General features: G+C 38.5%; 3 protein-coding genes across 4 annotated transcripts; all 3 read left to right on the top strand.

Moving 5' to 3' along the window:
- Window positions 1-2,941: 2,941 nt before the first annotated feature.
- LOC116663393 lies at window positions 2,942-6,511 on the top strand. The gene is made up of 5 exons (XM_032479155.1): window positions 2,942-2,958; window positions 3,396-3,560; window positions 3,881-4,614; window positions 4,887-4,933; window positions 6,484-6,511. The coding sequence occupies exons 2-5, from the start codon at window positions 3,473-3,475 to the stop codon at window positions 6,500-6,502; spliced, it is 888 nt and encodes a 295-aa protein (XP_032335046.1). The 5' UTR covers window positions 2,942-2,958; window positions 3,396-3,472; the 3' UTR covers window positions 6,503-6,511.
- A 1,829-nt stretch (window positions 6,512-8,340) lies between these two features.
- On the top strand, window positions 8,341-28,129 carry ZFP37 (ZFP37 zinc finger protein). Of its 2 annotated transcripts, XM_032478213.1 has the most exons (5): window positions 8,341-8,538; window positions 11,886-12,012; window positions 12,318-12,455; window positions 16,941-17,077; window positions 26,645-28,129. In XM_032478213.1, the coding sequence occupies exons 1-5, from the start codon at window positions 8,407-8,409 to the stop codon at window positions 26,735-26,737; spliced, it is 627 nt and encodes a 208-aa protein (XP_032334104.1). In that variant the 5' UTR covers window positions 8,341-8,406; the 3' UTR covers window positions 26,738-28,129. The 2 variants fall into 2 exon arrangements, with proteins under 2 accessions (XP_032334104.1, XP_032334103.1); XM_032478212.1 differs by lacking the exon at window positions 26,645-28,129 and having other exon boundaries at window positions 8,348-8,538; window positions 16,941-19,503.
- Window positions 28,130-32,666: 4,537 nt separating this feature from the next.
- On the top strand, window positions 32,667-67,101 carry LOC102514343 (zinc finger protein 420-like). The gene is given in 7 exon segments (XM_032478214.1): window positions 32,667-32,800; window positions 34,852-34,911; window positions 39,962-40,088; window positions 41,523-41,615; window positions 43,212-44,453; window positions 63,901-64,892; window positions 64,894-67,101. Coding segments are annotated over 6 exon segments (2,553 nt in total). The 5' UTR covers window positions 32,667-32,800; window positions 34,852-34,896; the 3' UTR covers window positions 64,978-67,101.
- The last annotated feature ends 4,988 nt before the right edge of the window (window positions 67,102-72,089 follow it).

Below are 72,089 nucleotides of genomic sequence, written 5' to 3'. Positions count from 1 at the left end.
GTACGTGATCAAAGCACTTTTCTTCCTGGAAGGGTTTCTGATGCTCATGCATGTGGTTGAGTGAAAGCAACACGGCTACCATAGCAACGGTGATGTGACCCCACTGGACACAAAATAAACCAAAACTCTGAAGTCGGGAGATTCCAGAGTGAATGTAATAAAATGATCCCATAATTTCTCGTGAGAAGTGAATAATGCGTGGTAAAAGAAAGAGATGTTGGCCTCATACTACTTACTGTTCTGATAACCTGAAGCCCACAGGGCTTCCCTGTCTTGGCTGTTCTGCACCCGCAAGGGTCCTACAAATGCAGGACCCGCACTTGCAGTTGGCCGTGACAGTAGCAGGATAAGGATGGTAAGATGCTAGTACCAGTTCCAAAGTCTCCGTGGGTTTTCCCCACACCACCAAGCACTTTCTGACACCAGTCTGGTGTCTTACAATCCTGACGCTATCTACCCAGAGGTAGCTTCAGAATCCCCAGGTTAAGGGAGGACCCACTACTGTCCAGAGGTTCCAACTACCCATCTTGGGTTCAACTGATTTGCTCACAGAACTCAGGGAAACATTTTACTTAGCAGATTACAGCTTTATTATGAAAGGATATAAAATAGGAACAGCCAGATGGAAGTGATGTCTAGGCTAAGACACGGGGGAAGGGCACAAACGTCCCTGTTCTCTGCAAGCGGGCCACTCTCCCCAGATCCCCACATGTTCACCAACCTGGGAGCTCTTCTAAACTCACCCTTTCTGGGCTGTAATGGCAGCTTCATGACTGATTAAATTATTAGCCATTGGATTCAGCCTCCAGGTCCTCTCCCCTCCCCGGTGGTAGGGGCATGGGACTGACAGATCCAGTCCTCTAATCACATGGTTGGGTCCCCTGGAAAGCAACCCCTATCCTTTGATTACTTGGGTGTTTCCCAAAAGTCACCTCATTAACATAACAAAAACATATTTATCACTCTTCTCTCTTAGGAAGTTGCAGTGGGTTTCAGAGCTCTGAGCCAGAAGCCAGGACAAAGACCAAATACACATTTCTGATTACAAATCGCTACGTTCCTGGCGAAGAGACAGCACCTTCACTCACTGCACGTGATCTTCCACATAGTACTGCTTTTATCTGTGAACTCTGGGGGTCTAAATTGTGTGCCCATTAAAGGCAAGTGTTTGGGGTATGTGAACTTAGCATATTTTGAGCAAAATTATGAAGAATACTGACTCCCCATGTGAATCTGATTGGGGAACCACATCGGATCATTGGATTTTAAAACTTCAGGAAGCCTGCTTTCACCTGGCCAATCACCAGGATCACAGTTCAAGGATTTACTTCCAAACATGGGATCCAAACAGTCATAATGGTGACCCTGGAATGTGGCAGATCACAACCTTCCACACACTTGAGCGCTTGGAATTAATTCCCACTCTTATGACACACACACTACCTAGGAAGATTGTGACACTCTGTATCAGTATGTGGTCCAGGGTAACTAGCGCAGAAATATTATGCTACCGCGTGCAACCCCAGTGCGTGAGGAAGCCTCAGAACAGGTGGAGCGCTGTAAGCCCCTGCAACCACAGGACATTCTCATTAATGCGACTCAGCTCCTCCCTCTGAGGTCTGGGTACCTTGAGTCTAATAAGAATAGACTGTGATTGGCTTGTGCTGGTTCAGCCACAGGCAGCAGCATCCTGCCCTACAGGTCCCACTGACGTGGCTGGAGGCTGCATTGATGGAAAAGCAGCTGTGCAAAGGGACAGTGCGGTCTCATCCATACCCTCCTTCTGCTCATTCACCTGGGGTATCCCCTCTACAACTACACTGTGCCCGACTCTAGGAAACAAACATGCCCATGGCATGCTTCAAATAACTCATGGACTGTTGTTCTCAGTGCTGTGCCCTAGGTTATTTCTGTCACTCTCCTAGTATGTTTTCTTTTTTAATTAGATGAACAGCTTTATTGAAGGAGAACAGAGCCCCTCTTCCCCCAAGGTACTGGCAGCATCAGCCTCAGGCTCTGAGCATCAAGGCTCCCTGCAACCTGAGAATCTCATTATGGTTTTTGTCCCTTTGGACCAGGTTGAAAAATATGTCCACATCCACTCCAAAGAAAGAAGAATGAAAAAAAAGAAAACTAAAACCCAGAAAAATTAAATGTAAAACTCGATACTTTGTTGAGAGCAGAGGTACGCAGCCATGGCCCTGGGGCTAAATGCGTTACGTACCTATTTTATAAAATACATACATTTGCAGCCTAAGTGTGTTCCTTCATCCCGTAGAGTCTATGGAGATATACCTGCCATGACGGCAGACCTGAGTAGGGGCCAAAGAGACTGCACGGACGACAGTCCAAAGGTTTTTAGTGCTAACTACCAACACCTTGTTGAGCCCTGGCACGGAGTGACCCACGCTGACACACACGGAGACACACAGAGCTGCTGAAACAAATAGGTGAAAAGCATGAAAGAAACAACCAAAAACGGCCCTTTTGTGAACTCAGCATTCAGCAGAGAGCCGAAATGCTGTGAAATTAGCAGCTAAAATATCCTGAGGCCCAAGAAAGTCAGCTGGACCCCAAAAACAGGCCTAATCTAATCATTCACTAACCTTCGGTGGGTGTGGCCTCCTACTGGCGCCAACCCAGGATCCAATCAGGGGGCCGTGGGGAAGTCATAAAAGGCCATGTCCCGGGCTCATCTGGCCATTCCCTGGTCTGCTCCTCAGGCCTCCACACGTGCGGCTCAGGCCGGAGGCTTGGAGACAATGGAAGGGGCTACAAGTGGCAGGAGGCCTGACCAGGAGCAGCGGAGGAGACAAGGCCTCTCCCACAGGAGAGATGGAAGGATTTCCTCCAAGGAAAACCTGGCTTTCAAAGGGAAGGGAGGAAATCGACATCCTTCAGAAAGACTGAGAGAAAAAGGAAGCGTGGAGACCCGAGAGGGCTCTTGGAGCGGAGTAGGTCAGATTCTAGATTCTGTTTTGAGAGACAGTTGGGAGGCTCTGAGAGACACAAGAGACTGGGCTGGGCTGGGCAAAGTAGCAGGTGCCAGCTGGGACCCTCACACCACTGAGGGTGGGAGGGAAGCCCAAGGTGAAGGCCAGGTTCCTTGTGGTCTGGGCTGTACCAGCTGTGCCATTCGCGGGGTCTGGACTGGAGGGAGCATTTCCAGGATCATGCTGCCAGGCAGTTCAGGAGCTGCCATGGTGACAGGGAAGGCCCGTTGCTGGGCAGCTGCCCAGGGAGGCTGTGAGCAGTTGGAGGAAACCGGTATTTGGAGGGGGGCTGTTATGGAGGTAGGGGGAGGGGTGGGACCAGGACCCCCTCTAATCCAGTCTCCCCCAGCTTCCAGAGGTCAGGCAGGGAACACTCACTCCTGTCCTCCTCTGCATTCACAGTGGTCACCAGGCAAAAGCGGGGGAGAAGCCCAGATGGCTCCCCTGACAGTTGGCACAAAAGAAAAGGAAACGGAGAAATGAAGGCGAGGGGACGACCATCCCCAGCCCACGAGACAGCTAAGGACAAGCCTGACTCCTCCAGAGCAGGACTTCACCGCAGTCCAGGTACGTTTCTGGGCTGGGCTTTGGCAGAGCTGGGGATGTGGTCCAGGGCCTGAGGGGCCAACCAAGCCCCCAGCTGGCAGAGAAAGACACTGGCCCTGGAAAGATGCCTCTACAGCCATAAGAGGCTGAGAGGAAGGCACCCAGGACTCGGTCCCGATTCCCAGCAGATCCTGGAAGCGGTCACCCGAGTCTTGCGCGGTAGGGAGTGTGTGGTGGGGGTGGTGGAGTCGCGACAGGGAAGGGGCGGTGGTGACCTTGACAAGGAATCCCCCAGGGCGGCGCGCATCACCAGAACCCCTCCCATTCTGTCTCCCGCGCAGGTTCTGCCCACATTCCGCGGCGTCTCCAGGACTGGACGACCCGGTTCCGATCGCCCCTGTGGGCCAGGGGCGGGCGACGCTGCCAGCCGGTCCCGGAGACCAGCCCTCCTCCCCCAAGCGCCGCCGCTGCCACTTGTCGGCCGAAGCCCGCTCGCCCCTGGCGGCGCTCACGTCCAGGCTCTGCAACCAAGTGGGCGCCCTGGAGGTGGGCCTGCGCGAGCTGCTGGCCCGGGGGGCGCCTACCTGACGGTGCCAGCCCGCCGCACGGAGCCCACGGCCTCGCAGCGCGCCTGGCTCACCTGGCAGCTGGCGCACGCGGGCGCCGCCCTGCACTGGGCGCTGGCGGCGCTCGACTCCCTGCTCGCGGCGCGGCCGGGACCCACCAGCCCGCTGCCTTCTCCGCAAGGGGGGCTGGGGCCTTAAGGGGCCACCCGGTAGCTTCCGGCTCTTCCTGGGCCGGGTTTCTTCCTCCCCAGAGTCACGGGACTCTGCGCACCCACCTCGGGTGCAAGGCTCCGCGGCAGCATCGTGCACCCCGAGGGGACGAGCTACCCGACAGTGGACAGAAGTCTGCCTGTCACAGGAAATGTGTTCATCACGGAGCAGAAGACTGCCCCTGCGGGACCACAACTCAAGGAAATGGGTCCCTGTTTCCAGAAGACAGCCTGCCTGGAGGAGCTTTCAGGGGAAAACATTTCTTTTCTTCCTGGGCTCAGATTACCTTCCTTGGTCATGTAATTTGTGGCTTTTCATCTTACAGTGTTCTCCGGTTTTATTTTAAAACAAAATCTTCTATATATATGGATATATGTATTTCTATCTTAGTAAGCACATAGAGATACACCTGTCGTGGCCTGCATTACAAAAACAGTTGTCTTTGGGGGTTTACAAGAGATTGATTTTCTTCAAAGTGAATGCTAGAACCTACCTGTAGCAAGTCTCTAGGACAAATGAGAAATCCAGATTATATGACGGTATTTTTTGTTTTTTGTTTTTCAAATTAAAGGTGCATATTTCCTTACTTATGGATCACTATATTCTACATGTGCTGCGGTAAGGTTTTTTTTGTTTTTTCTTTAAAATATTCTAATTGTTTGCCAGTGTGATTTTGTAAATGTGCTTGCAAGTGTTCTGGTAGTCTCCGGAAACTTTTATTTATCCTTTGTTTTCCTTTTTAAGTTATTCCTATTTTAACTCTATGCATCTTTTTTTGTATCAACATTAGATTTTCTTTATATACCTAGAATGCACGGTGGTGCAAGTGCACACAGCAGTCGAATGTTCAGAAATGTATACAAATCCATGTAACTAGCAGTTCAGTCAAGACAGAATGTTTCTATCCTGCCACTTTGTAATCCTTACACCTTCCAACATGGAAAGCCTGATTTATATTCTTCTCTTATGTAATTTCTTTTGACACATGTTGGGCTTCCTATCTCATTTTTCTCACTCTACTGTGCCTATTCGTAAGGATTTCTGCTTGCATTGCACACTATTCCTTGAATCTTACTTCATCACTTACCATTAATAACATAGAATGATACACACGGATGACGTGGGATGGGCTGCAAGGCAAAGAGCCCTGGCAATGGGAACTTTGAGAGTCAATGTCCTTTACACAGAAACTATGAAGGTGTTTTCTCCAAGGGAGTCCAATCCCTTGAAGAGAAAGAAGAGTGAGGACCAAATAAAGGATGGAGGGAAAGAGGTCCATGAAGCCCCAGCAGGGCTCTAAGGAGATAAGGAAGGTCCCAGATTCTTCTCTGTGAAGATTAGAACGGGAAGGTGGCTCTAATCTTTGCACATGCAATTCATTCTATCTGAAATGCTGTCTAACATAACGTTTGTTCATTCTTCAGATATTAATTTAAATGTCTTTTCTTCAGGTTAAGTTTCCTAATTTCTAACATGAGAGTACAAGCTCTCATAGCACCATGTATCTTTTCTTCAAAGCACTTACCATAGTTATAATTTTACATTTTTGCATGTGCTTATTTGAATAATACTAGTCTCTTCCCCTATATCCTAAGCTCCTGGAAGTTTGGGGCCATGTTTAAGTTTTTTGTTTTTGTTTTTTACTTCTGTTATTGTATCCACAATTCTTGGCATAGTTCTTGGCACATAATAGATGTGCAATAAATGTTTGTTGAGTGAGAAATTTATTATTGAATGTATGAATGAGAAAGCATTGATAGATGGAATCAAACAATCTCTTTCCTTTCCTGGACAAGTCTTACACAAAATCAGTTTGTAACACATTTCCTAGAGACTATTGTAAGATATTTTACATAGTTAAGAGCGAAAATACAGGCTAATGTAGGGGACAGATTAGAAACTCAGGTACCTAAAACTATAGATATGGTATAGCTTGATGACACTGAGAGAGGTGATTAGACAGGCTGACAAGGGAAAGAAAGCGCTACGCAGTTTAAAACAACAACAAATCACCAAGTTGTTTCTCTTATCCTGTACCTGGCTCCTTGTTTCCAAGGACATAGCCATACAACAGGATGGTTTAAGTTCCACAAATGCTGAACCAATCCCCAGGACATACTCCGATATCTCTTTTTTTGTTCTCTTTCCCACTGAAGTTTCTGTTTTAGGGCTGAGCGCCATGGGTAGAAAGAGCGCGTTACAGAAGATGATTGGCGTCTCCAGGATGAAGGTAACAACGGCAGAGCCTTCCAATAAAAGACTCTGTGGCCAGATCGGGGGCTGGAGCTGTCTCGACCGGCTACCTGGCTGATGGCTCATGGCTCGGGTGTTTTCTTTTTTTCTTTCTCTCTCTGAGCAGTAAAGCAGTCTTTCTTTTTCTTTCTTTCTTTCTTTCTCACTTTGTCCCTCTGCCTCTGCTGAGAATTCTTTCTCAATTGGCAGGCAAGGACCCACCTGTTTGGGGGGCTTTCCAATTTGGGGTTCCTTTATCTTCTAACAACCCCAGAGAGAATAACAGAGATAATAAAAAGCCAACACAATTTTCCAGGGGTTTCTTTGATAATATATATATTTTATTCACTTGAAACTATCTAAACATAAACAAGTAAATCTCATGTAAATATACATCCCACACACTGATCTTCACAGTCTTCACAAAATTGATTCAAGTGTAAGGTTTTTGCTGCTCTCAGGTCCTTGCCGTGTGGCCCCTTCCATGGACCTACTCACATTTGGAATTTCTGACTTTTGGAAGGATCCAGCCAGTTTTAAGGGCTCACTTGATTAAGTCAGCCCCACTCAGGATTAGCTCCATTTTTATGCACTCAAAGTTAACTGATTTAGGATCTAATTATGGGATAAATATTCCGTCAAACCACAGGTTCCTCCTGCACCGAGAGAGAGGAGATCTCAAAGGTGTAACACCAGGGAGCAGAGATGACAGGGGCCATGTTGGAATTCTACATATCACAATATTTACCACATACTTTGCTAAGCCCTAGAGTTGATGTCAGAAGACCAGGAAAGCATTGCTGGGACTGAGGACACCCCTCTTTCTTCCTCAAAGGAAAATGGCCTTGCCTGAAATAATCCTTTGTTTTGTTTTTGACTATCCTGTCCCAATGCCTATCTACCTTTAAAACCCCACCATTTTGTACAGCTCCTCAGATGGCCTTTCTGCTTGCTAGATGGGATGCTGCCCCATTCATGAATCGTTTAATAAAGCCAATGAGAACTTCAAATTTGTTTGTTGATTTTTTTTCCACATGTAAGTGGAATGTGCAGGGTATGTTTGATTCTGGAAAAAAGAACAACATATTTGGGATAACTTCACCAGCCCTCTGCTCCATTGGAAATTCTGCAACGGCAAACAAAGGCTGTGTCTGAATCTCCACTCCTTCCCCATGACCTAGCAAACCCAAGCAACCTAGTCTGCACGTAGTAGAAAAGCCCAACAAATAACTGTTACGTGAATGAAGCTGATACATGAAATGGCCCCTTGAGAAATGATTTCTGTTCCAATTGCTTGATTATTTAGCTGAAGTATCACCATCAAACTCGGGTTCTCACTTAGGAGTGATGTGTTCAGTTAACCTGCTGCTTCATTTTTTCTCATACCACAAATGGAAAGACATATATTTCAAAGATTAGCGTTTTCCCTCTATAAAACAACAGCAACTGGCCCTGTCGGGCTTTATCTCCTTCCTCCCAATTTCTCTCAACCCAGCTCTCTGGAGTCCGCGGTAGGCAGTGAGATTCCCGATTTCTCCGCAGCTGGGTGCACTGACTGGGAAAAGCAACTCCAAGTTCTGTGCTCAAGTGGTGCAACCTCTGACCGCGGGGGCTGGGGTGTCAGGCACAGTGAGGGAACCTGCAGTGAGTATACCGAGCCGGGTTTCTGCCCGCTCGCATCTCACCACGGAAAGACCCTGTAAGGAAGCCCGGCCCCCGAGCCTTGGAACCCGCCGGGAGGGACGGGTCTCCGCTGTACGGCGGCGCCGCGGCCAAGATGGCCGCGCCCAGCGCGGATACCCGAGGGCGCCGCCATCGCGGCTGCCGGACGGGCTGAGGGCGCGCTGCGGGAGGCCGCCATGTCCGCCTCTGCTTGCGCGCTTATCCTGACAAAGCCAGAGACCGTGGGCCGGAGGAGGAGTGCAGGGACGGCCGAAGAGGCCGGGCGTCCCCCGGAGATGGCTGTGTCGGAGCCCGGGGACAGCGCCGCGGTGAGCGCGATGGTGGCGTGGGGTGGGGAGGCGTCTCGTGGTCCAATGCAGTCTAATCGGGCGTCAGTGACCGGAGGGTAACTGTAGTCTGTGAAGGTAGGTGATTTGGGAATTGGAGTCGATGCTGGAGCGCCTTTTGCGGGGGAGTGGGGGTGGCTGGCGTCCTGCAGGATCTGTGGGGTAGTGCTAGCGGGGCGGGAGGTCTGTGGGGTAAGCGACAGTTTAAAGAAGTCTGTGTTTGAGAGATCTGCTGTGACAGTGCTTGGGGAGAGCCGGTCTGTCGCAGTCACTGAAAAGTCAAGAGTTTGGAAGGCTATGGGGATCAGTGGGGGATTTGTGGTGTATCAGAGGTTGGGGAGGGTTTTGGGGGTCGCAGTAGGGAATGTCTATGGGAGCCAGCAATTACGGTGCCTGTGGTAGAGGGAGACTGGATTGTTCCTGTCTGTGTGCAGTGGTGCAGGGAAGTCAGTTAGTAGTTTACTGCAATAAAGGGAAGACATGACGATGGTTTAGAATAGGATTGTAGCAGTGAAATGAAAAATCTGATTTGGAATACATCTGGAGATGAGCCAATAGGATTTCCTGATGAATTGATACAGAGCAAGAAAGAAGAGAAGAATCAAGATTTTTTACATCTAGACCTTTGGCCTGAGAAACTGGATAGATTTCGTTTTCTGAGAAAGGGATGAGTTGGAGAAGACCAGATTTGGTTAAAAGGAAGCCAGGGTGGATGACAGTGATTCTGATTGGCCCATGTCAAGATGCCCGTTACGTGTCCAAGTAGAAATGTTGAGTAATTGTTAGATATATGACTCTAGAACTTAGGAGAGGTCTGGGCAGAGATTAATAGGAGAGTGGGTTTGACCAAGGTTGAAATTTTTCTAGGTAAGTACAGTGGAGAAGAAGAAGGGCAATAAAGTTAAAGATGTTTTCAATGGGAGTGTGTATGGTATAGGACAGGGAATCTGAACAAGATAGAAGAAAAGTAAGGCTGTGTGGCAATGGAAGATTGAGAAAAAGTGGTTAGGATCAATGGATCAGAGGACCCAATGAGTTTGGAGTATTATTTGCATGAAAGTACTGGAGAAAGTAAGGAGTGATTTGGTGATGAGGAGGTGGCTGAGTCCGGGTAGAAGAAAAATTGTTGGAGTCAGGACAGGAGAGGTCAGGTTGTTGAAAGTCTTTTCTACATTGATGTAGAAATAGTTCAGGAGCTGTGGTGAAAACGAATCTGGTGCTAAAGTTTTCAGTGAATGAGGCAGGATGATTGCGCAGAAAGGTTGACATAAGAGCCCTGAGATAGCTATCCTTAGAAAGGGCTGCTTGCAAGGTTGACCTTCCACCAACATCTGAGAACTTAGGTTTTAGGAGGGTTCCTACCATTTTCAGAAATTATGAAAGTGGCTTCCTGTGCCTAAACTATATAAACAGTGTCGTTTATGCTGAACACCTGATTTTCTTCTGGGAATCTGGGATTTTTGTAGGTGCTGGGCAGAGAGTACCTAGATGACCAGCCAAGATGACCAACACCTTGGGCACTGAGTCTCTAATGAGCTTCCCTGGTAAAAAACAAACAAACAAAAAACATTTCACGTGTGTTGTCATAACTCATTTCTGGACAATTAAGTATGTACTGTGTGACTTTACCAGGAGAGGACTCTTGGAGACTTGTGCCTGGTTTCTTCTGGACGTCACCTCATGTACCTTTTTCTTTCGCTGATTTGCTTTGTATTCTTTTGCTGTACTAAACCATAGCTGTGAGCACAACCATATGCTGAATCCTTCTAGTGAATCAAAAAACCAGATGGTTAAAGGGTTAAAGCCTGGTAATACTCCATAAACAAGAGAGGGGTTTTTGAAGGATGATTGAAAAATGGTTGAAAGTAATCATTTACCTCGTCTTCAGACCCTGAGGTACATGGGTCGTTGATGAGGGCAGGCAGACAACCCCTGCTGGGGGCCACCGTAAAGGAGCAGAATCCTTAGGAGACAGAGCAAGCAGGCAAGGGGAATGGCTAGAAAGGGTGAGGGTGTAGTGGGTTTACTGGTGGTGATTTGAGTTTCTGTAAAGCCACTGTTTGAGAGCTCTCTTGCTGTCAGTGATTGGGGATTGATAAGATTTGGAGTCATATCAGAGGGAGAGATTGCTGTGTTCCACTGGTATCAATAGTTGAGGAACCTGTAGGAATATGTGATTGGAGTGTCTGTGGGGCCAAGTGATTGGGGAGATCTGTTGCTGTTAGTGATTGGGAAGTTTGCTGAGATCAATCATTTTGGAATTACAGACTTAGGGATTAGGGAGGGCCATACTCAGTGACTGGGCGGCCAGTGATGAGGCGGGTTACAGGAGTCAGTGACTAGAAGTTTGTAAAGATAGAGACTGGTGACATACACAGCTAATTGACTGGTGGTCTGTGGATATAATGGGTGATCTTTAAATGTTAAACAAATGTATTTGAATGTATATTTATTTGTTTCAAAATTCTCTAACAGCTGCCAAATGAGGAGAATTTTAACATGCTTTAATTTCTCCCCCACCAGTTATGTTTCTCCTTATTTTTCTGACATCAAACCTCTTGATTTTAAGGATACTTTTATAATAATTGCACAAGAACATCACCAAGTTACTTGGATGTAACTAGACATTTTACTGGTTTTATTATTCATAGCTTTCTTGTATTTGGTCTTTCCTAATCTTGAAATCTTCATTCTGATCCAATTTTCTTTCTTTTAAAAGTCATTCCTTTTCTTCTTCTCTTTCTCCTCCTCCTCCCACCGCATCCCAAGGTTTCTCCCTCCCTCCTTCTCTTTATTTTTAAAGTACATAGATGATATATTTTCTGTATCCTTACATGCCTAAAATACCTTATTTTTGCTTCCAAACATAGATTTTTTTTGACTGATTATAAAAATCGAGGGTCTCAATTCTTCTACCTCAGAACTCTGTAAACACTACTACATAGTCTTTTGTTACAGAAGAAAAGATGAAGACTGATTTTGTTTCTTTTCTTTTCTTTTTTCTTGCTTTTTTTTGGTAATTGTCTTTCCTATAATCGTACAGTTTTTTTTTTTTAATAACCATAGACTGAGTGGCTTATCACACAGCTCATCACAAGGTTTCAACAGCGAATTTATGGGGGACACAAACATTCAGTCCATAACAGGGACATTTCTTAATATGATTTTTCTTTCTCAAAAATAAAAATGCAAAATTGGGTGAAAAATAAGCACCCTTTGTGACATGATCAACATTGAATGGTCAAGGTGAAAACAAGCCATAATTATCTTGTACAACTCTCTCACAAATGTGGATAACAGTAGACTGAACTAGAAATATGCTATTACAGGGATCAGTAACATTCAAAGACGTGACTATGGCCTTTACCAAGAAGGAATGGGAGCAACTAGATCCTGCTCAGAGGAGCCTGTACGAGGATGTGATGCTGGAGAATTACAGCAACCTAGCCTCGATGGGTAAGGGCAATTTCTTCGTAAGTCAGAATGTACCTACTGTGATACCTTCTCTCCCAAGTCCTTGGTAAGTTTATCCTTGATTTTTATAGTCAGAGCATTTTCATCCTTTTTAGGTACTAGGCAGAATACTTGTGCCTCTGCCTGTAGAATGGAAGGTCTGCTCAGATGGGTTCGTGGGCATCTGCACTGTGAAATTTCAGAAGCCGTGTTCTTTCATCCTTTAAAACCACTGTAGCGCAAATGTTAGTGCTTGATTTCTGGGATGTTTGTTGTTCTAACACTCGATTTCCACTGTTTCTCGTAAGTAGGGTATCAAGCTCTCAAACCAGACATGATCTGCAAGTTGGAAAAAGGAGAAGAGCTGTGGTTGGGGAAGGGGAAAAGCCCCAAACGAGGTGGTCTGAGTGAAACAGCAAGACCCAAGCAAATAGGAGCCAGCGGAAGTAAGTTCCTGGTTTCTTGGTGGTAACTTTGGAATTCTTCAAAGAATAATTTATTCTTCAATTCCTCTTAAAGACTCAAGACCCTTCTTTCTTGATCAGGAAATAGCAGTAGAAAAATATCAAAATCTCCTAGAGGAAGAGGAGTTCAAATTACAAAGATTCTCTAACCTTGGAGATTCTAATATTTCTTCCTTCTGTGAACCTGTCCACATGAGAGGTTCTCATATGAAGGTCACTATAGTCATGAACCAGTGTTACTTATGGGAGTTTGCGTATACCACTTGTATCAGTCAGTTTGGGCTAAGTTATCCCCATGAAGGAATGACCCCAAAATCTTAGTGGCCTACAAACAAGAAATGTTTGTTTCTTGCTTAAACTGCAGCCCTTTTCCACATTATCTTTTAGACCTACATTGAAAGAGCAGTCCCTATTTGGCAAATTATGGTCTCATTACAGAGGGAAAGAAGAGGGGGTGGAACTTGATGACTACATGATGACTTTGAAATCACTGGGTGTGGTAGATATCTCCTTCTGCTTACATTTTCATGGTTGGTTGGTCAGAGATGGGATCATCTGGCCACTCCCAAATTCAGCTGGGTAAGAATGCATAATCCTTTCAAAGGGAAGATTCAAATGGCTATGCAGTGGGGCTGGGAGGTGTAATCTTTCCACAGGGAACAGTAATACAGTCTGCCATACCACTCAGGTTGTGGTAAGAAAAAAGGTGAAAAACAGGGCTCTAACCTTGGGTACCAGACCATCAGATGCCCAACTGACCCTTCCATATAGCCATCCTCTCTACTGCTCAATTTTGAGAAAAAGCAGTGAACCCTCTTAGCTCTTCTCTTAGCTAATCCCATTCCTGCTTACCTCTCTAAAGCAGTGCTTGTAAAAATTATTCTCCCTTTTCGTAATGTCCTCAGTTTTTCTCCCTTCGTCCACCCACACCTTGAGACCCCATAGTATCAAATTTCTCCCCTTAGGTGCTCAGGTGTTCTTAAATCTGTCCTCTTTCTAAATCTCTTGGCATGATGCTTCTGCCCTCATTGCTTTCCATTTCCACCCTTTCACTCTGAGATGCTCTGGACCTGTAGTCTATAGCACCATCATTCTTTCCACTTTCTCCCTAACTCCTGCAGTCAAATCCCACAGAATTCATGCCTTTTAACTAACTTTCTGACTTTTCATCCCTGCTTACCTTCCAGTGCAGATTGTAATAATTTTGATCAGCCTGAAATACTTGCTCATTAGCTTGAGTTTTGCCACTTGAATCTGATTTTAACCTTTAAGTGTTTCTTTATCATTTATTTCACCAGATTCTCTTCCTTTTCACTTTGCTGAAGTGTCCCTAAGGTTTTGTCTTCTACTGTCTGTTCTCTTTTTCTATTGTATTTCCCCTCAAAGGAATAATCTATTGTGCAAATACAAGCTATTTATTCTACACTGGTGATTTCCGAGATGAATTTATCTTATCCAGATAAATCTCCAATTCCTTTATCTTCTATTTTACCTGCTTATAGGACAGCTCATTCTCAGAGTGTCAGAAATTGAAAGCTGTATCTTTCTTTGTAAATTAAAGCTTGCTTTCACCTTCCCTGTTGTTATCAGGGTCAGATTTTAGGCCCATCTCCCATGGAGTTCCCATGAATCTTTGCTCTCTGCCTTCCCTCTTACTATCCTGATTCATCTGGACCTGGTTCATGGAACCAGCTCCTGGTTCATTTTTTCCCCCTCATTCTTACTGGTATCCCCCAAATCAGATTCATATCATTCCACACCTAAATTGCTCAAATTCTTAGGTAGATTTGTTAAATCCCCCCCCCTTTTTTTTTTTCAGAAAATAATTCATCTTAGATGTTGTCACCAAACATTAAAATATTCAGATTTTATATGTCACTACAGTCCCCAAATTAGCAGAATGTTCACAATACCTTTTTAAGTTTCCTCTGACCCTGAATTTTCCAAACCTCTGTGAATATCTTGAGACCAGAGGGACCAGTCCTTCAAGGGACAAATGAAGAGACTTCATAGAATTTTTGATCCATCCATTAGTGGCTCCAGTTTTGGCTATCTTAACTTTTCTCGCTTATATTTGGTATTAAAACTGAAACATAGTCCTGAGTCATTTAATACATACACCTTTGTCATTGCTACGATGACTCTATTCTTGTTTCAGGTTCTTGTATTGCACTTGGAGTTTCTTCGAGGAAGGGCTGTTCTATTTCATCTGATGATTTGCTGGGTCTAGTGAGCTTCATATTTTAGTTTCTGAAGTTACAGTCATTTTAGCTTAAAATTTGTGTTTTAGTTACTGTCTCAGATTCAGGACAAGCTTACAGCCTTAATTACATGCTCTACCAAACCCAACTCTCCCTTAGTCTTATGCTATTATACCAATTCACTAGTTCAGATTCTCTTCCCCTCCCTCATGGTGAATTTCTCTCGTGGTGTTTTATGTCTTTCCCTGCAGTCCAGTCAGTTGGGATCAGCCCAAACCATCATTATAAGAGGTTCTTATAATGTTAAACCTCAAGGGGAAAGGTTTGAGTTTTGATCCCTTTTGCTCCCAGAAGGGGATCCTCCCTCCTCCCTAGCATCCTTGGGGGAGGCAGCCTTTGTCTCGCTACATAAAAATTCCTGTTACATTCTTTCTCCCAGGATGCTTGCGTCACTTAAAATTTCCTAAATGAAAAAGCAGCTGGTAACTCCACTTCTTCCTAGTATATTTGTACCACTATCTTATGTATACTTATAAAAATTGACCTTTTCTCCATGAGAACTAATCTCTTAAAAGTTCTCCATAAAAATAATAGTATTTTCCAGGTATGTATTCAAGCACCATTACTGTTTCCTGTTTGAGTCCAGTTTTCACTTTATCCATGTAATGTTCTTTTACTACCAAAGACAACTGTTCACTTTTTATCTCTTTCTTTCTGAGGTCATGGGGACTCATAGCTGCTTCTCTCTTTGAGTCTCCCATGTATATAGCTGAAAAAGGCCACCCCCAAAATGGTAGTCCCAGCTCCTAAGTTCTTAGGTTTTTACATATATAGTGTTCATATCTAGCTAGCAGAAGTCTTCAAGTTTTAATTTTAAGTTCTTAGCAGAGAGAATATTGTTGGACTAGCTGGGGCCTGATGTTTACCACTGTCCAATCAATTGCTTTCAAACAGAGGTTGGATTGTATAGTGCACACATGGCTGCCTACATCTGTCAATGTGAGTGGTGGTCTCAGAGAAGCGAAGCATGGGTTGAGAAGATATCTTAAAATGTATAATTGTATCCTATGTGGAGGAAAGAGTGTGAGCAATCACTTGGAGTGGAGAATTAGCTTAAAATTTATAATTAGCAATTAGAGTGACCTGACAGGAAGGTGTGCACCATAGCAAACTGTTAGAAAACAAGTGTGTATGTGCCCTGTACATCCAAGTGGCATAAAGTTTGCCTGTCTCATTACTGTGAGTTTTATCACATAGTAAAAGCATCAGGGAACTCAGAGAAACTGTGGGATGTTTTTAGTACAGGAAGGTCATTATTATATTGATCATGGGTGTCAGCAGAAAATGCAGTGGAACATCATCATATCCTGCTAAATCCCTCAGTCACCTGAAAGCTGGGTGGTATCCTTTGGTGGACTTGACTTACCTTATTTTCCTCTATTTTGGATCTTGAGGGAGCAATAAGAAAGTTTTACTTGAGCTATCCTAAGTAAATGGAGGAATTTATTATAAGTTCTCTTGTAGCTAAAGGGCACATGCTTGAGCTGGAGACTAGAACCAGGCCTGGGAAGCCACTGGAATTCGGGTTATGCCAATGGTCTCTTTGAGGACACATGATCTAACATCTTTGCTTTTCTGTGGATGTATGCTTCGTTCTTTGTACTGATGAACTTTCTATTTATGCAGGGAAAATATGACTTTATAGTATTTGTCTTATATCATTTTTAAATTTAGCACCCAGGAGAGACTAACTAGAGTCTAAGTTTTTAGGAGGCAGACTCCTATTGGACATCTTGGCTTGAGCCAGCTGTCTCCAACTATGACCATGGAGAGTTGGATCAATGTGGTACAGGCTGTGGGAGCCAAATACTATGGGTGGATTGGCAGTGATTAAAGCTGGGCAGCTTGGGCTGAAGAGAGACCCCGAAAATGTCAACCTCAATCACAAGCTCTTTTAACTTCATCTATTTTTATTCACTGCTCCTTGCGTGTGTTACATCTTCTATCCCAGGATGCAAGTTCGTGTTTATCAACAGCTAAAGCTTTTTCTAATCAGTATTGCCAATTTTCTTTTCTTGTTTTTATTACAGCATTTTCCCCCTCAAGTCCAAAGGACAGGGAAATTTGCACTTGATATTTGATTCACTTTAGGATACTAGGCTTGAATAAAGATTAAACTCCACAACAGGACATTTCTTTATAAGCTATATTCCAAATTATGAGAGTGTGAAGACTCACAAGAGTGTCTCATTGAATTCCATTTTAGGAGAAGTCCAGCAAGATGATGACCACCTAAAGAACTACCAGGAATCTCAAAACAAACTCCTTAGGAAAGTTGCATGCAAACAAAAAACTCTGACTGAGGAAAAAGGCAATGAATGCAGTTCACTGGGGGAAAACAAGGTGAGTACAAAACATGTTTCTTCAAAAAAAGAGCTTCTTAAATTTGATTCTCCTGGAAAGAATTTAGACTTACCTGGTCATATAAGAAACTATGCAGAAAAGAAACCTGATGTAGCTAAAAAGCGCAGGAAATCATTCAGCCAAAGCTTATCTCGTACAAAGAAAGACAAAAATCAAACTGGAAAAAAACATGAGAAATTATCCAATCATAACTTGTCTAATGGGCCGAACAAAATTCAAACTGGCAAAAAACATACTAAATTGGACATAATTCAATCTGGAGAAAAACAGGAAAAATCATCAAGCCATAGCTCATCTCCTGTTAAGCATGATAAAGCTCAGGCTAAAGTGAAACTGTATGAATGCAATGAATGTGGGAAGGTTCTCAGCCATAAGCAAGGACTTGTTGATCATCAGAGAATTCATACTGGGGAGAAACCTTATGAGTGTAATGAATGTGGGATAGCCTTCAGCCAAAAATCACACCTTGTTGTACATCAGAGAACTCACACTGGAGAGAAACCATATGAATGTATTCAGTGTGGCAAAGCCCACAGTCATAAACATGCCCTCACTGACCATCTGAGAGTTCATACTGGGGAAAAGCCATATGAATGTACTGAATGTGGGAAAACCTTCAGACATAGCTCAAACCTTATTCAACATGTGAGATCTCATACAGGCGAGAAGCCCTATGAGTGTAAGGAATGTGGAAAGTCCTTTAGGTATAACTCATCTCTTACGGAACATGTGAGAACGCATACAGGTGAAATTCCATATGAATGTAATGAATGTGGAAAAGCCTTTAAGTATAGCTCATCCCTTACCAAACATATGAGAATTCATACAGGTGAGAAACCCTTTGAATGTAATGATTGTGGGAAAGCTTTCAGCAAGAAGTCACATCTCATTATACATCAAAGAACTCATACTAAGGAGAAACCCTACAAGTGTAATGAATGTGGAAAAGCCTTTGGACATAGTTCATCTCTTACTTACCATATGAGAACTCATACAGGTGAAAGTCCCTTTGAGTGTAATCAGTGTGGGAAGGCCTTCAAACAAATTGAAGGCCTTACTCAACATCAGAGAGTTCATAGTGGGGAGAAGCCCTATGAATGTAATGAATGTGGGAAGGCGTTTAGCCAAAAGTCACACCTCATTGTGCATCAGAGGACTCACACTGGGGAGAAACCCTATGAATGCAATGAATGTGGAAAAGCCTTCAATGCAAAGTCACAGCTTGTTATACATCAGAGATCCCACACTGGAGAGAAACCCTATGAATGTAATGAATGTGGAAAAGCCTTCAAACAAAATGCATCCCTTACCAAACATGTGAAAACGCATTCAGAAGAGAAATCGCATGCGTGAAGTTAGTGTGGGAAATCTGAACTAAAGAGTTTATGTAACTTTAGAAGTATTCTGAATTTAAAGGATGTTAGAAAGCCTTTAACAAGAAGTCACACCTCATTACACGTGAGAGAATTTGAAAATGAATCTTCACATAGAGGAAATGGATGGAGAGTTTAAATGATACTAAACCTTTTATAGAAAATATTGTTTTAAAAATAATTATTATAAATGATCTATATGTTCAGATTGAAATATAAAGCTTTTAAAATTGTTAATAAATTGAGTAATCAGAGCACTAGAGAAACAAATTACATCTGCCGACAAAGTTCCCAAGTTGCTTGAGTGTTGTGTACTTAAGCATCATACAGGAGAACTGAATTTGCGTATCTCTTTATTGCCGTGTGTAAATGTGTGTGACCACTGGTATGAGTTTCATCCTTGATGCTATCACACAGCTCTTTCTCAATGTCTTTGCTAGTTTCTACATCAGCAGAAAACTTTATAAAAGAGTTATTATTTATGTAAAAAATATTAACATAAAATTAAGAGAAATATAAAGCAGCTGAGGACACACAGGTGCTAGTAGGGAATGCTATCCAAGATATATTGTTGAGTGAAAAAAGCAGGTTTCTCAACTATGTGTATAGTATGTTCCAACTTGTTTACAAAAGGGTGTGTGTGTGTGTGTGTGTGTGTGTGTGTGTGTGTGTACATATATTTGTATGGGAATAGATTGGTTTGAAAAAACACAGAAGAAACTGAGTGATTGCCATTGGGTGCAGGAGTTCAGGAATGGGGTCTGCAATAGGAGGGAAATCTCCTTTTTATTGTATACTGCTTAAATTTTTAAATAATGTACATATATTATTTTCAGAATTAAGATCCTTTTAATATGTATAAATCAACACTAATGAACATTTTCATTGAACCCACTCCACAATGTTGTTTGACAAAGTAAAACTTTATGTCTGTTCCTAAATGAGCATATGTTGTTAAATTTGATAATGAATTCACAAAGGCTTTTCCTTTCAAATATGTTCTTTCATTAAAATAATGAATTACAGCTAAAACTCAGCACCATGTTTCTTCAGTTCGCCATATTTTTAAAGATTGATGATGAATTGTGATTGCAGTTGAATGAAAGTGATTTTCTGAATAATCACTCCATTTTGTTTCATATCCAAAGTGCTTATACATGAATACCTCACTCTGGGATTTCAGATGTATTGCAACAAATGGCACTACTTCCTGTTCTTGCCCAATAGCAGACCTTGTTCATGGTCATTGCTTCTGAACAAATATGTGATTAAATGCCATCTTTGCAAATATTTCCCATTTCAGTGCCTGCCTTTCTGACCTCATTTTGGAGAATTAAAAGGTATAAATACTTAGAATGGAACTTGTGTGTGTGTGTGTGTGCACATGTGCACATGAATGCATTGAAAGATCAACTCATGGATATTATGCCCTTGTTATCAAGTAACTTATTTACTCTCAGGGGAAGAAAATGAACTGTGGAAGCTATTGCCATTAGTAATTTTTTACCCAATGAAAGTCTGCACTGTGCACAGAATGAATCATCACTGTCCAGAGCTGTAGAAAATCTGCACTTTTTAGAAGAATAAAACAGTTGCACGTTATGATTAGATTAAATTTCATACACCTCTTGGAGAACCCGTAGCCACACCTGGAACAGTCAAGAATATAGGTATGCCTAAACAGTAGAAGTGAATGCTAAAAGCCATCTATGCAGTAAGAAATGAATTCAAATTTAGCATCAATGAATGAGGAAATGATGTCTAAAAATGACTGGAGGTGAACAATGAAAGAAAATAGATCTACATAGGTGAGTCTAAATCAATGACACACAAGCTTTAGCATGCACCAAATATGCCTGGAGGTCTTGTGAAAACAGTCTTTAGAAATGGGTCCCACCCACATGGTTTCTGATTTAGTAAGTCTGTGGTGGGGCCTGAGAATTTGCATTTTAAAGAAATTCCCAGAGAATGCTGATATGGCTGGTGTGGGGACCACATTTTGAGAATCACTTATCTGAATAATTGTTTACATAAATTTTGAAAACATTTACAAATGTTCCTGGATATTTCTTTAATATAAAGAAGAGGAAGGGGCATACATCCATAAAGTAAATTATTAAGAGTTTTAAAACATTTATTTATTCAAGTAATATTGATCATCTACTATATGTTGAGCACTAAGTCCTAGAGATGTAGCAGTCAATGAAACAACAAGAAAAGAAAGCTTTTCCTTGGAGAGCATAATTCTAGAGTGGAATACAGGCAATAAATCTAAATAAGTCACCCCTTATCTACAGGGGATTGGTTCCAGGACCGGCCACAGATCTGTGGACACTTAAGTTCTATAGTCGGCCCTCCATATCTGTGATTCCACATCTGAGGAGTCAACCAACCATGAACTGTGCAGTACTGAATATTTTTATTGAAAAAAATCCATGTGTAATTGGACCTGCACAGTTCAACCTTACAGGGGTCCACTGTAATTAAAATGTAGATTATAACAAGGGTGGCAAGTGGTATGGCAAAAAACAAAGCAGGGAAGGGGATTTCAATTGGAAGATAATGCAGTTTTAAATATAGTAGTAGCGGTGGTCGACTAAGCTTAGGCTCACTTAGGTGGTGACACAAGCAAAGACTTAAAGAGTGAGAAAAGAAGCAAGTTGTGTGTCTATATGATGGAAGAGCATTCCAGACACATATCTTTTAGAATCTGAGGTTATGAGAAAAGAGAGAAAGATACTGATCTCCTCTGACATACAGAAGAGGAAAAATAAGAAAAATTTCTATTAAATCAAGATTTTAAAAATAATTAGGTTTGCAAGAGACGTAGAAAACAAGATTTCTCATACACTGATTTTGGTTGTCAAGTTTGTACAACCGATTTAAATGTAAATCTGAGAGTATATATCAGATCTTTAAAATGTCTTGCAGTCTCACTTCCAGGAATGTATTCTATGATACATAATTAGAATGTCCTATTATTATTACAGAATACAGAGAAATTGGATAAAACATAAGTTGCCAGTTAACTGATTAAATAAAGTATGACACCCTCATAAGATAGAAGTTGGTGTGGTAGCAGGGGATAATTTGAGAGAAAACGTGCAGGTTTTTTAACATGAAAAACCACATGACTGAGTTCAGGGCAACAACAACTACAGGAAAGTGAGAGGAGAATGCCCCAAAAGAGAGATTCCAATAGCGAGAAACCCAAATTATGTGAATAAGCTCTGCCCAATCTCTGGCTGACCCTTGAACCATGCATGTATGGTACAGACTCCTAACCCTTTTGTCTTTTGAACTGAGCTTTCATTTGTGCTGCTGCCCTAGAGACAAAGTTTAAAGTTTGAGTTCAACCATGTTAATTATTTGATAGAGCAAAAACATTAACACTCCTCCAAGGAATATAATGGAATCCAGAATTGCCACAACTTATCATTCATGATATCTAGGATACAAGAAAATTTACTTGACATTCAAATAATCAGGAAAATGTGATCCCATTTCATGAAAACAGACCATCAACACAGAAACTGGAGTAAGCAGATGAAGGTGTCAGTGTAGCTAATATAACTATGATTAATAAAATAAAATATGTTCACAATGAATGTTAAGATTTTTAACTCAAGCAAAGAAATAGAAACTACAAAGAAAAACCAAAAGAGATTTCTAGAACTGAAAAATACAATGTCTGAAATTTAAAATTCACAGGATATGTTTATGAGCAGAATGTAATTATAGAGGAATCATTGAACTTGAAATAGATCAGTAGAAATGATCAAACAAGCGAGAGAAAATGATGAAAATACATTAACCTTGACATTTATTTAATTTAAAAAAAAAAGTCTTGCATATTTGTAGATGACGTCCCAAAAGGAGAGTGAGGAGAGAATGGGACATATAAAATATTTGAAGATATAATGGTTGACATTTCCTCAAGTTTGGTAGATGAAATAAACGTACTGAATTGAGAATCTCGGTGAACTCCAAGCAGGATAAATGGGAAGAAAACTATGATTAGGCACATCCTAGACAAGCTGTGGAACCTAAAGATAAAAATAAAATCTTAAAGCCGGGGGGGAAATTGATTCATTATATGTAATAAAAAACAACTTTAATGATTGGTGACTTATAAAAACTGGAGCCAGAAAACAGGAACAGTATTCTTAAAATGCTATAGAAAAAAAAAGCCTTGAATCTCAAGTCCTATATCCAACAAAAATATCTGTTAAGAATAGATGAAATAATCCCTTTTTATATAAATAAATCAAGAGAATTTATCCCCAGAAGACCATAAAGTTCTTCAGGTTGAAGGAAAATAATATCAGATGCAAACTCAGTTCTTCAGGAAGGATCAGAAATGGTGAATATAAAAGACTGTTCTAACCTGTTAATTCCTTTAGAAGTACATAGGATTGTTTAAAACAAAACTTAAAATATTGTCTTATGTGGATGTAAGGTATTTGATGCAATACATATAACAACTCTAGCATAAACAAAGGAGGGGTGGACCTATATTGTAGTAAGATTTCTAAATTTTGTGTGCTATGCTACAATATCAATTGTTAGTAGACTGTGAAAGTCAAGGATGTATAGAGCAATCCCTAGAGAAACCTTTAATTAGTAAAGCAAAGAGGCATAGCCAAAAACGCAATGGATAAAGTTAAATGAACCTCTAAAAAGTATTTTAAAATTCCTAATGGAAGCAGGAAGGAAGGTACAGAGGAACAAAATCAAAGGGACAAATAATACGAATAATAAAATGGTGGACCTAAATCCAACCATAGCAATAATTACCTTAAAAGTTAATGAACTAAACACTCCAGTTAACAGGCAGAGTTTTTATAATGGATAAAAAAGCAAGACCCAATTTTAGGCTGTCTACAAGATCCTTTAAAAAGTCACAGATAAGTTAAAATTAAATAGATTGAAAATGATAATACCATACAAATAGTAAGCATGTAAAGCCTGGAATGGCTATATTAACACACAAAACAGATTTCTCTTTTTTTTAAGCTTTTATCTTTTAAAAGAAATTGAGATATAGTTGATTTACAATATTATATAAATTTCAGGTGTAGAGCATAGTGATTCACAATTTAAATATTATACTCCATTTACGGTTACTATAAAATATTGGCTATATTCCCTGTGCTATACAATATATCCTTGTAGTTTATTTATTTTATATATAGTAGTTTGTTCTTAATCCCCTACCCATATTTTGCCCCTTTCAAGTTCTTTCCCCCCCAACTGGTAACACTAGTTTGTTTTCTATATATGTGAGTCTGCTTCTTTTTTGTTATAGTCATTAGTTTGTTTTATTTTTTAGATTACACATATAAGTGATAACATACAGTATTTGTCTTTCTCTGTCTGACTTATTTCACTAACTATAATTTCACTTCCAAGTCCATGCATGTTGTTGCAAATGGCAAAATTTTATTCTTTTTATGGCGAGTAGTATTCCATTGTACATATCTACCACATCTTCTTTATCCATTCTTCTGTTAATGGACACTTAGTTTGCTTCCATAGCTTGGCTATTGTAAATAACGCTGCTATGAACATTGGGGTGCATGTATCTTTTCAAATTAGTGTTTTCATTTTCTTTGGAGAGAGAGAGCTTTATATATATATACACACACACGTACATATATACATATATATATACACATATATATACCCAGGAGTGGAATTGCTGGGTCATATGGTAGTCCTATTTTTAGTTTTTTGAGGAACCTCCATACTGCTTTCCATGGCTGCATCAGATTACATTCCTGTCAGCAGCGTATAATGATGCTGTTTCGTCCACATCCTGACTGACATTTGTTATTTGTGGTCTTTTTGATGATAGCCATTCTGATAGGTGTGAGGTGATAGCTCATTGTGCTTTTGATTTTCACTTCTCTAGTAATTAGTGATGTTGAGCATCTTTTCATATGTTTGTTGGCCATCTGGATGTCTTCTTTAGAAATCCGTCTATCCAGTTTCTGCCCATTTTTAAATCAAAACAGACTTCTTGATAAAGAGTGTTAACAGATAAAGAGGGCCAGTTTAAAAAGATAAAAGGATTAATTCATCTGGAATACAAAACATACATAAATGTCTACGCACCTGAACAGAGCTCCAAAGTACAGACAGATTTTGGAGGTGTTGCAGATCCAGTTTCAGACCACCGCAATAAAGCGAATATCCCAATAAAACAAGTCATATGAAATTTTCAGTTTCCCAGTAGGTATATAAATTATGTTTACACTATGCTGTAGCCTGTTAAGTGTGCAATAGCATCATGCCTAAAAAATGTACGTACCATAATTTAAAAAATAGTTTATTGCTAAAAAATGCTAACCATCATCTGAGCTTTCAGTGAGTTGTAATCTTTTTGTTGGTGGAGGGTTTTTGCCTTGATGTTGATGGCTGCTGACTAATCAGGGTGGTTGTTGCTGAATGTTGGGGTGGCTGTGGCAATTTCTTAAAATAAATGTTTGTGGCACCCCAAAACAATTGCAATAGTGACATCAAAGATCACTGATTACAGATCACCACAACAAATATAATAATGTAAAAGTTTGAAATATTGCAAGAATTACCAAAATGTGATACAAAGACACAAGGTAAGCAAATACTGTTTGAAAAATCATGCTGTTAGACTTGCTCAGTGCAAGGTTGCTGCAAACCTTCAATTTGTAAAAAACAATTTTTTCTGCAAAGTGCAATAAAATGAGCTATGCTTGTATATGAAGCAGCAATTGAAAGAATTAAAGAGAGATATCAACAATTCAACAATCATAATTGAAGATTTTTATATCCTTCTCTAGGCAGTTGATAGAACAACTAGACAGACAAAATTAATAAAGACATAGACTACCTGAAGAACACTATAAAAAACCTTGACCTAATTCATATTTCTAGAACATTAACTCTACAATTGCAGAATATAAAATTTTTTCAAGTGCACATGGTATGTACGCCAAGATAGAAAAATGATAAGCCACAAAACCAGTCTTGATACATTTAAAGCAACTGAGATTATACAGAATATGTTCTCTGACCATAATAAAATTGTGGTGGGGATCTTTGGAGGCAGAGTCGGAGATAGAGTTGGGGTTTCAGATGTTTATTAAAGATAAACACCCATGAAAGGAGGGTAGAGAAGCAGGATTGGGCAAAGGAAGAAGTTAAAATACATTACATGCCCAACAAAGTCAGTCCGGTGAGGTGCTCTGGGCTGAATGTTTTCCTCATCCAAGTGTCCTGTATTGGACCTTTTTCACCCCTATCCCAACCCTGTTCATTCACCAGATGTAGACTTTCCTGCAAAGGGCATGACCTTGAGTGAGGCAGCTCTCTGTGGCTGAGGTCCATCTTTAAGCAGCTAGAAATTGTACTCCCCACAGCTGAGCAGCAAGACCTTCCTTGCAGAAGAATCTGGATATGCAGCTCTATGTCCATCACAATCCATCCCTTGCTCTGCTCAGATAAACTTCTCCATACATATCTGTAGGGTACTTCTTCCTGCATTTCTGAGTCCCTCTCTGCCTGGGAAGAAATTAGGAGGATTAGTGGGATAAACTACAGCTCCTGCAGCTACAGTGGTTTGAGGGTCACAATAGATAACATCCTCTCCCTTCTCCACTATTCATTTTCAGCTGCCTCTTCTGAGACACTCGTCATATTGCCCTTCTCAGATCAGATTTGCTGACCCTGTACATTTATGGTCACAGTTGGGCAAGGGGTAGTAAGTGGATCACTGGGTTTCACATTTTCCTCTCTGCCTACCTTGTGTGACAGCACCCCACTTTTTACTGATATCAGGGTTTTGTACCTCTTCTAAGATAGTGACTTCTTTTGCCTGCTGATCCCTTAATACAAAAAGCTCCAAGTATTCAGGCAACAACCTGAAGACCTTGTAGGGGATGCTGAGGTCACAGTGATGGATGCCATGTGCTTGCTTATACCTGCTGTTCATAAATGTACCACTTCCATCTTATAATGGGTATTCCCTAAGCCCACATAACTCATGATCTGATGGATTTGACAGGTTCTACCTTATAATGGTTGCTCTGGTGAAGTAGTCATTTAGTGTTCCATGGTCACGAATTCTATCTTTACCAGGGTGCAGTAGTATGCCAGGAGATATTTTACAAAACCATGTAATCCTCCATTGCAGATGCCCTGGCCTTTTTCCAGAATCCAGGAGCCTATGTTGTTTTCCCGTTGGGGCTTGCCACAAACTCTACATGGCATCTCTTCCCGCCACTGATACCACCATTAAATAAACATCAGCTGTATACGAACATGAAGATCTATTTCTGGACTCTATTCTGTTCTGTTTATCTACTTTGATACCAATATTACATTGAATTGATTATTAACTTTATAGTAAGTTTTGAAGTCAGGTAGAGTATGGAAAATAAGCCCTCCAGCTTTGTTTTTTCTTTTTTAAAGTTGTTTTGGCACAAATTAAAATTTGAGAGTATTGTCAAATTGCCACCTACAATGTATGTATGAATAATTCCATATTTGATTCTTTCACATTGGATATTAGCAATCTTTTAAATCTTTATCAATATGAAAAATTTCATTGTTTACTTCGCATATAATTATTATGGAGGCATCTGTCTCATTCTGTTGGGTTTTTGACCTGTCTTTATAATTGTTTGAAGACATATACTTCTCGGGTAATAATTTAAATTTTACCTTTGTGTTTTATTCCTTTCAGAATTAACAAATTTCTATACAGTCTTTTATATAATTTATATATAGTATAGAAATCAAGAAAACAAATTTTGTTTTCTTTATTTCTCCCTTTATTTTAAATTTCTTACATACCTTGAGCCTTTCCTCCTTTCTACCTTGGGATCATTCTCCACCAGGGAATTCATTCTCTTCTGGGCCTTTAACTTTCCTTTTCTGCTGCAGACTTTGACCTATTTAAATTTTCTTGTATGTTATAAATACCAGGCCGGAACCTAAATCCTCATCTTTCTCTTCCTTAATGCACACACTTCTTGAAAATTGGCATTATCTTGGTGTTTCCATTTAGTTCATATTTACACTTCGGTACAATGTGGTAAATGGTTTCATCACTACTATGAAACATTTTCTAAAAAGGTCAGCTTGCTGTTACCAAATTCAAGGGACATATGTGAATTTTCGGTTGTATCTGACATTTGATGCTTCCCTCTTCTCTGAAATATTTCCCCATTGGTTCCCCTGTCACCGTGCTCCTTGATCTTCTGACCCCTTTCTCTCTCTCTCTTCTCTGTTTCTGTCCCCATTTCCTCTTTCTCTTCTCACCCCTCACCAGATGGTATCTTCCAGGGCTCCATCCTTTGTGCCGTATTTTCTCCAGTGTGTGTGCTTTCCCTGATTGATTGCATCTCCTTTCTATAAAAACCTGTGAGAATCACTACTTTTACATGTATCGTGATTGTAGTTGATTGACCTGAAGGCAATATTTGGATTATAAATTAGTATCAAAGTAAGTAGCATATCACACATCTGCACACATCAGCAGCACATAAAAAACATGCAAGTCTACACCTATTTTTTTCTCATGTGTTTAATGCCATTTCCATGGATTGTCTGACCTATGTAATATAAAAATTCACCAGAAGGTATTCTTATATGTATATGTGTGTGACTGTAAAGCAAGAAAGTATTCTTATATGGCTTATAAAATAAAGCCATATTTTATCATTTTAGCTATCTTTTAAAATTTGAGCTGTCTATTTTACTCTATGTGTCTTTGTTCCTGAGTCTAGGGCGATCACACGTCCGATTGCCTGGGACAGGTTTTATGCCTGTTGTCCACATATAGTTATTAATTAGTACCTTTTTTCACTGTCAGAGCTGTCTCCTAGGTTAGATGACAAATATATTATTATTGTTGCCTCTTTACCAAAGGCAATTAATTGGCAGTCAGAAGACATTCATTAAAGTGTAGTATAGTGGGTAGGAGCATAAGCTCTGAGTCAGACTTTGGGAATTTTTATCTTGGCTGCATCGCTAACAAGCTGTGTAAACTTTTGGTGCTTCAGATTCCTTTTCTGTAAAACAGGGATAATAATGATTTTCCCCTCAGCATTAAATTAGATCAGAGACCGACAAACTTTTTCTGTAAAGAGATAGATAGTAAATATTTTAGACTTGGGGGGCCATATCTGTCACAACTACTCAACTGTGCCATTATAACACAGAAGCAACCATGGACTATATGTAAATGAATGAACATGACTGTGTTCCAGTGAAGCTTTGTCAAAACAGACAGCAAGCCAGATTTGCCCAAGGACCACAGATTGCAGACCCCTGAATTAGATTATGCATGTAAAAGAACTATTTATTAATTTAGGGCCTCACAAGGCAAAGGAGATTCCCCTGAATTCTCCTTGGCAAGGAATTCCTGCCCCACCCCAAGCAGGAGTGTGTGGCCATACCCAACAGAGAACCACCCGAATCAAGATGTGGAGGTGGGATCAGGATGTGAGATCCAGGGATGTGAGAAGTGGTTTATATCTGCTCTGCTTCTGTTGAGAAATCCCTTCTTCACTCTGTTCTCCTGACAAATTCCTGCTCCTCTTCCAAGACTCAGTTTTTAAAATCACGTCCTAAGCCTTCCTGAAACCCTTCCCACACCCCTACTACTGCCATCCAGTCCCTGACAGAGTTAGCCACCTCTTACCACACCCCTATAGCACAAATCAGTGACATGCAGACCACTGATCACACTGCTTTGTCACTATCAGACTGAGTTCCTCCCTTGCATCATCAAGCATGGCAATAATATACGTGTGTGGCTAAAGGAATGAATGAGCTTTGCATTACAGAGAAAGAGTCAGGAGACATAAATCCATATCTAACAAAAAATCAGGGAAACTAAGCTGATTCTGACACAGTTTCGGCCTGAGTAGCTGTCAGACCAAAGAGGAGAAAGACACAAAACTGGAAATTCCAGTCTCAGGTAACAAATGGCTGTGACAGAGGAAAGCATATGCAGCTGTGCCCATAAAAAGGAGCAGATGTCTGGGGGGGGGGGGTCTGGAAAAACCTAGAGACGAGGATGTTGCAGCCCAGCTTTGAAGCATAAGCTGTAGTTCTGGCATATGGTTGAGAAAGAAACATGAAGTTCACTGTGTCTGGTTTTAAAGAGCTGAGTGGACTCTGGAATTAATCCCCAGTGTCTTTAAGCATTAGTTAGTGCTGGCTATTCTGTAGTAATGTTAAAAGATAAATTATGGCATCTTAAAAATTTTAAGATTTTATTTGAGCAAAAAGTGATTCAAACTGGGCAGCACCAAACCAGAGGTGGTTAGAAGTGCTCTAGGCGGGAGCCAGGGGCAAGACTTTTATAGAGGAGACCCAGAAGCAAAGCAAGGAAATTATTTGACTGCGTGTCGCTTAGGCAGTTACCCTATTTGGGAAAGCCTTGTTGGCTATTTGTGATTGGTTGTCCTTAGGTTTTGATTTCTGAACATTGAGGCATTCACAGGCTTAGGTTTTTATTTGCCTACAAAAGCTGCCAATGCATTGGAATCATCTCAATCAAACGGCCTCCTTGTTTAATTAACTTACAGTAATAGCACTATGTGGCTTTATTTAAAAAAAAACAAAACTGGATCCCAAAGTGCTTCTCACTGACACCTATTTCTTCTTTATGTCAGCAAACAGTGAAATACCCAAATGAGTATTTCACAACCTTCCTCTACTTCACAAAAGAGGGAACTGAGGAAAAGTGGCTGACCCAAGGCCCTAGAGCAAGTTCAAGACCAGGTTGAGGGGTTCTGAATTAGCCTTCAGTTTAACCCTGTGAACGAAAATACTCCAATGTGAGTGAAAATACTGCAAACGTATCAGTAAACAAAGAATGCTGAAACCAAGTCATCAGCGGCTGCTGCCACCCCCTCAGTGGGGACAAGCCTGCAGCCCAGCCTCTGCAGCCACTCACAATGGTGCACCCTGAGGGGACTCAGAATAAGAAAGGACAGGATACTGGCCCTAGATAGCTAGGTGCTTGCAAAAGGAATGAATTCAGTGAGCCCAAATGTTTGCTTCCTCCCATACATAGAAAAGCACTAAATTCTTTAACTTGAGATGCCTGATTCTCTTTAGACAACAAGTAATCTTTTATTGTTCCAACTACCTGGTCTTTGTTGTAAAGCTCCTATATATCCTAGCTCCTCCCCTACCTCTTCGGAGCAGCCCCTCAATCCCGGCTCGAGTCCTCCCACCAAGTAAAACATAACTTTTAACTTTTAGGCTGCGCGTTTATTTCAGTTGACAACCCAAACACGTTCCTCTGCTGCTATCTGATGTACAGATTTATTTAGCGGGGGCAGAGTCTTTCCAACCCAATTAGAGGAAGTGTTCCTGTTACGGAAGCGACAGGCCAGCCAAGAAACAAGCACCACTGGGAGGGTTGGAGTACTCAGATATATTACGCTGGCGGGCTCAGAGGGGCTTCTGCTCCGAAGCTCTGAGCACCTCCAAGACGTGTGCGTGAGGTTTTACAGGGTAAAGTACAAGCTTGGGGTATTCGGCCAATAGGCATGGAACAGCTTTAGCAGCATCATTATCACAAAAGTGGAGGCAGGGAGGCAGCAAACCAACATTCCAAAGCTAGATATCTCTTTGAAAATCCAGCTGGCTAGCAAAAAAACATGAACAGCAAACCAACGCTAATTAACTCAGATTTACAAGTTAGTCCAGCAGAACTCAGATCAGTATTCCGATACTTAGATTTGTGTGTTATCTTGTTAGCACAGCCCAGCTTTTCTTTCACATTCTTAGACTTGTGAGTTATCTTGTTAGACCAGCCCAGCTTTTCCTTCACATTCCTAGTGTTAGAGCAGGCAGATAGCTAGATATGAGCAGAGAAAGGGGGACACAGACCGTACGGCAGGAATTGGGCAGAAAGGAGGGGCACAGGCCAAATGCAGGAAACCACACATCATGTAAGCACCAGGGGTCCCTGGGCAGAGAAAGAAAAGCAGGAACCTTGGGGCTGATACAGGATCATGCCTTTTGGGATGACAAGTGGCCTGGAGAAGAAGAAAGAAAGGTGAGAAAAGGGAGGAATTTCTAGTGTCTGAATATAACCTTTTGCTCATTATGTCCTCATTTCAATAAAATTAGCCTTGCAGATCAGAAGTACCCATCAGGCACCAAAGCCATGACACTCCCGATCCAGACTAAACAAGGACAAAAATCCCTCCTCCCTTTGGGAAGGTGGAGTTGGGATGATAATCAGGGAATACGACCCCAAACCCTTCCCTCTCCAATGAATTTTCCGCCCATTCATTTTTACACCCTAGGTAGCTAACTTGCCAAAGAAACTCAGGGCAGCGGCTCACCTGAGCCTGCCAGCTCTCCCCTGAGAGTGTACTATCCATCCTTTAATAAATCCTCACTTTACCTTTTTTTTAACCTTTAAGTCTTGTCTGTGAATTCTTTCTGGGACGGGACAAGAACCTGGAACACCGGTTGCATCTATTGCAACACTAGGAGAAGACTTTTGAATTTCATTTTTCAGGATGATTATCTGAGGTTCGCCAGATGAAAGGCAACCTGACTTCCCCTCTCCCAGGGCTATGTCCAACGGAGAATATTGCACCATCCTGACTTCTGCACCTCATTTAAAACTCGGTTAAAACCCACTTCAGTAAACATACAGCAAATGCTCAATAAACGTTTACTGTTATTATTATTACATCTCAGATTGGCAAAATGAGGCAATGTGATACAGGTCAACCGACTTAAGCCCTCTGAGTCTCATTCTTTTCGTCTGCTTAACACAAGGGGCTTCCCTTGCTTCGCTATGCCATTTTCCCCATCTTTGCTTTGCACCTTCCACTGTGTTTCCATTTGCTGCACATCTTAGCTGAATAGGTCCCATTCTCATATACCTGGAATTCTTTTCTAGTTTACGTCTTTGCTTCATTGTCCCCGTGTACCTTTTCCATGGCTCCCATAATTTACCATACTTTGCTATGAGAATTCTTTTCTGTACGGCACCAACACCTATTCGAAATATGGCTCCATCCAGTCTGTCACACTTTTCGCTCAATGGGCGCGGCCATGTTAAACCCCTGGCTCAGGGAGACAAACGACCTGGAAAGTCTCGCGATAAAGGCGAGTTAGGGATCGCGCGAACTTCCGCGATAGCACCGAGGGTCTGGGCCGCCGGGGCATTGGAATGGGCGGGTTGTAGCGCCGGAAGAGGCGGGAAGTTGAGGAGTCCGGTTCTCAGAAAAGGAAGTTTGAGTCACTGGCTGCGGTGTTGGGAGTAATGGCGTCGTGTTTGGTCTGCGACTGATCGTTCGTAGAGGTCCGTATTTTCCGTTCCTGTTGTGGTTAGTAATTAAGGGGACTTGCCCTAGATAGTGAGTGACGCCCAGAGGTGCAGCTGGTAGTGGACTCTGAGGAATGTCAGCGGCCTACTGGGGACTTATGTGGCTAGCGATTGGGCATGACCGTGTGAGTGGTTCTGGGTCTTTCGGGGTCACGGATTGGGATGACATAGAAATCAATAATTGGGGCCCTGAAAGAAGGTATCCTTCATTAGGTTATTTTGGGTCGGTAGGGGCTGCAGTCCGCGACTATTAGGCGCCTGTGTGGTAGCTTGGGGAGCACGCGGCTCGTGATCAGTGATCCGGGCTCCAGCCTGAATTTTAAAGTTTGCATCCAGGCTGCACTACGCACACATCATGAGGTGGAGTTTCTTGTGTGATTTTCTTAGGCGGGTGAGGATGTTGAGGATAGAGGGAAAGTTCCCATCCTTCTCCCAGAGGTTCTGTTTCCATCCCTGAAGCTATCTCTCTGATTATATTCTCTGCTGCTAACTTTGTAGCTAGTCAGGTACTTCAAGCTGAACTCTTCCCTCAGGCGCTCTCAAAGCTTCTTTGTCATCTCCCCCTGTCCCTCAATCTTTGCGCTATCTCTGGACAATTGCAACCACACTCGTATCAGTTTTCAACCTGAAAGTCATGACTTGACAATCTATAGCTACAGCCCAGACGTTTCTGACAAGCTCCAGATTCACAGTAGCCAACTATCTCCTACACATCTCTGTGAGGTTTCCTTATAGGCACTTCAATCTTAGCATGATTAAAATAATTTATCATCTTCATACTTTACCTGTTCATCCTGCTATTTTCTACATCATTATAAACGGCATCACTTTTCATCCAGAGAGCCAGAGTGAAAATCCTGAAGACATCTGTTTTCTCCCCACCCTTCTCCCATATCCCATCTATCTTTTGATCCTGGTGATTTTGCCTCCCTGACATCTCTCCAGTTTGTCCTCTCCGTTCCCACTGCCATGGTCTTAGTTCAGGCTGCATCATCCCTTGCCTTTTAAACCTGTATCAGGAAAACCTTGTATCTTAGTATTGGACTCTCTGGGGAAGTCAGAGTAGGGATGGCTGATTCTATCCAGGAGGCATCTTGAAAGCCTTTCTAGAGAAGGTGACATTTGAATTAAGCCTATACATTTGAACTGATCCTGTAAGTCTGGATGAGAGTGACTATTACAGCGTATTGAATCCCTTTTTATTTTCTTTCAGGCAAACTCCCTTTAGTGAATTGTGCCCTTTAGAACTTCCTTGATATGATCTTGGGTTAAGATGTTGGGAGGACAATAGCTGATAAAGATAATTACCATTTTTTTGTTTCAAAAATAATACAACTTATTCTAGAAACATTGGAAACTGGAAATGCTAAATGCAATTTAACAGAAACCACTTATAATACTGCCACCCAGAGATAACCATAACATTTTTATGTATGTCCTTTTAGACCCTTTTTTCTTGAAAATATATTTCTTTTCAATATATTTATTGTTTTATAACTTATTTTTCTTGCTTTGTAATTCAACAAGAAAATTTTTTCCAGGTCTGTAAGTACTTTTCTAAAACATTTTTAATGACTGTAGTATTCTATTCTTTCAGTAATTGATTTAACCAGTCCTTATTGTTGAGCATCTAGGTGGTTTCTACTTTTTAGGTGATAAAGCAGCACTGTAATAATGAATATCCTTGCAGATATATCTGTGTACATCCATGCCTATTTTTTTAGAATAAATAAATTTGTAAGGGTCAAGAGGGAGAAGCATTCTAAACATATAATAGAGTACAGTCACATTCTCAAATGAAAAACATCATACATGTTCCAACCCTTTCAGAACTGTAAATTAATAGATTGATATTATCACAGCATAATCCTTTGTGATCTCTCTGAATCTTTGAACAGGGCAGTCTCTAAAGGGTAGTCTTTTATGTAGTTGCTCATAGAAATTTCTAGGCTGATGATTGTGGGAATCGCAGGGCCGGCTCAGACTCTCAAGGCTATCTTTTTTTTTCCTCTCCCTGCTCATCGTAGCTCTCTATACTGATATCTGCTGCTTCTGAAGAGCAATGAGAGAAAATGGCCAAGTCTCAGGTAAAGTGAACTATTTATACCCCATTTTGTTTTCCACTATATTTGAGGCAGTTTAAAAGAATTAATTCAGTTAAATGAAAAAATGTAAATAGAGATCAGGGAAAATAAAATAGAAGATCTAGACCAAGGAAACTTGGAACATAGTCATAAAAGTTACAGGATTTTTCAGAGTTAAAGTTAAGCATACCACCTGCAATTATATGATTTACATTGTACATTAAATGTGATAATTTCTTGAAGAAAGTAAAAATGTTTTGCACTTAGGTTTGAAGTTATTCTCCTGATGGGTCTGCATACATATGATATATAGGGGTCAGTGCCCGTAACATTTACCAACCCATGATAAATTCCATAGCGGGTTTCCCCCTAGCTGTTTCTTAAACCATTTCTCAAAATAAGTATAGGGCATAATAACAAGGCAGAATTTAATTTCTAGGCAGTAAAATTAGAGGTCCAAGTACACAGCTGCCAAACAGCCTGGCTTGATCCAAGAATAAATTCTATAATTTTGGGAGCAGCATTTTTCAACACTGAGAGTTTGTAAAATTAGTCCAGGGGATTCATGCAATTAAATGTAATACCTAATTTGCATTTTTTAACCAATAAAGGAAGTAGTCAGATATTTTTCCTTTACAATGCAATAGACTGAGAGCCTCGAAGTGTGTATCAAGTGAGCATGCTTGGTGGATAGTGGAGATAAAGTAAATTTGCTGATTTCTGTTGGTTTTTCACTCAGCTAAACACTGCTGCCGGAATTTTAGCTGTGATTGTCATACAGTTTTAAATGCTTTTATTTGAAGGTATATATTGTTTAATTTTTACCTATAATATTCCATTGGTTATACCCACTACGCAGCGTATAGCTTCAGCATAGTAGTCTTTAAAATGGGCAGCATGCATTATTTAGGAGATGTGCAAGATAATTCCCTGGGGTATGGGGAGAAAAGATGAGAACTTCTACTTATATGTCTTTTTAATGATCGTAATATCTCAGTATTAAGTACTTATATATAATTTATAGGTTTTTAAAGGTATATATTATTGATGTGCATCCTTTTTTTTTTTTAACTGAAAAATGTCTCACCAAGAATCACCTCATTAGAACAAAATATGCTCCTGTCAACCAGGATTTTTGGAGCTCTGTCAAAAAAAATCAGACTCAAAAACCAAATATTAGAACAAAAGATGTTCCTAGTACCTTTATCCTTGGGAAATTACATAGGTTTTAGGAGCTATGACCAGGAGCCAGGGATGAACACCAAAATATGTTTCTTGTCATATCACAGTATCATGGTTTCCAATTTTAAAAGTTTGGGGACTCTTGTCTTTTTTTCTTGAAGTGTATTTGCTGTACAGTATTATAAGTTGCAGGTGTACAATATAGTGATTCACAATTTTTAAAGGTTATATTCCATTTATAGTTAATGTAAAATATTGGCTATATTCCTCATGTTACAATATATTCTTGTAGCTTATTTTGTACCTAATAGTACCTCTTAATCCCCTGTCCCTATACTGCCCCTCCCCACTTTGCTCTCCCCATTAGTAACCACTAGTTGGCTGTCTATTTCTGTGAAGACTACTGGGTTTTGTACCTATAATTCTGTACCCAATTTCAGTGTGGGGTTTTCCTCCTACGTGCCACCAAGCAGTCTTTCAACGCCAGCTGAGTGTCCTATAATTTAACTTAATTTAATTTTGACACTGCCTACCTGGAGAAAGCATCAGATCCTACAGGTTAAGGACTTAGTCCCACAAGGCTGCTCTCCATCTCAGATGCCAGTCACAAGTCCAGATTGTTACCTTTGCGTCTGACCTACTGGCTATAAATCGAAAGTTCCTACCACCCACTCCTTTGTTTTGATTTATTTTCTAGAGGGGCCCCAGGACTTAGGAAACCAGTTTACTCACTAGATTACCAGCTTGTTACAAAGGATATTAAATGATGGGAATCAATAGTCAGGTGAAGAGATATATAGGTCCCAAACAAAGGAGTTTCTGTCCTCTTGAGTTTGGGGACCACCACGTGGCACATGGGGACATTCTGGTTCACCAGCCTGGAAATTTTCTGAACCCCCTTCTCATCGGTCTTTATGGAAGCTTCATTACATAGACATGATTGATTAGCATTGGCCATTGGTGCTTTGTTCAACCTCTAGCCCCACTCTCCTCTCTAGAAATCAAGGAATGGGGCTAAAAGTTCCAACGTCTATTCATGGTTGGCTTCCCTGGAACAGCCCTCATCCTTAGGTGCTGTCTTAAGATACCTCATTAACATAACAAAAGATACTTTTATCCTTCTCCTCACAGGAACTACAAGGGTTTTTAGAAGCTCTGTGCCAGGAACAAGATGAGGTCCAAATATATTTTATTATAAGTCATAGTATCACAGTAGTTTTGGTACTAGTGTACCTCCTCATTTTCAGAGGTCATTTTCCTTTATCTCATCTCAGCCACCAGCTCCCATAGTCATATACTAGATTTATAATTACCAATAACTCCAAGCATTTCACCCTCTGGACATTACTTCTGTTTCTAGATTGTTTACTCTAGTATCTTGACTCCAACAATTCTTCAGTTCTGTACAGACCTCTGATCCATTGACTCTTCATTTTCTCATTGTCCATTACATTCCTCTCCTTATTTCTTACTTTTCTTTTTTCTCAGCTTGAATTCTGTTTCTTGGTTTTTGTTAGGAGCAAGTGTCACCCCACTGAAGTCCAACTGCCTACCCATTATGGCCACACATAGATATCTATTATAATAGATGTCATGAACTTAACTGAGACAAACAGGATTTTTTGTGGTAAAACATATATAGTTTGCCATTTTAATGATTTGTTATGTCTACAGTTCAGTTACACTAGTTATATTCACAATTTGTGCATCCATCACCACTATCTGCTTCCAAAATTTTTTCATCACCCCAAACAGAAACTCTATACTCAAGAAGCAATAACTCCCCATTTCTCCTTCCCTCCCATGGCCCCTGGTAACTTCAAAACTACTTTCTGACTCTATGAATTTACCTATTGTAGATATTTCAGATAAGTGTAATCATAAAATATTTGTCCTTTTGTGTCTAACATATTTCACTTAGCATGTTTTCAGGGTTTATCTATACTGTAGCATGTATCAGAACTTCATTCCTTTTTATGGCTGAATAATATCCCATTTTATGGATATCCCACATTTTGTTTATCCATTCATCTGCTGATGGACACTTGGGATCTTTCTACCTTTTCACTTGATTGTGAATAAAGCTTCTATAAACATTGGTATACAAATATCTATTTGAATACCTATTCTTAAATCTTTAGGTATATACTAGGAGTAGAATTTGCAGGGTCATATGGTTATTCTGTGTTTAATTTTTGGAGGAACTGCCAGAATGTTTTGCACAGCAGCTGCACTGTTTTACATTCCCACCAGCAATTTATGAGGGTTCCAGTTTCTTCACATCATTGCTAGCACTTGTATTTTCCATTTTGTTGATCATAAACATCCTACTGGGGTAAAGTGTTATCTCATTGTGGTTTTGTTCTGCATTTCCCTAATGATTAATGAGGTTGAACATCTTTTCATGTGCTTATTACCAATTTGCATGTCTTCTTTGGAGAAGCATGTATTCAAGTTCTTTGCCCACTTTAATTGAATCATTTGCCTTTTCATTATTGGACAAGTAGAATTCTTAATTCTACCTCTCCCCTCTATCCAGACCAGCTCTTTCTTGTCTCCTGGACTTTAATGGGATGCCAGTTGCTTGGACCAACCAAGGAGTTTTAGTTGATTCATTTCCTCGTACATTGTCTTTCAGATGTATCTTGGTTGGATATGATTAGCATCAAATTTTAAAACAGGTAGAACTTAATCATGGTTTGAAAAGTAAGCAACAATGAGTTCATCAGCACTTTTGTTACTAACTGATCTAAATTATTCCATTCTTCTCATTATTTCTAGATGTACATTTTAAAAATTAATTAGATTAACTATTATTTTAAATTATTTAAACTTTAAAAACAATAGTTTCTAATTTAATTTTTAAAAGTTTTTTAATGGAAAATTTAAAAATACGTAAAACTTTAGAGAGCAATATGATGAATCCCTTGTACTTCCTCATATTTTCAATAATTATCAGTATTTTACCAATCTGACATTTTCACTCTTTCTCTTTTATTTATTTGTTCTCTGGAGTTGCACATTTTAAAGCAAATCTTACTCATGGCATTTCACCACCATATACTTGCTTTGCATATTTCTGTTGCTATCTTCATGTTACAACAAGTGATACTGGTTTTCCGTTTAGTGGTTTCCTTTTAAAATACATTTATTTAAGTAAAAAAGTTGAATTGAGTTAAAACTATTAAGTCAATAATAGTGCGGATGACATGACATGCAGATATAGTAAAACTTGTGAAGGTGATACGTTTGAGAGCATTATATTGAAATGCTCCTAGGTCCTTGAATTTATCATGTTCTTCATGTATACATGCCTTTTTACTACTTCCTTCATCTGGAATGATCCTTCTTCCTCCTCCACAGATTACCAGAGAATATACTATTAATTTTTTATGTTTCAAAAACTTTTAATTTTATCATTACATTACAAAATTATTTTTATATTTTCACTATTCATTTTGCATAACTTTACATCTACAGAGCCCAGCTCAACATTCCAAAATAGAATCACTCTTTCGTATTTCTATCAAAATCCATTTAACACCTTAATAGCATTTATATACTTACTTGCTTGCCTCCATCTCTAGTCTGTAAACCTTCCATGTTTTGTTCATGTTTGTATAGTGAGCACCAAATAGTGCTAGTCATGATGGTGCTTAATAAATGCTAATGGAAAGAGAATGAATGATTCTCAGTGGCAGTTTTTCTTCTCCTACATAGTAGAACCCAAAATTGGCCTCAAGGTAAACATCTTCTATAACATTGTGATAAACTCTGCATTAAAAAAAAAAAAGCAGAAATGTTCTCATACATCTTTTACACATCACTCAGTGTTTTTTACTTTAGAATGAATAGAAATGTCCTCTTACAGGGATTTGTGTCATTCCAAGATGTGACTGTGAACTTCAATTGGGAGGAATGGCAGCAGCTGGACTATGCTCAAAGAAACCTGTACAGGGATGTGATGCTGGAGAACTATAGAAACCTTGTTTCAGTGGGTAAGGACATCTTCCCTCACCTATTAGTCACCTATTTGCTGTATAACAATTATTCCAAAATTTAGTGGTTTAAAGTAAACATTTTTTACAAACAATTTCTGTAGGTCAGGAATTCGAGCTGAGTGATTCTGGCTTGTGGTCTCCCATGTGATTGTAGTGAGATGTTAGCAGGGGCTGCATGCATTTGAAAGCTTGAATGGGACTGTAGGATCCATTTCTAAGATAACTCACTCACATGACAGGAGCCTTCAGTTCCTTGCTGTTCATTGGCAGGGGATCTCGGTTCCTTGCTATGTGGGCCTATTCTCGTGACGTGGCTGCTAATTTCCCCCAGAAAAAGGGAGAGCAAGGAGGAAATCACGGAGCTTTTTATGACCAAGTCTCTGATATCACACACCATCTCTTCTCCCTTACTGTGTTTATTAGAAGTGAATTTACTAAGTCCAGCCCATGCTCAAGGAGCATGGAATTAAGCTCTACTTCTTGAAGGGAAGGGGGTGAAAGGATTTATGGGGCTATATTAAACCCACCAAAGTGCCCAACTGACTGTCTTTCCTTTATATTTTACTAAAATCTCTTGGGTCTCCTCTGAATGCTTAATGGGTTTCATCTCAAGCCATGAGTCAAAAGAATATTAATTTTGAGTACCAAATACTGGTGGGCCTGAGTTCTTGATTTTTATAAATTAATTGTGATATAATGTATGTAATAAAGTGTTCAAATATTAATTACACAACTGGTGCATTTTTTCATATGTATATACCTACTTGACCACTACCTAGATGAAGGTACAGAATATTTCCAGTACTCCAGCAGGCTTCCTTGAACTCCCCTTACCATTTGTCTTCTCAGAGATAACAACTTATGGTTTCTATCACCATAAATTCATTCTGTTTTTGACCTTCATGTAAGTGTAATCACACAGTATGTAAGTTTTTTTGGTCTGGCATCTTTCATTTAACATAAAATCTGTGAAATGCATTTATATTGCTGCATGTCACAGTGGTTTGTTGTTCCTTATTGTTGTATTATATTCTGTTTAATGAGTATACATTAATTCATCAATTTATCCATTCTACTGTTGATGGTCATTTGGGTTGTCTCAGATTTGGGCTATTATGAATAAAGTGGTTATTAACATTTTTATATATATATCTTCTGGTAGAAATAAGCATGTCATTTCTGTTGAGTATATGCAGAGGAGTGGAATTTCTGGGTCATAGGGCATATGTATATTTAGCTTTAGTAGATAGTCCCAGTTTTCCAAAGAGATTATACCAATTTATATCATACTAGCAATGTATGAGAGTTCTATCAACCTTTAGTAATGTCAGTCTTTAATTTTAACCATTCTGGTGCACATGTAACGGATGTGAGTTCTATGATGGTTAGTTGACCACTAACACCCAAATCCCATATTATTCCCATAAACAGGGTATCAGTCTCTGAATTCAGATGTAATCTTTTTGTTTAAACAAGAAGAAACATGGATGGAGGAGGGAGAAATGTCAAATTGGGCCTATTCAGGTAAGTGAGAACCTGGCAAATGGGAGGTAGGGATGTAAGATTCATATTGATAAATGAGATGTTTGTTTCTGAAATATTTTTTAGGAAATCATTCTTTAAGGCCATAGACATTTAATAAGGGCTGAAGACAATGTGGGATTGTCAAATACCTAAATGACACTTCTACATATCAAACTCCCTCACAGTACTTTTTCTTTATTTGACTTTTAGAGAAATAGATAACCCTCTTACCCTTACTCTTGATCTTATCTAACCCATGTATTTAGGACATTTCTTAATTAGTTAGCATTCCTTTGACTAACATCTTCAGCTCTCCATTCTCCCAGAGTGGGGTTATGCTCCTCTTCTCATGCATTCATGCGTTCATGTTCTCTTTCAGAGTAACGTACTTAATAATGTTCATATTCATATTCCTTCTAATTACCTTCTTTCTGTTTTTCTCATCTTCCTTTCAGTGTGAAGCATCTTGGAGTTAAAATCCTTTGCTTGTTTTTTAAAAAATTCTTCAGGGACTCCAATAATAGAAATATTCCTTCTTTGCCTGTCTTCCTTTTCCACTGCTTTCTTTATGACCTTTTAAAAAATCTGATTCTTTATGTCATTTTTATTATATTGGTTGTTTTCCTTCCTTTCTTCAGTGCTGCTTATTAAACTTCCATTTCCCATCTTTTCTCCCTGGCTACACCTTGTAAATTAATCTTTCATTTTTACTCCCCTGAGTTCCATCAACTTTTTTTCATTTTCCCATTTTTTTTTCAGTTTGTTTTTTGTACTTAAAGTTCTGATTCATGGTGATTTTCCATGTCTTAATATGCTTATCTGAGTATATTTAATTTTGCTTGGAGTTTTAATAAAATTTTCTTTATGGCAAGACTTTTGAAGGGGACAGTTACCTCTGTTTATTTCTATTTTGTCTTCCAGGACCCTAAGTTTCCTCTTTTTTTTTTTTTTTCCCTCCATCACCAGCATCCAATTACCAGATGGTGCTTCTTCCTTCTTTTTTGCTTTTATTCTCCCTCTGAAACTGCCTGTTCTTCTACCTCAGGATCGTCCCCTTTAAATAGAGTCTATCTTATCCTCTGCCTTTTTACGTCATCTAACCTTTTAAGATGCATGTAGTTGGAAATCCTTTCCCTGTAGTTCTGCTCTAATCTGCCTGATTATATATAAAATGTTTTTATATTTAGTGTGTGTTTGATATTTCTGTTGGTCACATCAACTCACTCCATCCCCTTTGCTAGCACCCTTCCTCTGTCTTTCTGAAGTTATGTTTTTGGTCTGCCTTCATTCTTCACAGAGCCTTGTAGGGGGAGTGGAGATGGGGCAGAAGTGTGTGGGGCTTTGTGGGACTATGACACTGAGCTCATCAACTCTTCTTTTTCCATTGCTCCCCTGCTCACTTCTTATGTCTATTTCTTTTTCTGTCTTTGGGTTTTAATATCATATTCTTAAATTTCAAAGTTGATCCTACTCTTTATTAGATTTCTATCTATTTCCATTAAAATGAAGAGTTTTATTTACTTTTTGTTTTTGTGTTTTGTGTTCCTCGATGCTAAAGAGCAAAGTAACATCATTTACACTTGGGTTTTCTTTCAGACTTTGAAATTAGACCCAAAATGAAAGAATTAACTCCACAGAAGAGCATTTCTGAGGTGATACTCCATAACATGATAGTGTACTCAGGTTTTGAAGACTGGAAACTTGAAGATGAGATAAGTCAGCAAGAAAACCAAGACAAGTTTTTGAACCAAGTTGCATTTATTAATAGTAAGTCACTGTCTGAGGAGATAGACCAAGAATGTAATGCACTGGGGAAAGGAGTTCATCTGAACAGAAGATCTAATGAACACATCAGAGCCTTCATACATAAATCACACCCCTTTGCACAACCGAAAATTCTAACAAGCAAAAAATCATATAAATGTGTTCAGTGTGGGAAAGCCTTCAGTGGAAAGTCAGGACTTACTGTACATCAGAGAATTCATACTGGGGAAAAACCATACAAATGTAATGAATGTGAAAAAGCCTTTATTCAGAAGTCACGACTCACTATACATCAGAGAACTCATACAGGAGAGAAACCCTATGACTGTAGTGAATGTGGGAAAGCGTTCACCCAGAAGTCAAACCTCATTAATCATCGGAGGATTCACAGAGAGGAGAAACCCTATGAATGCAATGAATGTGGGAAGGCTTTCAAGAGAAAGTCATCACTTAGTGTTCATCAAAGAACTCATACTGGGGAGAAACCATATAAATGTGATGAATGTGGAAAAGCCTTCATCTGGCAATCACAGCGCACTGTACATCAGAGAATTCACACTGGGGAGAAACCCCATAGATGTATTGAGTGTGGAAAAGCCTTCAACAGGAAGTCAGAACTACGTGTACATCACAGAATTCATACCGGAGAGAAACCATTTGAATGTAATGACTGTAAAAAAGCCTTCATCCACAAGTCAGATCTCATTGTACATCAGAGAACTCACACTGGGGACAAAAGACATCAGTGCAATGAATGTGGGAAAGCCTTCATTCGGAGTTCAGAGTTCATTCAACATAAGAGAATTCATACTGGGGAGAAACCCTATGAATGCAGTGAATGCAGAAAAGCTTTTATCCAGAAATCACAACTCATTGTGCATCAGAGAATCCATACTGGGACAAAACCATATGAATGCACTGAATGTAGAAAAGCCTTTAGCAATAAGTCACACCTTACTGCACATCATAGAGTACATACTGGAGAAAAACCCTATCAGTGCACTGACTGTAGAAAAACTTTCAGCAGGAAATCTTCTCTCATTGTTCATCAGAGAACTCATATTGAACAGAAATATTCTTAATGGAATGAGGAAACTAATTCAGTGGTCAAAATTTCATTACACTTCATGGACTTCATAGGCTAGAAAGTCTCTGGATATACTAAACATGGGAAGCTTTCAACAATAGTTCCAGAACTATTAAGCATAGAAAATTCATACTGAGAAGCAACTATGAGAAATCACGTTTCCAAGAAACATTACATTGGTCATCTTGGTTGAGACCAAAAAGTTTTTTTTTTAAGTGTACTAGAGAAATCCCAATTACACATGATTGACTTATTCACAAAAAAGTACATATTCTTAAATGAGAAAGTTGATTTATCATGACAATAAAGTGACAACCACACGTAATCATTCTGCAAGTGATGTAAGAATGGCATTTAAACCCAAATTATCTGTTAATTGGAAATGAATATGCATTTTTTACTGGTCTGTCTTTTTCCACACTAAATGACACTGTTTTCCCTACCTCTTAATGTAAAAGGACAATTTACAACTGAAGAAGCAATATGGTTTGTTACTTAACAAGAGTGTAAAGAGAGATCATGTATGGCTCTTCCCCAACTCTTTTGTGACGTGTATAGACTGAAGAGAGGATGAAGCCGATGTATTTATAAAGACTTCAGAAGTCACTGGTAGTCTTAAGAAACGTTATTTGGTGTAAAACATATAGAGGTAAGAAAGACACTGAATAACACAAGACTGAAAGAGGGCAGCAAAGTGTCCCTAGCCCGCGTTGGCATACTCAACACACGACAAAGGAGCTCTACACAAGGAATTTCCTGTTCAGGCTCCTGTTAGTTTTCCACTCAGTATGGTATTTACACGAGTACTGTTATGCATAGTTTGGGATCGTTGTATCCTTATGATAATCAGAATTGAATTTTTTAAAGCTGCTTTTATTGGATGTTTCTACCACAAAGGCATTCTGCTAAGCATTTTGACATGTACTTTTTTATTTAATCACTACAGCAAATGTATGAGACTGGCATTATCACCATTCTATAAAATGAGACAAGTGGAGCCTGGAGACGTTCCCTAATCCAGCAGAGGCCACATGGCTAGTAAGGGTTGGGATTCAAACCAGCCTTTTAGCCCTCATACTATTCTGTCCCATTGGGGTCATTGAGGAGTTGGTGCCATGCCACTTCAACTCCAGAGAGAACTGAGTTTAATTTGATTGAACATTATATGTTATTCTGTGTCCTGCCCCTACATTTTGTTGAATAAATTAACAAGAAACATGCATTTTAAGGGGGTTATTAGATTTCATTTTCTTATATGTAGAAGCTGTTGGAGATACTACTTTTTTTGAGATATTTATCCAGAGGTACCTGTTTTGCTGCTCTATAAATTTCCTTGTGACCAGCCTAAACATTAGAAATCATACTATTATTTTTCAGTTTGCTTGAAAAAAAATTGTTTGCTTTGTTGAGCTGTTATTTTATTATCACAAATAAATTTTCTTACAAATTCAGTCATCCAAGGCCTGCTTTACTTTTAAAAGGACAATAACCTAATCTTATATAAGTATTCATTGCCAAGAAGTATTATGAAAAGAGGGATTGATATCAAAAAACCTTTTAAAACTTTTCTTGAATGAAGGTGAAGCTCATATACCACGTTGAACTTAAGCTTAAATTTTTTATAAATGAAATGCTTCCTAAGATATTTAAATGAAAAATGTTTTAAAATTGAAATTATTGAATAATAACCATGATTATTAAATTTTAAAGTGTTTAAGCTTTCAAATTATTATTTAAACTAAAAGAAGTAAATTGCTGTCATGCAATTTTTTATTAGTCACTTTAGAAGATGACTTTTATATTTTTAGTGGGTTGTAAAACAAAAATCTGTAAAACAGAGTATACAACAGAGACCATATATGGCCCACAAAACCTTAAATATCTACTATCTGGACTGTCATAGAAACTTTACTAATCCCTGAACTAGAACATAAACAGTAGGAAAAAGTCAATGAAAACAAAATGTGGTTCATTGAAGTGATCAATGCAATTGATAAATCTTTGGATAAACTGATCAAGAAAATGAGAAGACAAGTTACTAATAGGAAATAAAGGAGATGACACCACTATTCTAGAATCAATAGATAACAAGGAATTTTTTTGTAACTTCATTTAAAAAATTTGACAACTATGATGAAATAGTTGAAGTAACTATTGAAGTAAGTGAGTAAAAAAGAAATAGAATACTTAAGTAGCCTTATTACAGTAACAGAAGTTAAATTTGTAATTTAAAATCCTCCCTGGGGAAAAAAAAAAATCCAGATCTAGATGACTTCACTGGTGAATTCTATTAATATTTAAGGAAGAATTAATATTAATCCTCCAAAAACTTTCAGAAAGTAGAGGAGGACAAACATTTTCCAGCTCATACTGGATCAGTAGTACCCTGAACCCAAACCAGATAAAGACATTCATAAGTAAAGAAAATTATAAGCCAAAACCCTGATGACTATAGAAGTAAAAATTCTTTAAAAATTAGTATACTGAATCCATCAATACATAAAAAATGAAATACGTCCTGATTAATTCTTGGAGGTTATTCTAGAAATTCAAGTTTTTATTTAAACATTTGGTTATCACTCCATGTAATTTACTGTATTAAAATAATGAAGGGGAAAACTCACATAATACATAGATACAGAAAATGTGTTTAACAAATTCAACATCCATCTGTGATGAGAACTTTAGCCAAATGAGCAATATATGGTAACTTCTATACCTCTGCCATTTTTATGGTTACTACTTTCTACAAAAGATCACAAACAAAGCAAAAATATCTGTTCTCATTTTTATTCAAATTGTAGTAGAAGTCCTGGCCAGTGTAGTAAGAGAAGAAAAAAACAGGCATACAAATAGGGACAGAAGAAATAAAGCTTTCTTTATTCACAATCAACATGATCTTAGACATGTAAAATTCTAAAGAGTGTACAAAGATTAAAACTTATAAATGAATTTTGCAAGGTCCCAGGATAAAAGGCCAATATTAAAAAAAATTGTATTTCTATGAATTAGCAACCAAATATTGAAAAATAAAATTGAAGAATCCATTTTCAGTAACATCATAAACCATAAAATAGTTAGAAATAAATTAACCAAAGGTAAGCACTGGAAACTGCAAAATATTGCTAAGAGAAACTTTAAAACTAAATAAATGGAAAGATCAATCATCTTCATGGATTAGAACATGCAGTAATGTTAAGATGTTTGTCTCCACATTGGTCTATTCAATCCCAATTAAAATCCCAACAGGCTTTTTTTGTTTTGCTTTGTTTTTTCCTGGGTGAGGGGGAGAAATTGATGAGCGGATTCTAAACTTATATAGAACTGTAAAGACCTAGAAGAACCAAAATAACTTGGAAAATGAACAAAATTGGAGGATAGATTTTTGTACTCTTACATTTATGTTTAAGAGCTGTTTTCAGTTAATTTTAATAATTTGTGAATTAAAGGTGATATATATATGTATTTGTATATGGATATACAATTGATCAGCATAATTTGTCAAAAAGACTATCCTCTATTGAATTACCATGACATCTATATCAGAAATCAAATATGTGTGACTTCTTCCTTCTTTCCACTGCTGTTGACATGTATGCTTACAACATTGTCTGGGTTTTGTAATTTTCTGTTAACTCTTGAAATCAACTTTATTCTTCTTTTTTCAGAATTATTATGCCTATTCTAGATCCTTTGCATTTCCATGTCATTTAAGAATCAGCTTGTCAGTTTCTACAAAGAAAGCTGAAAGGATTTGATTGAGATTTTATTGAACCTATAAATCAATTTGGAGATAATTGATATTTTAGGAATTTGAATTTTCCTTTCTACAAGTATGATATAACTATTTGTCTTATTTAATTTCTCTCAACAGTGTTTTGTAGTGTACAAAGTACAAGCCTTACGCATATTTTGTTAAATTTTCTCCAAGAATTTCATATGCTTAGGCTGCTATTGTAAATGATATTTTATTTTCATTTCAATTCAAATTTTTCATGGCCCATATATAAATACAATTATTAACTATATTTTATTCTGTAACCTTGCTTAATTCAGCTACTGGATTTATTAGTTTTTTGTAGATTCCTTAGGATTTTGTCTGTGTAAATTTTCTCTGTGTACATAAAAACTAGATTTATTTTCTCCTTTCCAATTTGTATGCCTTTAAATTTTTTTTATTCTTTTATTTTATTCCTAGCCCACTGGCTAGAAAAACTCTAATACGATGTTAAATACATGTGAGCAAAGTGGACCTAACTGCTTTTTTCTCAATCTTAGGAAGAAAGCATTACGTTTTCATCGTAAGGGATAATGTTAGCTGTAAAGTTTTTATTGTAGATGTCTCTTATTAGTTTGAAAAAGTCCTTTTTATTTCTAGTCTAAGAGATTTTTTCTTTTCTTTATTATGAATGGGTATTGAATTCTGTCAAATGCTTTTTCTACATCGGTAGAGATAAGCATATAGTTTTTCCTTTTTGTTGTATTAGTAGTTTTATTTCCTGACCTTTTTCTTTTTTAATTGAATTATAGTCAGTTTACAATGTTGGGTCAATTTCTGGTGTACAGCATAATGTTTCAGTCATATGTATACATATATATATTCCTTTTCATGTTCTTTTTCATTATAGGTTACTACAAGATACTGAAAATAGTTCCCTGTGCTATACAGTATACATTTGTTTACCTATTTTATATATAGTAGTATCTGCAAATATCAAACTCCCAATTTAAATGGGAGGCTATTAAAGTGTAAAAGGCAGTCTCAGTCTGGATGTAAGCTGACCTTTTGATGACTTACTGTCCTGATAAAGGCATCCAGAACATCTGCTAGAAACTCGAGGCACCTACCCTAAAGTAACTTGTAACTCCTTAAGGAAAAATATTTCCTGACTCACATCAGAGTCAGTCACAGTTATTGCCAGGCAACTTTTAATAACCTCGTCGCTTTTTATCTCTATAAGCTCCTGACCATTTCTCTTCCCTGGAGCACTCTTTCAGGGTTACCTGAATCTGTGTCTCCTGAATTGCAATTCTTAAGACCCCCCCAAGAATTCTTTTCTTATTTGCAGATGCCTGCAGAATATTTTGGTTGACACTATTCAAATATTTTATTTAAATTCAGTTTGTTGGAAAACTATGTTACTGAGATAGTCTGTGCCTGGGACCCTCTACTGGAGTGCTTGCATCTGGACAAAATACAAAGAAAGGATAAGGGACTAAAAAACCTGCATGCACGTACAGTTGGGGCAAATAAAGAACAGTAGGATACATAAAGGCCAAAACCCAACTGCCACTTCTGAAGTGCCAGGAGCAAAAGCAGGGTAGTGCATGATGCCTGAACACAGAACCACCAAGGAGGTGGGCAGACCACCTAGACCACCCCTCCAGCCCGACCCACTGATCTGCCCCTACCCTCACCCCATTTAAGGAACCAGCTCACCACCTTAGGGAGCAAGCAAGGGTACCTGTTTCTTATTTTTGCTCCCTTATGCTGCAGCATGAGTCCCAATAAAGCCTTGCCTGAATTTCTTGTCTGGCCTCTTATCAAGTCTATTGATTAAAGAGCCTAAGAACCTGGGCCTGTATCATCAAAATTAAAATAATGGAGAATAATATTTATTTTTTAATTAAAAAATTTCAATCAATACCTTAATAAATCCACATAGAAATTCACTTCAAGTGCCTTGATTAAATCCTGCTTACATAGGACACTTAGACAGGGAAGCAATGTCAAGACCATACACAACAGATAGAATGGTTACTGAGGCAGGAAGCCCCATAAAAAGACCGGCAGGAGCCCTAGACAGGGATACTGCTCTCCTCTTAGCACCTTCCGGTTCCCTGGCCCAGAGACTCTATCTCACTTTTTGCCTCTAAAGCGGCTAACTTACACCTAAAATTCTATTGGTTCCCTGAGCTCACTTTTGATTGGTTATTTCCTTCACTCCTGATTGGTTATTACTCTCACTCCTGATTGGTTATTACTCACACTTCTGATTGGTCCACTTCCCTAACTTCTGACTGGTCCATTTATAGTACTTAATTTGCATGGAGCTCACTCCTGATTGGTCTATTTGTACAAAGCTTGTTCCTGGTTGGCCAACTTCTGTTGTACTTTATTTGCATATAATGTTGCAAAGTGTAAAACTGGCAGCCTATAAAAGGCTTGTGTAAAGCTATGGACGGCGTCCAGAGCTTGAAGTGTTAACTTTTCTGGGCCGGCTAGCGTAACAAACCTGAGTTCTCCAAGTCTTGGTCTGTCGCCGGGATCCGGGTTGTTGTTACAAGTGAGCTGTAACACCGAGCTTTAACACATTTTTCCCAATATTACTCCATCTTAATTTACAATGGCCCAATATTATTCTACCCCATGCATGTAACTGCTCATATCATTGACAGAGTAATACTTAAAAATATGATGGAATAGCTACCAAGAAATTTAAAAAGTACTTTCAGTATATGACATTGCTCTATTTTTAATCTCAAAAGTATATATAATACGTGTTAAGTGTGTATCTCTTAATAAACGATTTCATTTTAAAAATATGTAATACATACTTAAGCGTATGTAATTGTATATAATTTGCATACATGCATAGAAATAGTCTATATTTGTATAATACTGAGTATCTGGGCTTTTATCTGATTTTAATTTTGTTCTGTTTTCTTACCTCTTTTCTGCAGTCTATATGTTCTTTGTATAGGAAACAGGTATGTACGTTCCTTTTTAATTAAATTCATTTATTGGACATTATTCATAAGAACAGATGTGGAGGGCACATATTAAAGTACAAGGAGTCATCAAAAAGTACTATTTTTGGTAGCATTAAAATGAACTTAACCTAAATTCCTAACAGACAGACAAAAAAGGCTAGAAAAAAATTTATCGTATAGTATAACTTCATTTTTGGTTGGAATCAAGCGCGCGTGTGCGCGCGCGCACACACACACACACACACCATAACGAAGAGTTGGGGCGTCAGAAAGATTTTTTAGAATGCTTGTGTGCACAATGTTAATAGTGATTCTCTCTCTTACGGAATTCCATCTAATTTGGGATTTTTTTTTTCTGTCCTTTTTGCTTATCTGTTGCATGAGAGGTTATTTATAAATCATCTATTGATATAATGAACAGATGTTACTTTTGTGTAAGAGCGAAAACGTTTGTTAACGAAAAATTTGCATCCCTTTAAATTCCTTTTTGTCTATATCGAAAGGAAAACCTTTTTTTTTTTATTTAAATAACGACGGTGAAACGCACTTTTGCAACTTGCAAGGAGGTGGGACCGCCCAAGCCCAGTAAGAGTCTGTGCGCAGGCGCCCTGCCTTTGCAGAGCATGCTGGGAAATGTAGTTAGCGGCCGAGGGCGCGTGCGCATTTCCTGGCTTGAGGTGGGCTGGAGGTGGACCGAGTTCTTCGTTTTTCGGTGTAGCTGGTGAGCTCGTTTTAAACTTCACCCTTGCACGCGGGTGGGAGTTAGGGAGGGAGCTCTGTTTAGGAATAACACCCGCCCCCAGGGATGGGGAGGGGCTGGAGAGGCCTGAGAATGCATTGGTCGAGCTTGGTGGCGGGGGCGAAAGAAAGGCGGAGATAAGTGCTGCGGGGTTGGTGTTTGGTTCGCGTTGGAGTCGAATGCGGAGTAGTGACCTGGACCCCGCATCCCAGTTATGCCTGCTTAGAGCTGTCTCTGGGTTACAGGGAGACAGAGCCTTGGTTGTGCATCCCAGCCTTAAGGACGAAGGGTTTGAGCTCTCACTGCTGGGTGGGGGGCGTACGGGGTGGGGAATCACGACAGAGCTTGGGGCTTTTGGGCTTTGTCTCTGATGGGATCAATCCGACAGACAAATACACGAAGGCGAGGGGCGGCCACTCCAGATCTAGGCAGGGAATTACAGGAAAACTGATCTGTGAACTTAGTGGCCCTAAATTTAGGTCTCCTGACATCCAGTTCTTTGCTCTTTCCCTGAAATGCACCTCCTCTAGAGATGGTTTTTGTTTTGTTGTTAATTTTCTGAAGACTCTTCTGTAAAGAGCTGTGGAATTGATTCTCTACTTTCTGTGGGCTATGAAGAGCAGTTGATTGTTGTTTTTGGCATTTGTGAATGAGTTGTGAACAACTTAAGATGTTTTACAGGTGTTACGCTTTTTATCAGTAAACAGGAGGGGGCTGATATACCAGATGTCTGTTCTTGGGAAGGCCAGGGCTTTGGAGTTAACCCTGTTTCTGGATTGCAAGATTGGAACTGTGCCCCTGAACACTGCAGTGCTATAGACATGGGATCAGAGCTCCAGATGGCAATGTTAGTGGCCTTTCTCTTTGTACTCTGCCGGAAAGGAGTCTGTTCCTAGACTCATTCTGACCTTTTTAGGGAGGGTGTGGGCTACATCCAGGTGGTCAGACAGGATTCCCATAAAACAATCCTGATTTTTTAGGATCTCTTTCCTTTTTCAGCTCTGTTTTCTCAGGTTTCTACTTGATTAGATAAGATGGACTTAAGAAGGAGGACCTGACCATTGACCCCTCAATACAAGTCTTTGGTGAGCAAAACTTTTTAATGTTTTTGTATCTTGCTGGGTTTCACTTCTAAAATTAACACCTGCAGTTTGAACTATCACATGTAGTTAAATATCTCTTGAAATTCTCTTAATTGCTTATAATTTATGTGTACATGTTATGTGTACATAGCTTTGCAGTACTATATAATATAAATGTAACCAAATACATTCTTTAAACATTAAAATAACTCTTAGCCTGGCAAGATGCTCATTTAGGAGAGCCATGTGACATTTGAGACTGAAAACAGCAGAGTCTCCCATCTCACACTTAACTTCAGATAGCATACTTTCTTGAGCCTATTTGGCAAATTTGTACACATAAAGCATACAAGTGACATCTCTCTCCTGAAATGTCATCTCTGTGCCCAGAGGGAGGAAATTTTTTTTTCATTCATTGAATATTATTAATTAGAGACCTGCTTTTTGCCAGGTAATGTTTGAGGCACAGGAGATACAGCAGTGAAGAAAACAAAGTCCCTGGCTACATGGAACTCACAGTCTAGGATGAGCACACAGACAATAAACAATACACAGTGGGTCAGATGGTGACTAGTGGAAGAAACAGCACTATAGCAGTGATGTTAGGGAGGGCCTGAAACAGCTGTTATTTCGTATATGGGGTCAAGGAAGGCTTCACTGGTAGTGTGACATTGAGTAGAGACTTAAAGAAAATGAGAATATGGGCCTTGCAGAAATCCAGGAGGGGAAAAGTTCCCAGACAGAGGGAACAGCAAATGCAAAGGCCCCGAGGTACAAATGTGCTTAGCCTGTATGGAGAAAATCAAGAAGGCCAAGGTAGAGGTTGAGATGACAGAGGAAGAGGAGTTCAGATTGCACAGGGCTGTGTAGGACATGTCAAGGAGATTGGCTTTTACTCTGAGTGAGAAGGGAGGCCACAGGGAGGTGGTTGTAGTCGTTATTGTTTAATCAGCTCCATCGAGGTATAATGTACCAATTTCCATAGGAGGATTTTGAGGAGAGAAGTGACATGATTTGACTTGTATGTTAAAGGAACTATTTTGGGCGCTCTGTTCAGTATAGACTGTAGGGGATTGAGGGTAGACACAGCGATGCTGGTTAGGAAGCTAAGGCAATAAGCCAGGTGAAAGTTGATTTCCTTATTTCCTTCACTCTCCTGCTCTTTAACCATCTGACACTTCACTCACATCCGACCTTCAGCTCCTCCCCCATCTTCACTCTCAGTTGATAATCCTGCTTCCCGTTTCACTGAGAGAAGAGAATAAGCGGTAAAGAATGCCCAAAGTCTCTCACCACCACATTCACCACCTTTCCTGGAAGCATTCCCACAGTCTGTCCTCCCTCCTGGTACTATAGACAAAAGGTCTGTGCTCTGATTTTTGGCCAATTTAATGTTACTTGTACATTAGATCCCACGTCTCACCTATGCAGGACAGTGCCTGGCATAATCATTGGGCAAAATTCCTGATCTGTCATTCATATTCTTTTTAAAATTTATTTGGATGTATGGACAACATTAATTTTCCTAGAAAAATAGAAAAATTCAAATGCAGATTATTAAAAATTATAAATGACCTAATACCCATCAACACCTATTTGCTCTAGAAGAAATCTTTACAAATATATTATGCTATTATCATTCTTGAGTTACAAGGGACTTCTGTTAAGAGTTTAACTGTAACCCCATTGGAAGAGAATTAAACACATAGGATTTCCTTCCTTTTCATGAATATCTCTTCCTATTGTTCTATTTCTCACCCCTTTCCAAGATCCTGTCTCATTTTCAAACTTAGAATGTTAAGAAAAGATATCTTGGCCAATTCTCAAAGTTCTGGTATATATATGTTTAGTCTGGGTTTAGACCATTTAAATATATCTTGATCTCACTTCAATTGTATACATACTCCAGTGTCATTAGTAAATGTAGCTTTGCTTTACAGGCAATAAATTGCATTTGTCAACTATGAGGCTTTCCATTTTAAATGTTTATAGTTATGTGCCTGTTTGATTAAAATTAATACATTATCATGGTAATATTAGTTAAACATTTAACTTATAATGTATTCATGTCTTCATAAAGACTCACAGTGACCTGAATGGCTCATTGTTTTTTCAGTAAAATCTCTCTACAGAATTCTGAACCAATGACTTAAAAATCATTTTTTCCCTCTATGAATTAGAGTAATAATTCAAAATTATTCTTTGGGCCATTCTTTTTATTTTCTTTTCAGAAGTAGCGTTTGGATTATTTTTAAATGGAGAGGAATAACATTGAACTCAAGAATAGGGGAGAGGCTGTAGTCCTACCCTACCAGTGGCTAACTGTGTGACTTTAGGCAAGTCACTTGTGATTGTCGCCTTGAATTGGGTGTTGGGGAAACTAAGGATATTAATCCTAATGTTTCCTGAGCCTCTTTCTAGCTCAAATACACTGGCATTATGACATCAGTTGTGAGGCTTAGAAAGCAAGAGCCTCTAGCATCTGGTCCTTGTGTTCATCTTCTTGTCTTTACTGCTCTAACAACATCAGAGTGAGCCTTGAAAAAGTGAAGAATTCACAGTTAGATGGTCTGAAGTGTTGGCAAAGATTAGCACAGCCATGCAACCTTCCCTGGATGATTGGAGTTATGTGTTGGAGAGCATAGTAACCACAAGGTGTTTTTTTTGTTTTTTTTTGTTTGTTTGTTTTAATAATGGATGTCAGGTCACTAGCATACCAGGAAGGAAGAGAGACAGGGTCTAGAATTACATTTTAAGGGGTAATCATGGGTTCTGTCTGGCTGCTCAGATCCAGAAGCCACAGATTCAGCAGCAACAGCAGAAGTATAGTGTAGAATTCTGACAGGCAGGCTTCCAGAAACTAAACTGATAAAGGAGTACATACCAGTTTACAGAATGTTAATCAACAAGTACTCATTAAAACATCTACTGTGTGAGGGGCACTCTGCCAAGTACATGAGGGTTAAAAAAAAAACACTGCTTATAGTCCTTGCCCAGAACCCTAAGAGCTGACCACAAGAAACATTAACTCTAACTTTGGTTTGCAGTTAGAAGACATTCAGAAGTCTTGAATTGAAAAATGTAACTAATAATGTTTTAGCTGTAGATAGATCTGCACAGAGGAAGGGGGCCCACTTAAATGATATTTTAGGATCCTAAATCCTACCCAGTTCTGAACTTTATAGAAATATCATGAGGCAGTCTGGACATATTCGTGAACTGTTGAGACATATGAAAAAATAATGTCTTAAATCCCACCTCTTTAAGATAGCAAGTTTAACTAGCAGCATGCTGTAGTACAAAGACCACTTGATTGGGACTCAAGAGAAGACATTATTCATTCACTTGTTCAAGGAATACTTACTAAGTGTGTGACAGATGCCAGGTTCTATGTGTGGCCCGGAGGACAAAAGAGTACATAAGTTTGTATCACTGTTACAGTGTAAGACAAGACATTGGAAGTAGAACATTGAAGTATAATGAATGTAGTAATAGGGGAAACATGAGGTTCTGTGAGTTAATTCTTGCAGGTAACATAATTATTATTAATATGTATAATTTAAATAAAAATAAATTATTGTCATGAACCTGATATGACTGTAATGTGACTTTAATACATAGAAATAAGTGCCCTTTCCAGGAAAGATCCCATCCTCTTACAAAGGCTGTTTCAGTTTAAAAGCCCACTAACAGTGTATGAGAGCATGTGCTTAATACATACTTAAACAGCACTGGATGTTATATGCTTTTGACATTTTTTTTGCCAATTTGATGTTTGAAAAATGCTATCTCATTTTCAATTTTCACTTACATGATTAAAAGTGAGGTTGAAAATTTTGTTATATGTTGGCCATTTGTATTTCTTCTGTAAATTTCCTGTTCATATCTTTTGTCCATATTTGTATTGTGTTACATTTTTTCCTAACTGACTTGTAGAAACTCTATATAACTAATGTTCTTTTTCTGTTTTATTAGTTGTAAATACTTCCAGTGTGACTTTTCTCTTTTAATTTGCCCTGTTTGTGTAGTCAAATCTGAGATTCTTTTCCTACATAACCTCCAGGTTTTATATATTTTTAAGGATTTTCTCACTGTAAAATTACAAAAATATTCTAATAGTTTTCTGATTATTTTATAATTTTAGTTTTAATGTTTAACTAACTTATAATTTACTTTTGTAAGGTAGTGGTGGTAAGTTTATTTTTTTCCCTAGATGAATAAGCCAGTTGTCACAAATCATTTATTGAATTTCCAACGTTCTCCCAATTTTCAAAATGTCCTGTTTATCATTTATTAAGTCCCTGTAAGAGAATGGTCCTATTTCTAGACTCTATTCTGTTGTATTATTCCTTCAGTCTATCCTTGTATCAGTAATACAGTTTTTAATTAACATTGCTCTATGTTTTGATATCTAATATGGACAAATCTCCCCTCATCCGCATCTTTTTTCTTTTTCAGAAATATATATTATGTATATTAAGCTGGGGATGTATTAGTTTCATAGGGCTGCTGTACCAAAGTACCACAAACTCAGTGGCTTAAAACAATGGAAAGATACTGTCTCACAGTTCTGGAAGCTGGAAGTCTGAAATCGAGGTGTTGGCATGGCCATGCTGCCTCTGTTAACTGTAGGGGAATCCTTCCTAGCTTCTGGTGGTTTGCTAGCAGTCTTTGGCATTACTTGGTTTACAGCAGCATAACTTCAATCTCTGTCATCAGTGTCATGTGGTGTTCTCCCTGTGTGTCTGTGTCTTCACATGATCATCTTCTTGTAAGGACACCAGTCATGTTAGATTGAGTCCTACCCTATGACCTCATCTTGTTTTTTCTGCAATGATTTCATTTCTAAATAAAGTCATATTCTGAGGTACTAGGGATTAGGAGATACCTGTATAATACATTTTTGGCGGAGAACGCATTTAACTCATAACAGAAGCGAACTGGCATCTTTAAATTATTGAGTGTTTTCATCCCCAAATGTGAATTTTTTTCAGTCAGTTCTCTTCCGCTGTTGAGAAGTCAGGAGAGTATTGCAGCTGACAGTGCCACACCTGTCTCTTAAATGGCTTTTAAGATTGGTCTCTCTGTCTCTGATTTTAGAAGTTTGGCTGTGATACCCTTGGGTGTGCTTGTCTTTGTATTTACTTTTCTTATGGTTTGGGACTTCTTGAATCTATAACTCATTAGTTAGAAATATCTTCTATCATTATTCCTTCAAATATTATATTATTTCTATTATCTCGTCTTGTTTTGAGACTCCCACTATATGCATGTTAAGCCTCTTGAGTTAAGTCTCACAAGCCTCTTATGTTCTAATCTTTTTTTTTTAAAAAGAGATAAGCTTATATGAAAAGATACAAAAAGAACTATATAGACTGCATCATCAGGAAATAAAACATAAGACAAGGCTAAATGATGGTCAAAAGGGAAAACATAAGTTATAGGAAAATCGTTGGGGTGAAACAGGAGATTAACTGAAATATAATGAAAGCTCTTTTTGTTTTCATTGATAAACTTTTTATTTTAGAATAGCTTTAGATTTACAGAAAAATTGCAAAGATGGTACACAGAGTTTCCATATATTTCACAGCCAGTTTTCCCAATTAACATCTTACATTAGTTCGGTACATTGTCACAATTAATGAACTAAGGTTGATGCATTATTGTTAACTAAAGCCTGCATTTTATTCAGATTAACTCAGTTTTTAACCTAATTTGTTTTTTCAGTTCTAAGATCCTATCCAAGATCCCATGTTATAGTTAGTCATCATGTCTTTTTAGACTTCTCTTGGCTGTGATGTTTTCTAATCCTTCTTTAAATTATCAATAGTCTCTCTCTCTCTCTCTCTTTTAACCTCTGTGCTTCAATATGTGTATTTTTATTGATCTATCTTTCTCTCAGCCCAATCTGTTGATATACCCATGTAATTGAGTTCTTAATTTCAGGTATTCTGTCCTAAATGCTTATTTGATCCCTTCTGGTTGATTTTAAATTGCTATTGAACTTTTTCATTCTACTTTGTCTTCCTTCTATTTTGTTTTCTCTGGATTATTGGTCAGTGGTACTGACACTTTGTATGTCTTCTAAGCTTTTATTATGTGCTTGTCATCACGATAAAATTACCATAGAGGTTCAAGTTGATGTTATCTTTCACCAGGAAGAGTTCTGTTTTTCTCTCTTTAAAGTAGATAGGATCACCTCAGCCAAACTGAGTTAGTGCTGGGTTGCAGTTTTGATAAAACTTATTTTACCTCTTGGTTGCTTCTTTTCCTAGGATATGGCCCTCCTAGGCACTCAGTTGAAAATGTGGTAGCTTTTTGTCTCCTCAGCCCCGAGAAACTGTGGGAGATTTCCTTCTGACATTCAGAGGTTTTCAGCCTGGCTCTTCAGACTCCCAGCCCATGCAGCCTAAAACTTCAGATTCCTTGGAAAGAATCTGATCATTTGTTTGAGGCCCCTTCCATCCCTAATTACATTACTTTAGACACTTGTAAATGCCAAAATCTATACTGGTTTCTTTGCCCTTCTGGAATGGCCTTCTGTGTGGGGTCAAGTTTAGGTTCTCAGCCAGAATTGGTAAGAATTTAGTTCTCCAGGTGAAGAGTGGCTGTAAATGCCCTCACTCTGTCTGTGGAGTGTGTACCTGCTTTAACTTTAACCTAAGCACCCAACCCCCACACCTCCTGGCCTTTCTCTTGCCTTTTGAAACAGCCTACACTCAATATAGTATGCATCTCTCTAAATAAATCTACCTTTACTCAAAAAAAAAAAAAAAGTTGCTGTATATCCTCATTGTCAGTTTATCACTCTTCTAGAGCTTTCTTTTGCCTGTTTTGTTTTCAAGCTCCTTCCACATCTCCATTAAATTTTTCTTTCCAAATAGAAGACATGTCTTTTAAATATCAAGTCCTTGTATCTGTTATATCTTTTCTATTATCTATATAGGGTAGCACAAGGGAAATTGTATTGCAGTGTGAAATATGACAGACAGTGTTTTCTGGGTAAGTTGATTAGCTGTTTGACCTCTGAGGAATCTCACTGTGGTACTTCCCCATCGTCTAGGGTCTGATCCTCATATTTGCAGATTCAGAGAGTTGAAGTCAGTGTAGAGATAGATTCAACCGTGTAAGTTTATAAGTGACTGATGAGTTAAACAAAAAATGGATTTGTATTACATTGAGTTCTAGAACTACCAAGGAATTCAGATCTTTATGTTGTCTGGCAAGAAAGGGGAAAAAAGGCAACAAAATTCTAATCCTAATTTTGCCTTGCAAGTGTGGAGTTATACCAAAGGGAGTTAATGTTGTGATGCAAATATGCAGTGCTCTTAGACAATGTTATAAGTTCTAGCCCCACAATAGAGTTCTGCCCACTTACTGAGGTAAACAGATCTATCTAGTACTCAGTGCTAGTCTCTCTTCTTCCAGATTATGTATGAATAGGAAGAACCTACTATTTTTTTGCATCTCTTAACACCTCTTTTTTTATATGTTCTGTTATCATCACTTTGCTTTTGATTGACCCATATTTTTTTATGTATTGCTACCATCAGTAGGGTTATAACTATGTCTATTTATGCATTATCTATTTATGATACCTATATACTTTGTTATTTCTTGAGTTGAGTTTACATTTCTATATTTATAGTTTATTAATAGATAGATGGGTAGATAGACAGACAGTTCATATTTTCAGTGTTTTTGTAGGGAAACTTCAGTATTGCTTCTGTATATTCTCAACAGGTCCACAGTAGGCACCAAATAAGTACTTTTGGCCACTCTTGAACTTAGAACTTTAGATCCCTGAACCATCTTTGAACAATTTCCTAGCCCTCTACTTCGTTATTTTCAGTTATCTTTACTCTTTCATAAGTAGACACATGAAGGATCCCTTTGTAAATAGGTATTTGTTTGATGTTATAGGAATGAGTGGCATTGAAGGATGTCCCAGTGGGCTTTACCTTGTGGCAAAGAAAAAAATCAGAACATTATCAGATACTGTACAGGGGAGTGATAACAACTGCAGGAGCCATAGCTCATTGGATGAGTATAGCTTTATAATTACTACAGAATGCTGTGACTTTTCCAACAAATGTCAAAATATGTGGGATTATGCAATTTACAAGTTCTTATCTGAGCTGGACTCTGAGTTTAGAGGCCAGAGGTTTTTTAAATTTTATTTGTGCATAGAGACAAGATATTTCTTTTATTATTAAACAAATGATTGTTCTTTCCTTTCAAACATTGTGTATATATATATATAAGTTTATTATGTTACTTTAGCAGCATCAACAGTCCTATATTTCAGAGTTCCTGAAGACAATTTAGGACACAATTCTGAGATCCATCATAACCACCCAAGCCCATATCCTTCACCAGGAATACAAGCATCAGCTTTTTAAATCAGGTGTTATCTTCTAAGTAGGAAGAACCATATTAATAGATAACAGAGGGATAAGTGAGAAATGTCACAAAACACTTAGCCAAGAAAGAATCAGTAACAATCAAGTAGCTAGAAATCCTTGTAAATAATAGTCCATTGGTCCATTGTGATGGTGGACCATGACAATGTTGGTCCTGGATGGGAGACTTGGAAGTACTGGTTAGTGTCTACTGTGCAGAGCCCCTCTTGTCTGTGTAGAGAATGGAGTTCATCTCTTGGGAGCAACATCCAATTTCATTTCTGCATATCTTTATCCATCTTCTCACATATTTTTGTGATCTCAGAGGAAGAGATTACCTTCTTTCATTTGTTAATAAATCCCTCTATTTGTGCCCCAAACTCTATTGTTTTTCTACTTGTTTTGGGGCCTTGATTTAATGATTATTTCATAATTCAGTCTCTCCCTTTTCTAAATTTAGACATTCAAAAGATTTTTCTTGCTTTTAAAAGAACGTCTTGTATAACAATATTTTATTTTTAATTTACTTTTTAATTTTATTCTCTCCTTTCATTATCAAACTTTCATACTCATAGCTAACAGCTTCAATTCTATTCTATTTTAATCTTTGAAGTTAGATTTTTGTTGTTGTTGTTGCTCTATTTTTTTTTAATTTAATTTTTTTAGGTGTTTTTTTTTTTTTTTTTTTTCCGGTTAGGGGGAGGTAATTAGGTTTATTTATTTATTTATTTAGTTTTAGAGGCAGTCCTGGGGATTGAACCCAGGACCTTGTGCATGCTAAACATGTGCTCTACCACTTGAACTATACCTTCCCTCCAGAAGTTAGACTCTTAATGTATATCTTTCTACTAAAATTATTTTGAAGAGACCCCCGACTCCTGAATTCTTTCTTGATAGAAACCTGTTGTTAGTTCTTTCCATATTCAAACTTTCTGCTGCATTTGATATTTTGTCTTTGCTTGCGTGACATCACTAGATTATTTTCTGTTCTAATCTCTTTCCAAGTACTTTTCCATTAGTTTCACTTCCTCCCTAACACAAATGCATGCCCTTTTAAGGTTTTTTTTTTAAACTTGTTGATTTTTTTATCCCAAAGAATCTATGCATTCTGATATCCTCAAAAACAATCCTTCCATGTCATTAATTCCCTGATATATTCTTTTCAGCCTGCATATCTCATTTGATTTCCCATAATTTCCCTGCTTAGAGTCTATCACTACTTGAATGTCCCACTTCACTTTAAATCACTTTAAACACAATATGATAAAAAGTTAAATCACCAACTTTCTCTAAGTAGCATCTTTTTCCTTCTTCAGTATTTCTATAATTTTTACCACTATTAGTTCCAGCTTTCTTGGCTAGAAACCAAGTATCTTTATGAATCTCATTATGTAAAAATTCCTCATAATCAATGTCAGTATGTTTTTATTTCTTCCTTTTTATGTTTTAGATTTACTCCTATACTAAATTCTTACATATTATCCCAATCTTGGCCCATGTTCTTTATATTATACTTTCTTGCTGAATTTGATAGCTTTATTCTATTATCCATTTTAGATGAAATGAACAAGCACTTCATTTAAAATACTGCACATTTTTCATGTTGCTACTATGACTGAAACCTTCAATTTTTCTGTCTCCTACTAGATGACATTTATCTGTTTGTCAGAATTTGTTACTCCCATTTTCCTTTTCCTTTCTTATTTTTAATCTCTTCTTTGCAAATACATTTATTTGAATTAGTATCATTGACTATTTTTCATTTACTATTTGTATCTTTACCTTTGATTATACTATGAATTTTGATTCAGTGCTATCATTCCTTTTACCATGCTTTTCTATATTAATCATTTCCTTGTTTAAACTTCCATATTAATCAGAACCTATGCTGTATAATACTTTGTTTTATCAGCACTAGTTTATTTTTATTTTTATTATATATTTTTCTGTAACTAATGAGTGAGTCTTATTCTCCCCTTTATATTCCAGAGGGAAGAGATACTGTCTTCTGTTTAATCCTGAATACTATATCCAAAGTCAGAGCATTAATTCCAAAGCAGAAACCTTCTGAAAAACAAATAGTGTCATGGCATAGTGTTAGAACATTTTTCAGTGATGGTTCTTCACATTAGAAGAATTGAAATTTGATAACCAGTTTGAGAAACACAAGTAAAATTAGATTATAAGGAAAAGCAATTCAAGAGGAAGATCCTGAATATAACAATTTGAGGGAAATATTTAATCTCAGCTCCAGTCTTTTTAAACTGAGAGTTTCTAGAAGATAAAGACCTCCTAATTATGATACAAATGGTCAGAGCTTAAACCAAAATTCTGCTTGAGTAGAGTTTTTTAAAGGCAACTTATAAATGAAAAATGTTTTTAGGTATGAGAAAAGATGTATTTGTATCTCAAACCTTACTTATTCTGGAAATGATTTAAAAGTAAAGCTATAGTTCAGTACAAATGGAATCTAAGAAAATTTCTATGAGAGAGAAACATGAATGTAAACTATGTGGTAAATCCTTCAGCCGAAACACTAATCTTATTCAACATCAAAGAATACATACTGGGGAGAAACCTTATGAGTGTAATGAATGTGGAAAAGCTTTTAGTCAGAGCACTAATCTTACTCAACATCAAAGAGTCCATACCGGGGAGAAACCTTATGAGTGTAATGAATGTGAAAAAGCCTTTAGTCATAGATCATCCCTTAGAAATCATGAGAGAATACATACTGGAGAAAAACCCTATCCTTGTAATGAATGTGGGAAGGCTTTCAGCCATACTTCAGCCCTTACTCAACATCACAGAATTCATACTGGAAAGAAACCATATGCATGTGTGGAATGTGGGAAAACCTTCAGCCGGAGCACACATCTTATTGAACATCAGGGAATACACTCTGGGGAGAAATCCTACCAGTGTAAGGAATGTAGAAAAGTTTTTTGCCACAGCACATCACTAATCCGACATCAGAGAATTCACACAGGAGAAAAACCCTACAAATGTAATAAATGTGGAAAAGCCTTCAGCCATACTCCAGCCTTCATTCAACATCAGAGAATCCATACTGGAGAGAAACCCTATGAGTGTAATGAATGTGGAAAGACCTTCAATCGGAGCACACATCTTACTGAACACCAGAGAACTCACACTGGAGAGAAACCTTATGTTTGTAAGGAGTGTGGAAAAACTTTCAGCCGAAGTACACACCTTGCTGAACATCTGAAAATACATTCTGGTGAGAAACCCTATCAATGTAATGAATGTCAAAAACTGTTTTGCTACAGAACATCACTAATTCGACATCAGAGAACTCATACAGGAGAGAGACCCTACCAGTGTAATGAATGTGGAAAATCCTTCAGCTTAAGCTCAGCCCTTGCTAAACATAAGCGAACACATACAGGGGAGAAACCTTATCAGTGTAATAAATGCGGTGGTGTTTTTTGTCATAGTACATTGTTAATTCGACATCAGAGAACTCATTTCAGAAATGAAACCTTATCAGAGTAGTGAATGTGGGAAAGTGTGCAGCCATAGGTCATCACTTACCTCTGAGCACTCGCAGTAGTAAAAAAACAAACAAATAAACAAACAACTCTAGGATTGTTATGCAAGAAAAACTTTAGGCAAAATACTCACCTACTCAGTATTATAATGTTTGTACTGAGAAGAAACAGTGTTCTTATAATTCATCTGAAAAATGTGTTATTGTGATGAAAACTTACATGGAACTGTTTATTTCCAAAACTAAAGTTTGTTTTTCAGAGAAATATAGGAAATTATTTTTTGAGATAATTTATTATAAATGTATATATTTACTTATACTAAAAGCCTTTTCAGATACACAGAAGTTTTAGAGGGGTGATAAAAATTGTTTATATGTCTTTTTAGTAGTTCTCATTTAAAATACTAAATAAACACTGTTATGGAGGGTTTGAATTTTAAAATTTGACAAGTTTATTTAATAGCCATAGACAAGAATGCTTTCCCCCACAGAGATAATATGCATTATTTTCCAGTATTCATGGAATATTTTTAATAGACTATATAGTACATATATGGCTACAAAGAAAATATCAACAAATTCTCCCTGAGGGAAACATTCAAGCTTTCCCTGTTTATTTTTTAGTACAATGAGATGAAAGAAATGAACAACTAAAAATAGCACCACAGTGTTATTTAGAAATTAAAAACATTTTTCTGAGTAATTTTTGTGTTAAAGAATATATTCAAACAGAAAAAATTCAGTTATTAGAAAATAATAAAACTGGAACATAGGCATTCAGTTAAAAAAGATAGAAAACCAAATAACAATATAAATCCAAAGAAAATAAAAGAAATGCATTAATAAAGATTAAAAAAAAATACATTAATGAACTAGGTACAAAAAGTGCACTTGATAAGCCAATATACAAACTCTAGCAAGTAGGATGATGGGGGGAAAAGGAGAAAACACAATATCTAGGAGTAAGAAAAGGAACATAAATACAGATAAAAGGGAAGTTAAATATTCTAATTGAATCATTAACAGGTCAAATCTAACAGTTTAGTAAAATCAATACTGTGATTTATCATAGGACTTCCAGACTAGTTCAAAAGTAGAAATGTACATTCATAAAAAATGTATCTTACTAGATGCTGTGAAAGCATTTGGCAAAATTCTCCAGGCATTGATGTTTTTTCTAAAGTTAGGAACAGAAGGAAACTTCCTTAAATTGATTAATGATATTTACCAGAAACCTACCAAACACTGCAGATAACTAAAACGTTCTTATCAGAAGCAGGAATGAGACAAATGATGGTCAGTGTCACCACTCAGCATTGTTCTAAAGATCCCAGATAATTCAATAAGAGAAAAAAGATACAAGCTAGTAATGTTTGAAAGGAAGAGAGAGGAAAAAAAAAATACTTGACATTATTTGAGATGATATATTTGGTAACTAGAAAATCCAGCTAGCAGAACTACCAAGATGGATATGGATATATATATATGTAAAATCTATCAACAGTGCCCAAGTAAAAAGCTTTCTTAAATAGAAGAAATAAAGTGTAATGGGAAAAAGTGACAGCCACAGTATTGAACAAAATAAATAAATAAATAAATAAATAAAAATGCCAGGAATAAAAAAAATTTCAAGAGATTATTATAGGATAATGCTTTCATAATGAACATAGAATAGAGTAAATGAAACATGATTGAAAAACAGTATAAAGATGTCAGTTTGTTTTAAATTTATCTTTGATTTGTAAATTTAAGTCAAAATCTCAATGGAATTTTAAAAAACCAGCTCTATTGAGATACGATTTTCATACCACACAATTTGATCTTTCAGAGTACAATTCAGTGGTTATTAGTATATTCACAGACTTGTGTGACTGCCACCACTGTCTAATTTCAGAACGTTTTCATCACCCCCAAAAAGAAACCCATACCTATTAGCGGTAACTCTCTGTTACTCTTCTCCCTCCAGCCCCTGGAACCACTCATCTGCTTTCTCTTTCCATGGATTTGCCTATTCTGGCTTTTTTGTTTTGATGGAATCACAAAATATGTGGCCTTTTCTGGCTGGCTTTCACTTAGCATAATGTCTTCAAGCTTTGTCCATATTATAGCACACTTCGTTTCTGTTTATGGCTAAATAAAGTTCTGTTGAATGGATATACCACATTAAAAAATCCATTTATTGATGGACAGGTTGTTTCCACTTTTGGTTATTGTGAATAATGCTGCTATGAACATTCATATATAAATTTTTGTGTGGGCATGTTTTCAGTTCTCTTGGGATATATATACCTGGAAGTAAAACTGTTGAGTTATATGTAAACTCTATGTTTAACCTTTCAAGGAAATGCCAGACTATTTGCTAAAATAGTTGCACCAGTTTTCAATTGCATCAGCAACATGTGAGAGTTCTTATTTTCCCACATCATTGTCGGTGCTAATTTTTTCCTGAGAGATATATATATATATTTATACACGCACACATACTGGTTTTTTTTTTTTTTTTGGAGAAATGTCTGTCAGATGCGTTGCCAACTTTAAACTAGGTTATTTGTCCTTTTGTTGAGTTGTAAGAGCTCTTTATATATTCTGAATACTGAACTCTTACATATGTAATTTGCAAACATTTTCTCCCATTCTTGTTGATTATCTTTTCACTTTTTGATGATATTCTTTGAAGCACAAAATGTTTCAATTTTGATGTAGTCCGGTTCATCTAATCTTTATTGTTTGTCATGACCTTCACCCAGGGTTATGAAGATTTACATATTTTCTTCCAAAGGTTTTATAGTTTTAGATCTTACTCTTAGGCCTATGATCCATTTTGAGTTAACTTTTTTTGTGTATGGTGTAAGGTGGGGTCCTGCATCATTCTTTTGTATGTGGATAGTCAGTTGTCTCAACACCTTTGTTGAAAAGACTGTTCTTTCCCACATTTAATTGTCTTGGAATCCTTGTCATTCAATGGGATTTTAAAGTGAAATTTAGCACACTAACAATAAGTATGTTAGAATAACTAAACGACTGTTAAAAATTAGAAGCAACAAATGGGGCTGGCCCTCCAAGTAATTCAAGTGGTAGTCTGTAGGAAACAAAAGTAGTTAGTATATCACAGATGAAACAATTCTTATCTATAGAATAGGAAACAAAGAGAACTTATTCCTTTATACATGAGAATTTAGTGTATAATAGAAACAATATCTCAAAACAGTAGTGAAAGAATGGATTATTCAATAAGTGACATTGGGATACCTGGTTATTTGTTTGGAGAAACATCTCATAATATGCATAAAATTAAATTTCAGAAGGGAATAATTGAGTGCTACTTTGTTTTAGTTTTCCAGAAGACATGAGCTGGGCACACAAATCTAGAGTCTTCTTCAGTTCCTTCCATAACCACTACTGGGTAAGCACAAATTTTAAAAGAATTTTGAAAAAGTTTTATTATAACCACTGATAGAATTATAATGGCATGGCTCTCTTCAAATCATTTAAAAGTTGGAAAAACAACATTACTTTAGGGGAAAAAAAGAAAAATAATAAACCTAAATAATAAAATAGTAAAAGTAATTAAACCTAAAACAATAAGATTGGGTATAACCATTTTATCAGTGAACTTTTAAATTAGATTTACAAAAAGGACAAGTAACATTTGTTGGTTTCTAAATTCAATAGTACAAGAAATTAAGGTGCTAAGGTTGTCTAACTCATCCCAGCTTTTAAGGGCAGAACCAGGATTACAAAACAAAATACATCTAAAATTATGCAAAAACTTTCATAATAAAAAGTAGACAAAGATAAATTTGTAGGGTTCTGATGACACATACACAAGGGTCTATGCCATAGAGTAGATAGAGCCCCTTACTGGGCAGAATACTGACAACGGAAGCCCAAGATATATGCATATTCATTTCCTGAGGCTGGTATAACAAATTACCCCAAACTAGGTGGCTTAAAACAACAGAAATGGATTGTCACACAGTTCTGGAGGCCAGAAGTCTGAAATCAAGGTATTGGCAGGGCCACATTCTTTTTGGAGCCTCTAGAGGAGAATTCTTTCTCACCTCTCTGACTTCTGGTAGCTGTCAGCATTCCTTTTGGCTGCATCACTCCAATCTCTACCTTCATGTGACCTCTTCTATGTCTGTTTTCTCCTTTCTGTCTTTTATAAGGGCACTTGTCATTGGCTTTAGGACCCACCTGCGTCATCCAGGGTGGTCTCACCCCAAGACCCTAACTTGTATCTGCAAACACCTTTTTCCCAAATAAAGTAACAGTCACAAGTTCCAGAGGTTTGAACATAGACATGTATTTTGGTGAATTCTGGGCAAGAGGGATGTACATGGGATTGTGCACAAGCACAAAGTAGATCTTCATGTCTCAGAAAGAACCCCTTACAGAAGAGGCACTTGAAACCAGACATACCAGCAAATTTCAACCAGGCTGTGTGTCTTTCCACCACAGAGCTTGTGCAGTGAGCTCGTGAGCTGAGAAACCAAGATCGCAGGGGTGGAGGTGTTACCTGAAGGGCCCAGCAGCGTAGTCTCCTCACCAAGACTGAGCTGGCTAGTGCTGCTGTTGAACACCTGAAACTTTAGCAGCAGAGGCTGACTCTAAGCCTCTGTGGTAACATCTTCAAAGAGATCGGCCAGCCGCTTGGTGGCAAGTTGATTACAATGGGCACATTCTATCCTGGAAGAAGAGGTGATTGGCCTTACTGGAATTGACAACTAACCTGGATGTGGGTTTGCCTTCACTGTCTGCAGTGACTCTGGCTGCAAAACTAGTTGAAAGCTTACTGAATGCCTGCTTTATGCATGTGGGACCCTACAAATCATGGCTTCAGCCCAATCAGTGTGCACATTTGTAGTGAAGGACGTGTGAAAAAGGGTGTATGATCATGAAATCCACTGGTCCTACCATAAGCCATATCACCTAGAAGCTGCCGGTCTAAGAGAATTTGAGGATGGCCTCTTTAGGACTCAGCTAAGGTACCAGTTTAGGAATGACTCCCTTCAGAGGTAAAGTGCTGTTGTCCAAGTTGTGATACATACATTGAATCTATGCTCCCCAATTGTTCTCTATCCCTGAGTTTGAAAGATTGAGTTCTTTGCTTCCTGAATAGGGAAAACCTAGTTCTCCACCTCCTGTGTGTCTCCTTTTCTCTCACTACTACCACACTCACACAGAACCCTTCACTTCTGCTTACCCAAGCAATTCTCCATGGCACCAGCTGGATGTCCTACAATTTAACTCAATTCTAACACTACCTATTTGGTGATAGTGTCAGATCCCACAGATCAAGGGCTCAGTCCCACAAGACTGCTCCCACCTTAATTGGAGGCCGGTTGCAAGTAGCAGGTCCTCAGGTTACCACAAATTCTGTCTGATTTGGTTACAAATAAAGGGTTCCCATGACCCCCTCCTCAGTTTCAATTAATTTGCTACAGCAGCTCACAGAACACAGGGAAACACTTTCTTACATTTGCCAGTTTATTAAAGAATATGATAAAGAACAGAGGTGAACAGCTGGATGAGGAGATAACATAGCGTGAGGTCTGGGGTGGGTCTCGAGCGCTGGAGCTTCTGTCCCTGTGGAGTTGGGGTGTGTCACCCTCCTGGTGTGGATGGGTTCACCAACTCAGAATCGCTCTGAACTCTGTATCAGTAGGATTTTTTGAGGGTGGTAATTAGGTTTATTTATTTAATGGAGATACTTGGGATTGAACCCAGGACATCATAGAGCAAAAGGCTGGGTCATTTATTTTTAGACTTTTCTTTTTTCATAAAAAGAGGTATTTAACACTACAAATTTCCTTCTAAACACTGCACTGGCAGCATCCCACAACTTTTGATATATCATATCTTCACTGTCATTTAACTGACCTGAATATTTTCTAATTTTCCTGTGATTTCTTCTTTGGCCCAGGCTCTAGCCGCCCATTCCCAGCTCCAGTGGGCGCCTGTGCTGAGTTCTGGATGCCTTCATCTCAGCCCATTAGGTGTTCAAGTCTTTGTAACTCTTAGGCTTTTTTCTTTTTCTCAAATTTAAGTATAATGGTCCTTTTAGATTTTTTTTCATTAACCAGCATGTAAATCAGCTGTGTGTTTCATTTTATATTCCAGCAATGTATGGGAATTCCGGTTGTTCCACATTCTTCCAGAATGTGATGTTGTCAGGTTTTTGTTTTTGTTTTGGGGGGCTTTTTTTTTTTTGCCATTCTAGTTAGCAGAATATAGTTGTAGTTTTAATCGTGTTGTAGTTTTCAGAGCATAAACAACAAAATATAAAAATATCATTTATGTTCCCCTCCTACCCCAGGAAGAAAAGAGTAGTAATATCCTTTTTGGCTGAGTAATTTGGACACCAGACTGTCACATGTTGTTGCTGGAAGTATAAATTTGTGCAGGTTCTTTGGGGGCAATTATCTATTCGACAAACCTTCACTTACTGTCTGTCTACACGCCAGGAACCGTCCTAGGCAATGAGTATAATGGGGAATAAGACGAAGTCCTACCTTCATGGGAAAGACATGATAAAAAAGAAAATAAATACAAGATCTTACGTATCATTATCAGTGCTAAGAGGAAGATAAACAGGTGCCACAAAGTGAAGGACAGGGGCTGGAACACCTAGATGACAGGGTCACAGAAGGCGCTTCAAGGAGGCAGTATTTAAGCAATTTGGATACGTATGAAAGGTAAAATGTGCTTACCTCTTGACTAAGAAACGCCTCTTCTAGGAATCCAGATTACAGAAAGACAGGCACACAAGTATGTGGGGGAGGACGCGCACTCGCCTTCCTCTCTTGCCCACCACCATGCATCGTAGCTCACAGCGGCCAGTGTGATTTCTTGAAAACTCAAATCTGATTATGTCCCTTCCCTGCTTAGAACCCTTCAGTTACTGGCACTTTGGATAAAGTCCAGACTCCTTACCTTTTGAGCCCACAATAATCTGGCCATTCCCTATTTATAGCTAAACTTTATTTTATACCGTTCTCCCCCTGCTCCTTATGGTCCAGCCACTGTGGTCTGTTTTCTGTTCTTCACGTGGGCTAAGCCTTTGCACGTACCGTTCCCTCTGCCTGAAAGCTCTTGCCTGGATGCTTCCTGTGGTAGGTTCATCCTCGGGTCTCAGCTCGGGTGTCATGTTCTAAGGGTGGTCTTCCTGACCA

Source organism: Camelus ferus, chromosome 4 (assembly GCF_009834535.1).
Source record: "Camelus ferus isolate YT-003-E chromosome 4, BCGSAC_Cfer_1.0, whole genome shotgun sequence".
NCBI lineage: Eukaryota > Metazoa > Chordata > Mammalia > Artiodactyla > Camelidae > Camelus > Camelus ferus.
This window is presented reverse-complemented; position numbering and strand designations above follow the sequence as displayed.

What these genes read in the sequence shown, in the direction of transcription:
- LOC116663393 (XM_032479155.1), top strand. Translation starts at nt 3,473, where the DNA reads ATGAAGGCGAGGGGACGACCATCCCCAGCCCACGAGACAGCTAAGGAC. An exon ending in AGGACTTCACCGCAGTCCAG is followed by an intron (nt 3,561 to 3,880) that starts GTACGTTTCTGG and finishes TCTCCCGCGCAG; the next exon opens with GTTCTGCCCACATTCCGCGG. An exon ending in AGATTACCTTCCTTGGTCAT is followed by an intron (nt 4,615 to 4,886) that starts GTAATTTGTGGC and finishes TTCAAATTAAAG; the next exon opens with GTGCATATTTCCTTACTTAT.
- ZFP37 (XM_032478212.1), top strand. Translation starts at nt 8,407, where the DNA reads ATGTCCGCCTCTGCTTGCGCGCTTATCCTGACAAAGCCAGAGACCGTG. An exon ending in AGCCCGGGGACAGCGCCGCG is followed by an intron (nt 8,539 to 11,885) that starts GTGAGCGCGATG and finishes ATGCTATTACAG; the next exon opens with GGATCAGTAACATTCAAAGA. An exon ending in GCAAATAGGAGCCAGCGGAA is followed by an intron (nt 12,456 to 16,940) that starts GTAAGTTCCTGG and finishes ATTCCATTTTAG; the next exon opens with GAGAAGTCCAGCAAGATGAT.